Raw genomic sequence first — 72,089 nt, 5'->3', positions numbered from 1 at the left:
GCTCCTCCTTATTATCTGGTTTCTCTCTCACTCAGATACGTATGTTGCATACGAACGAGGGCGGACTCACAATTATAATAAAATGAAGGATGGAATAGAAGCGATTAAAAATGATACGTGCCGATTACAAAATTATATATTTATTTTATGAATATGCGTTAAAATATATTACACAGTTTTATACATTTATTACAAGCGCAAGTAGTTCGCAATCTACAATTTGTTGTTCGTCGAAGGAATCGCTGCTGCGTATAGCGCTCACTGCCTCGGTGCGATTCCTCGATGCGGAAGCGATTTTGCAAAATCGCTCGTATTTGTCGTCGATCTTCGGTAGGACTTTGTTAAGTACGTTGAACGTCAAAGAGACGCAATCATCGAAATCCAGCATTCGCGTGAACGTAGCTTCGGTCATGGCCATACGTGTGTCGACCGATTCGAGTCGTACAAGTTTCATTTCGTTCATGCGGCAAATTCGTACTGTGAGCGAACCTATGTTCGCAACGTCGTACGGTTGCTTCGGTCGATCGTGAAGCATATTCAGAATTGTCCATCGATGCTCGCACAGTTCTTTCCAGGTGTCGAGCGACATGGTTAATTCATCTCCTCGATTATCACCTATGATGATTTCCGCAAAACAACGCGTGCCAACGTTCACGCCGATCTCAAGATATTTGTATCCCGTTTGAGTCAGTGGGTATCGCCGGCAGAGTAAGCGCGTCACGTATCGTTTTGGCGAGATGCTGGAAATTAAATAAACGCAATTATGAATATAAATATATTAATTGGAAGTAATTAATTTTATAAGAATGAAAAAAACTTACTCGTTAAATTTTTTCTCGCTAGATGAGGCTTCAGCACCGCAATCATTTCGACGCACTTCGTAACAGTTTCTCTCGTTGTAATACATCGTCGTATTCGCAGTCGTAGTCGTAGTCGTAGAGGAAGTCGTTGCTGCGGCCAAAGCGAAGAATGTACTGATCGCACGATCTGAGGGTACCTCGAGTCGAGGACGGTTGCGAAAATCCCCTCTTTCATTAATTAAAATTTGCATAGAGTGGGGAAATATAAAACGCAGTTAGAAAATTTTTGGAGAGGGTAATTAAGAGAAGGGGTGATTGGGGAGAGGGTAAAATAATCGAAAGACGTACATGTATAGGTATGTGATACAAAAAAAGTTTTTATTCAAAATTATACGTCATCATTTTGATGGTTACGCCACCAATTGTACAATTTAAATACATTTTGTACGGCGCAATTTTTGCAATGTCTTCTACAGCGGAAAGTATTCGAATCGTCCAAATCGTTGAGCGATTCAATGTTTTCAAAATCCTCTTCGATGTTCCTGACGATCAGATTGTCTGTGTAGAATTTGATATCATCATAATCGTCGCCGTAGTAATCCTCTTCAAGCATATCTTGCAGCCAATCGCGTTTTTCTAGTCCTTTAACGTATACGATGGCGTGATCGTAGCAGTCCTCCTCATTCTGTAGGGCTCTGATGATCAGGCGTTTAGCCCGACTGTATGGAACGTCCCCATCTTCCCACGCTATACCGTGATGATTTCGTACCAGCCAGGTAACGAGACGTCTGTCATCTCGCGATACTGCACCCCACGACATAGGAGTCGTAAAGACGTAATGCGCGAGAACGGCACCACCTCGCAGCACCGCTGCTTCCTTCACGACGAAACGTCGTCCAATGGGATAACCTTGCAGATCGACGAACGTTGGTGTGGACATGATGATGACGTTTGACGATGCGACTCAATCGAAGGAAGTTACAATACTGAATACGCGCGAGCAAATTCATTGGTCTTGTTAATTTCCCCCTCCTTTCCAAATCGCATTACTTTTTTAAATGCTTCGAGACAAAATCCGTCACGCGTTCCTGAAGTCGTTCGGTTCGCGACTTTTTATCCGTTTGCGTGAATGCATCAACCACTGTGTTTCCCGAGGGTGTCACTCGATACGTCATTCCTCTGTTCAATAAGTGATCCGTCGATCTAGGATCCGTTTGCGTACCTTTATCTTCCTTCATGCGACTCGCGTTATCGCACCAACAAGACGGTTGATACTTTGATGGTTTCATGACGACGATGACAATCTCTCTCTCTCTATCGACGTTACGCATACGACGGAATGGAAGTGAATACGCAACGGTCGTCGATTCACCGCTTTACATACACACGTCGAAGATCATTTCTACGTGATCTTACGTACAACGTTGGTCAACGGATTGTATTGAACCAAACGATCGTGTATGATGAGACAGTAAGCCGTGGTATTTGGCGCTACATTGTCCTTGCATTCAAACTCTAATCTCACGTCCACGGTAGCGGTTTTAACCGACTCGTTTTGACGCGAGCAGTCGATGATGACGAACGGACCGTTGAGCAGAAACGACGTGACGGTGAGATTCGGTTCGAGATACTCGTAGCCGTAATATTCTTTGCAGAAACGCGCGTACGCGTCGTAGAGAATCGCGTATCTACGTTTGCTAAAGTCGAGGTTCATATCGTCGTACGGGTAGCACTCGGAGTTGAGATAGAGCTTCACGTTGGTCAGTTTGCAGTCGTCGAAACGACTGTTGTCCTCGGACATGATGTTCTTTCGACCTGTCTGCAGAGCGAAGATGACGTATCGAGGTTTCTCGAGTTGCGTGGCGGTCTTGATGGCCCACGAGTGCTTGGTCGTGAGTTGCAGTAGCGGAAACTCATACAGATCCCATGAGCGAAATCCCATACTGACGAATCGACCGCTCTCCAAGGTGCGCAACATCGCCAATTTCTTTACCTCGTTTAAAAGTACGTGAGGCATACGCCATTGTATTTTCAGCAAGTCAACCTTAGGCTCGACCGCGGAACTGCCCACCAGGCAATTGTTGTCGTTGCGCGCTCGTATGAGAATCAATTCGTGACGAGCGTTGATCACGACGCGTCTATAGTCCTCGCAAAATCCCAGCAGCATGTTGAGCGGTACGCAGAAATTGAAGTAACCGTTTGCATTGATCGTGGGACTGAGCCATCCCGCGTTCCGCAGAATCACGCTCCTGTTGGACGAAACAGTCGCGTAATTTTTCAGCGTGCTGGTTATGCCGACATTTCGGTTACGATCGATCTCCACACCGTCGAGCTCGTATCGTATCTCGTCGAACATGAAGGCGATGCAGTTGTCTCCGAGAGTCACGTCAGCTCCCGCAACCACCTTGCCCTTCGTTAATTTTCCCTCGACGTAGAGAAAACTATCGTGCGGTAGCGTGTACAGATCTTGCTGTTGTATCGGTATTCTTATCTCATCGCTGTGTTCGAACGTCGTATTGGCGAACGGATTGTAAGCGTGAGTCTCGATCTTGACGATTCGATCGTCGAAGACCGGTTCGTCTCGGATATTCAAAATGTCGGACATCGTTCAGATAAAGTTATTTCGCACAGCGAATCCGAGCGATCTCAGAAATTCAACGTTTGTTTCGGTTAATCTTTTTTTTCTTCTTCCTATCCTTTCGACGCTATTTACAGCGAAATGTTGTTGTTGCGGTTCAGGCTGTTGGATCGTCCCAGCACCGAAACTGATCGTTGTAACGCGACTCGTTTTGTTCGGTATTAACATACCACGTTATCGTTGTGGTCGTCGTTGTTGTTGTCGCACGTGCAATCTGACGGTGATCTCCTCTCCGCGAAAGTCGAGCGGTCGACCGTTCTGGTTGGTGACGCGTATCGTGAGATCCGTAACGTATCGCACGATGATCGGCAGGTAAATGACTTGCGTGGGCGTTTCCGTGATCTTATATCCTGGTGGCACTTTCGGTGAAAACTCGTGAATCGTGTGCATGCGTTCGCCGTTGCAGTACGCTCCCGCGGTTACGTTACATTCGATGCGGATAATATTCAGGTTGATTATATTGATCGGTAAGTCGGACTCGTGCCATTTTCGCGGTTGCAGTACGCGGTGTGGCGAGAATCCGAGAAGCGGTCCCAACGAGTTTGGTTTCGAAAAGTTTACCGTGTACGCTGATTTGATCTCGCTTCTCATAGTGTTGAAGTTTGCGCGAATCGTTATCGAGAAATCATCGTTCTTCTCGCTCTTCTCATTACGATTACCATCGGCGGTGTCGCGTTGTCGCGGCATCGCATGTTTCAAAAATTTGTCTATTGCCTGTATCTCATACGATCCCTCGGGAATCGTAATTTCCTTGCCGTCCGTGCCGTAGTAGAATTTATTGTTTGTAGAATCGACGTTCGGTATGGTGTTGTAAGTCGCAAAGTCCGTGAGACCGAGCTCGTAATCACCGTCGCTGAAATCCAACGCCGGTGAGTAGCTCGAATGGAGAACGCTGCTCCTACCGGTTAACGTGAGCGTGATCGACATGTTCGAAGCGATACTGAGGCGAAGTATGTCGCGACGTCAGTTTTTAAACGTAATCGCGTCGATCGTACTTAAAAATCGCAGACACAGCTGTCCACAGATACTCTGATCGTACGTTTGATAGGATCGTCGATTGTATTCTATCGACGAGACGTCGACTCCGAGATATCTCACCAATTCTATGGGCGGTCGGAGATTACCGAAGCCGTCAAAGTACGCGACGCGATTTCCTCTTTTGGCGTACGCTACCCAGTGAGTCCCCGGACCCGTCACGTTGTCCAGGTTCACGATACCGCTCTCGTTTGTACGCGCACCACTCATAGGTAGGGTGTCGCGCATAAAGACGCCTCTGAAATAAGGAACGCGCATACGTCTGGCCAGATGATTCAACTGCACGTTTGTAGTCGCACCCAAAGGCATTTTTAACGTCTGCTCGACGTTTTTTTTCTTCCTCTCTTCGCAACAGTCATACCTCTGCCGTACCTGTACGGCTTGAGAAGAACCCCGTCCACCGTTGTACGGGGCCAGATGTACGCCGGATCCACCGGCTGCCGCGCGAGCAGCTTTTCTCTCGTTTACGGCTCTCGCTATACTCGCGGCTCCACCGACAAGTGATCCGACTGCGCCGAGAATCGGAATGATCGGCAGCATGCCACCGCGTTTTGCTGTTGGAAGCATGCGTTTTTTGCGAATCGTACTTCTTCTTCTCCTCTTCGTAATCGTTCTGTTTCTCACAGTCCTCAACCTGTTCTTTCTAGTCGACATACCCATCCCAATTTTCGTTTTAGCTTTCATCGCAGCCCACACGGCTGCTGCGGCGGCTCTCTCGCGTAAGCCTGAATCTTTCGCTATAACGCGTTTTCCCGCTCTCTTGGCGAGTTCTTTGTCCGCTGCGTGTCTATCTGTGAGATCGTTGCTTCGCGCGTACGCCAAGTCGTGCTCGCGACACGCTTCGTCCAACGGATTAACGCCTCGATCGCCTCTCGCTATGCGTTCCTTCAGTCGAGTTCCCGGCCCGCAAAATTGATAACCGGGGATGTGCAGTTCGAAGGGGAGGGCGTTTATCGCGCGATTCAACAAACCTTTGCCGCAGCACTTTACTTCCGATGAAGCGGTAGACGACGTTGACACTCGCCGCACTCTCGGATTAACGGAGCAGGTCCGTCGATGTGCGTTTCTTGCCAGGGTTGATTGTAATGCTCGAGGCACCTGCGGTAGGTTCGAACCTCCGGATCTTCCGTCAAGTGCACGGGAAGTTTGTCCCACACGTGATGAACGTAATCGCCGCAGACGTGCAGCAAAACGGCTTTTGGTACGATGCTCAACTGTTCCGCGGTCAAATTCAACACGTCAAAGGGATGTTTCAGCGCGAGATACATGTCGATTAATGAGCTATTCGCGGGGTCGCGCGACTATAAATAGGCGCGCGAGTGATCGTCTCCGTACAGCGGGTACGAGATGCGGTTCGTGCGACAACCGCAGACGATACGCGTCGCGAATTGCGACGACAGATTACGACTGATGGACAGTCTCGAGAGGAGAAAAACGCAGACATGGTGAGATGCTGCCAAACACCGTGCGCGCGATCGTGTGCGGCCCATCGAACTGCGGCAAAACGAACGTTCTGATCAGTCTGTTGGAGAGTCCGCACGGTTTGCGTTTCGAGAACGTGTACGTGTACTCGAAGTCGCTGCAGCAGCCCAAGTATCAGTACTTGGAAAGTCTGCTGACGCCGATCGAAGAGATCGGCTATTTCACGTTCTCCAACAACAGCGACGTCGTTCCGCCGAGCGAGGCGCTTCCGCATTCGATCTTCGTCTTTGACGATATCGCGTGCGACAAGCAAGACGCCGTGAGAGAATACTTCGCGATGGGTCGTCACTCGAACGTAGACTGCTTCTATCTGTGTCAGTCGTACGCGAGGATACCGAAGCATCTGATACGCGACAACGCGAATCTGCTGATCCTGTTCAAACAGGACGGAACCAATCTGAAACACGTGTACAACGATCACGTCAACACCGACATGTCGTACGACGAGTTCAGTGCGTTGTGTCGCGAATGCTGGCAACATGATCACGGTTTCGCGGTAATCGACAAGGACAGTCCGCTCGACAACGGGCGATACAGGCGAGGATTCGACGTGTTTGCGGTACCGTCGAGTTGATTTTTTAACAGATTGATGATATCGCGTGACAATCAGTCGTCGAAGACGCTTCGTCGAGAACGGATCGCGCGATACGATCGATATGACGGGGAGAAACGACAACCATGATGCGCGCGAGCATGAAAAGATTACGCGGGAGATCGAGAAAACGAGCGAGGCGATTCGCAGGAAGCATCGAGCTATAAAGACCGACACGATCGACGCCGACATCGCGTCGGAGAAGCGCCTCAAGCCCATCGTCGAACCTCTAAAGCGGATGGTCGAGACCGTCGAGGAATCCGGTATCGCGGTACCGAAGTTGGAGTCGAAATCGGAGCGATTGACACCGAAACTGGAGCGACGATTGTGGTCGACACCAAAACCCGAACGGCGTTTAAACGCCACGTTTGACGATTCGTTGTCGTCGGCAACGTTAGGCGATACGATCGTAGCTAATCCGTCATTGAGTGATACGACCGTCGATGATCGACCGTCGATTCGTACGTTACGACCAAAACGTCGAACTTCCGTCGACGCCACGGCCCCGCACATCGACGCCGCGGTTCGGCGTATCGACGCCGCGATCTGGCGTATCGACGCCGCGGCCCAGCGTATCGATGGCAACGATGTATCTGGAAGCGGCGAGCGGTGACAGAAGAATAAATATCGATGACGTTTTCGGTATATACTTTGACACGAACAAAGTAATGCTCGGGAACAAGCATGTCGAATTCGACCATAAAAACGATGATATAATCGTCGCTGGTAAGAGATATCCCGGTACGGAAGGTCTGTACGAGTTGATTTTCAAGAAGGTACCCGATGAAACCGCTTACACCGAGGCGGATAAACGTCACTACAAGAGCATACTCGAAGCGACGAACGCGCATAAGAAAGATTTCAGCGACAGCGGTCGCGTCATGGGTAACAGAGGCTCAAAGTACGTGAAGGTGATCGCACCGCTGCTGTCAGGCGATTCGGCCAGGAAATCGAGAAGAAAAAGCTCCGGTAAAGGATTACCTCGCCTCATGACGTTAAACGATCACACGATCGACTACGTGCACTGGGACGATCCTAACGAGCTCGTGGATCGTCTTCGATTGCTGGATGCTTCGCGTCGAGCCGGTCACAACGCTCACGACAACGAAATTCTGTCGATCGTCGAGGAACTGCGCGAGGCGGGTTTGATTATAAATTGATCGACCGGGAGGAATCGAGCGACAGAATCGATCATGTCTAGATCGCGCAAGTCGAGCGACGCAGGTCCCGAGAGGAGGCGACTCGTTGACGAGTTGCACGCCCCGGCGAGAAGAAATTTTCCGCGAAGACGCGTCGTGGTCAAGGGATATGACGATCTGTGGCAGGCTGATATCGTCGAGATGCAACCGTACGCGCGTTTCAATCGAGGCTACCGCTATATTCTTACCGTCATCGACGTACTCGGCAAGTACGCGTGGGCGATACCGCTCAAGAACAAAGGCGGCAGCGAGACGGCTGACGCTTTAGCGGAGTTGATGCGAAAGAGCGGGCGATGCCCGAAAAATCTGCAAACTGACATGGGAAAGGAGTTTTACAACGCCGACGTGCAACGACTTTTCGCGAAACGCGGCGTCAATCATTACTCGACATACTCGGTAATGAAGGCGTCGATAGTCGAACGATTCAATCGCACGCTCAAAAACGCCATGTGGAAGATGTTTACACTCAATGGTAATTATGAGTGGTTCGACGCGCTACCGCGTCTCGTAGACGAGTACAATAGGCGCAAGCATCGAACGATCGGCATGCGGCCCGTTGACGTGACACCTGATATCGCCAAAAAACTCCTCGACACCGTGTACAGCGCTATAAAGATAGCCGCTCCGGCCAAATTCAGGGTCGGTGATAAAGTACGCGTGAGCAAGTTTAAAATGATTTTTGAAAAGGGATACACTCCGAATTGGACCACCGAGGTTTTCACGATCGTTAAGGTGCAGCAAACTAATCCAGCTACCTATCTACTGGAGGATTATCGCGGTGAGGCGATATCCGGAGCGTTCTACGAGTACGAGTTGCACCGCGCGACGCATCCGGACGTGTATCTGGTGGAGAAGGTTCTGCGCCAAAAGGGTGACAAGGTCTACGTAAAATGGTTGGGATTCGACGGATCGCACAATTCGTGGATCGACAAAAACAGCATCGTTTAATAAATTTTTTTTATTTCACACATGTGTATATGTGATTCGATACAAAAAATGTATAAAAATGAGAAAAATATATAACGTACGCATTGTACAATGTTTTACTTCATTTGTATAATTACATCTATAATACATACTACATACTGCTTACTGCTTTACTGCGTACATGTATACTGCGTACATGTGTACTGCGTACATGTGTACTGCGTACATGTGTACTGCGTACATGTGTACTGCGTACATGTGTACTGCGTACATGTGTACTACGTAAGGGCATGCTAGCGACTACTAACTTAAACCTGTACATCATCGCATAAAAATATAAAACATGACCGTTTCGTCGGTCGTTTCGAGATTTCCGCAAAGAACACCTCAATCAACGCATCAAACACTCCACAAAATAAATTCAAATTAAGTTTAAAACGACATAAGCAACCAAGAACATCACATACACCGCATACACCGTAAAATAAAATATGCGAATGTTAACCCATACATTATATCGCAATTAACCGGTAAAACCAAAAAAAGAAAAGAAATACCAACTATTGTACCGTCAGTAAAAATAAAGGGGTAAAGAGTAAAGGGGTAAAGGAGTAAAGGGGTAAAGGAGTAAAGGGGTAAAGGAGTAAAGGGGTAAAGGGGGTAAAGGGTAAACAACAAAACCAGTAACAACAAAACCAGTAACAACAAAACCAGTTACAACAAAACCAGTAACAACAAAAAAGAAAAAGAAAAGAAAAGAAATACCAACTCTTGTACCGTCAGTAATAAAATAAAGGGGTAAAAATACGAGCATAGTTGGAGAATATGACAACGCTAGGAATAAATTTTAAAAAAGATGCAATCTACGCATCAAACGGTACAAAGTGAAAATCAAATTAAATTTTGAAAAAAACCATTAGTAAACAACAACACTTCATACACCGCAAAATAATAATTATTTTGTGCAATCCAGCCATTTGCTAGCTGCAAAATACCAAAAAGAAAAAAAAAAGAAATACCAACTATTGTACCGTCAGTAAAAATAAAGGGGTAAAGGGGTAAAGGGGTAAAGATACGAGTATAGTTGGAGAATGACAGTGCTAGGAATAATACATATAATGTATGTTATTCCACGCATGCTTCATATAACGAGCTCGAGACTTTTATAAAATATTTTTAAACCAGATAAAATTGAAAAAGAGGCAATCATGAACGCATCAAATACTACAAAGTGAAAATCAGACTAAATTTGATAAAAAACCAAAGCAACCAAGAACATCTCATACTCCGCAAAATAAAAAATGCAATCATGAACGCCTCAATCATCCCATCACTCTCCACAAAATGCTAAATATGCGAATGTTAACAATCACTCGAGAAACGTTGCGTCAATCGGAAGTATAATACATACTGCATACATGTATACCGCGTACATGTGTACTGCGTTTTTTATCGAGGTATGCGATAATGACCCCACGGCAAGGTCTCGGTCGAGTTCGGCACGAGATATCGCTTGTCGTCGTACGGACTCAAAGCGATCTTTGTCTCGGACACGGTGTACACCTCATGCAATTTCGACCTGATGCACGATTGGTCGCGAGTCATAGCGATCTCGTCCTCGAGACACCTCACGTAATCGTCGAACGTTATAGTTCGCGCCACGACTCCGCTCTTTACACCCTTTGCTTTTTTGGTGTCTTTTCTACCGTCTACCCTGATCGCATACATCTTAGCTCTGAGTCCGACGAACTCTGTGACGATCGCACCGTTACACTCATCCTTCATTAAGCCGGGTATTTTTTTGTTCGCGAGAGGTATACCATACGCGTTATCGGGCGGATAGTCGCTCGTGTCGAACCTCGCGATATCGCGTTTCATCATCTCGTATACGTCGTCGCACTCGACGCTGTACACAAGACTGTCCGTGTCGGTATACATGACGCTACATTTGTCTCCGAAAGTCGGTATCATATACTCGTGATGAAACTCGTACAAGCATACTTTAGATATGTCGAGTATAGACATACCGACGTATATCGGCTTGGCGAATTTCACCTCGAGTTTACGTAATTCCACAGCTACTAAATTTTCCGCAAATACGCTTCTGCTGTGAAAATTCGGTTTGGCGATCATCGCCTCCACACCGCACCGTCCGTCCCACTGCGAGAGCAAGCGAACGTCGACGCGATTTCGTACGTTCTCCATCGTTTTACCGAACACCGCGTTGTTCATCAGTTTAAACAAATTTTTTTCAAAATCGTTGGTCGCACGAGTTCGATGTCGCGTGTTGAGCTCGATGTAATCGCGCAACCATGCCGATTGAGTGAATCGCAGCACGCGGTAAACCTTGGTGACGCGAAGACCGTGACGCGTGCACAGCTGCAGATTGCGATAGTGGATGACGTATCGCTTCTTATCACACAGCGTAGCCAAAAGTTTTACATCGTGTTTCGCCCCCGGTGGTTTCTCTCGCGTGGGACAGAACGGCAGATCGGAGTGCGCGTCGTGCACGCTCGCGGGATACTCGAGATCCACCTCGAGAATATAACCCGTGGGCGAGTCCGCGGCGATCGCGTCTACGTCGAGGTTCGCGAGGTCGTTGTCGTCGACCCATTCGAAGTCCGCGTACGGTAACGGCTGACACATGGCCCATCCGTACAAGTTATTTACATCGTAATACACAATGTACGACGAAGGTTTCGACGAGTCGTAACCCGACCGCATGTATCTGTTATTGGCTCGCGCGTATCTGTTGGAGCATTGACTTAGACCGCCGCGTATACCGCGTTCGACGAACATCACCATGTCGATGTCGGTCAACAATTCGAAATTTATGCGCGTATGCTTGAGCATCGCATCCCACGTGAAACCGGGTAAGGTGTAGTAATGCGCGGGATCGAGTCCGTAACTCTCGACGCATCTGTCGCGAAAATTTTCAAATACGTCAGCCAATAACAGTACATCGGTCTTGAGGTACAGATCGCTGTACTCGCCCAGAGTTCGAACGGAGAACCGCTGCCATACGGTCTCAGCGTGCGCGTAATCTGACTCGGTCACCGTGTCACCGGTCAGCGAACTGAAGAATGAGTCGCGCGACGGTAAGCTTGACTCATTCAATTTTTCGACGCTGTTGACGTACTCGTACGGAAATACACCTTTTCGCGTCAGAAGATTGAAATTTTCTTCTGAAAGTGTCGCAAATTCAGCGCGCAAGATTCGCAATTTGTCTTTGGCGAGTAGAGACGATAATTTGTCGAGGCTAGCGTTCAAAAATTTGTACGAGTCTATAAAGCGCAACTTTATCGCAGTTCGCGAGTCCTGTCCCTCAGCCGTATCGTCAACGTGTTTCGTAAAGGAGATATATTTCTCCTTCGTTATCGGTAATAGATTAATTTTACCCTCGTACGCTGTGGCGATCTCCTTTATAACAAAGTGTGCATCGTAACCCGACAGATTGTGAAATACGACGGGGATGTAACGCGTGTCGCGGTATTGCAGGTTACATTTTGAGTGCGCGGGACCTCTATACCGACCGGTCAAATGACAATGATCGCGCACACGCTTCTCGTCCGCCGCAAACGGATTTTCGCATACGTGGCACAGCTTCGCGTTCTCGTGCACCTCGAGCTGCGCATTCGACAACGTCTTCATCGGGACAACGTTTGAGATTACGGTTTTTACGCGATGAGCTAATCTCACTAGCCGCTCGACGAACCACTGGACGCAATCAGGTTCGCGACGATATTCGTATCTCGAGAGCGACTCGTCGTACGAGCATCGGACGTAGTATCCCACGCTGAATACTTCGTGATGTTGATAATTAAACGTCGTTTGTTCGGGCGATGATGGTGGATCGATATTTCGCAGCACGCACTCCAGATCGGCGTAAACGATGAACGGCACGCGCTCCTTGTTGTCGTGATTAGAAAAGCTGAGCCATTTGTCGTCCTCGCTGGGTAGTCGTATAGCGCAGTCGTTTAATATTCCGCAATCCATGACGTGAGCCTCGAGCTTCTCGCTCGAACTAAAGTAATGAAGACACCTAAAAATAAAATATTTTTTACAAAATAATAATTTTAAAATAATATTTTAAAAATCAATTATATATTTAAAACCATACGTACCGATCACAAATGTGTTTCCGATGCTCGCGTCCGCTTAGTTGCGAACTGACGAGGCGTGATAGATTACTGATACACGCAAAGTGTCCCACTTTCTGGTTATCGTTGTCATCGTTGTTATCGGGTTGCACGTACAATAAATTTACGTGTCTCTTTTTCTTCTCATTGCTGAGGCGTATAGGTAGAACGTTTATTTCTTTTCCACGTGTCTTTGTGACGTACACGTTGATCGAGATATCATTCAATCGTTCGAGTTTCGCAACGTCTTTAAGAGTCGCGGGAAACTCCACACCCTCGACGTTCAGCACCGTTGCGTAATGCGGGTACGACGATTCCCGATCCACGTGCTGCTTTACGGGATACAGAGCTGCCACCACCGACCACGCGAGACACTTGTCATCCATCGATTTTACGCATATCACTGCTTTTTTAGCGACTATTTTCCGCGACAATGTAACGTGACATCCCGAACGCATCGGATTGTACTTGTTTACGTTGATCAACAAGTTCAAAATTCGCGACAACGCCCATCCGCTGTCGCGCTCCTGAAACTCCTCGAGAGAAGCCAGCGTGGGTTCGATAACATGTAATCGGTACCACTCGCGTACATCAGTATCTTGAAAGATCTCACAGTTTTTCGTGGTTATACTTTTGTTGGCGCGTTTGTCCCCGGCCGTGAATTCACCGTTGAACGCGGTGTTCACTTTCACGCAATTAGTTTTACGCACGATGTTCTGTACGCGCTCGCACACCGCGTTACCGGCGTCCTCCAGGAATCGCAGCGGCTCGATGTAGTTTGTGTTTATTACCACACCCGTTGCGATACGACTTTTGAACGCGGTCTCGATCTCGCGCCACTCGAGTTCACCAGCTGCGTTGTCACCATCACCGTCGGCAGCACTGGTGCTCGCATACTCGCCACCCTGGTGCACGTAACGTCCGTACAAATGTTTCCTGACACCCAAAAGTCGCGCGATACTCGCCACCGTGGATTGCGCGCATCCGACGGATACGCGCGTTCGCTTGGCGCGACTGCGTTCCTCGAGTCGATTCACTAGGTCGTCACATCTCTCAAGCCACACGAAAAATTCTCCCAAGGTGGTCACGGCGTCAGCCTGCACCAGGAGTTCACGCTCTTCCTCGAGAAAACTTTGATCCATTTTTTAATGATTCTCACACCGATGCTTGCACGTTAATGTTTTTTAAAAAACGACATTAGCAATAAATACAACAAAACAACGACATTAGCAATAAATACAACAAAACAACGACATTGGCAATAAATACAACAAAACAACGACATTGGCAATAAATACAACAAAACAACGACATTGGCAATAAATACAACAAAACAACGACATTAGCAATAAATACAACAAAACAACGACATTGGCAATAAATACAACATTAGCGATAAATACAACAAAACAACAACATTAGCGATAAAAACGACATTAGCAACGTGAGTATGGAAATCGAAGTACATTGTTCACGCATTCGTGCATACCGGGCACATATCGCACGAAATTACAACGAATGTTGCGGTTCTACAGTTCAAACACCACGTACCGCTCAGACTATCGTACGATCCTACGACGTGTTTACGAATCTTGAAGACGGAATCGTTGAAATCGTTTCGCATCAACACCAAACAAGAAGCGCACACGTTGTATCCTCGCCCGTCACAATAATAAAAATATATGGCACAAAATTTCGTACGCAGATTAATCGCGTTTAAATTCCGTAAATTGATCGTTTTGCGCGTAGTACTTTCAACCGTTTCATCGTTGTCATCGTCGGTTTCGCAAGCACTATCCTCCGACAGGGGATGAACCTCTTCGATTTCCTCACCGATTTCTATTTCTATTTCTTCACCGATTTCTTCACCGATTTCTATTCTCACGTCAACGTTCATTATCGTCGATCGCTCGTTCACTAATGAGATTCGCGCGTGGTTACAAGAGAGGCCTAAGGAATGCTTTATATTCTACCCCTACTCCTGATTAATCATGTGACACATTTTTTACCCTCTCTCAAATTATAATGAGTCATTTCATAAGTTTCACTTTGCAGTATTTTAAAATTGCTATCTTATCTCTGCCCGACAAAAGAAATGTACACCCGCTAAATAGCAACTACCCCGTTTGCAGAGTCTTTGAGTTTAGCCGCATAGTTTTTGTTATCTGAGCAGTCTATTTTTCAAAGATGTGGGGGAACGAAAATCGTTACCTTATCTCTTTCCGAGAAAAGAAATGCACACCTGCTAAATAACAACTACCTCCGTTTGCAGCCTTTGAATTTAGCCGCATAGTCTTTTGTTCTCTTAGCAGTCTATTTTTCAATGATGTGGGGGAATTAAAATCTTTACCTTATCTCTTTCCGAGAAAAGAAATGCATACCTGCTAAATAGCAACTACCTCCGTTTGCAGTCTTTGAATTTAGCCGCATAGTCTTTTGTTCTCTTAGCAGTCTATTTTTCATTGATGCGGGGTAACGTGAGTGGCAACGTGAGTGGCAACGTGAATGGCAACGCGAGTGAGAACGATAATTTTTTTATCAGTATAAAACAATTTGGATCGAGATGAGTTCTTCAACCGTCGAGCGATCAGTTCCTTGCAACCAGGCATCGGTAACTGATCGTCGCCAATTAACAAGTTACAAAAAATGTAAGTATCTTTTCTGATATTATTTTTAATATCTTTTCTGATATTATTTTTAATATCTTTTTTAAAAAAAATTTCCGATTAATATAAAATATTTTTTTCAGATGATTTCCAACATCAATATAAGGCAACTTACCCGCTGGCCGCACGAAGTACGCGTGATACGCGTACAATCACCCACGCTATTTTGGGTAAAGTTAACAAACGGAGAGAAGGCTCATTTGGAGATGCTTGAACAATTGACTGCACATATGAGGATTGCAGCAGCCAACCGCATGCTGTTACCACATGAAGTTACAGTGGGAACCCTTGTTGCTATCCGAGAAGGTTTAAAGTGGCAAAGAGGAATCATCGATGATGTTAGTGCTACGTCGATTACGGTACATCTTCGCGACTGGGCTCGCAAAACCTGTAGACTACCTTATGAGTGTTTCCGACTGGACGAACGATTCTGTGAATTAAAGTGGCAAGCGATACCGTGTGTTCTAGACGGAATCTTGCCTCGGCGAGCCCAGATATGGACGGAGCAAGAGATCACACTCGCTAAAATTATCATGGAAAAAGCGCGGGGGTGGATTACCGTCAATGATATTCTCTCTGGCGATGCGGCTCTTGTTTCGTTAATTAGAGTCGGGCAAACAGAAAATGTGGACCCGGTAGATATGTCAACTTTATTCATACACCTGGGTATTGCAAGAAATTTCATCATGTGGATCGATACGCCGGCTGAATGAATTACACCGAAAGGGCCTTAAGTCCGTTCGTATATCCGCTTCTTTAAGCATCATTCATTGTGCATTTACGAACACACATATGGAAGCGGATAGAAACGCAGCACGTGATTTTCAGTCGGTCGCTCGTCAGTCGGTCGCTCGCCAGTCGAGGAGTACACATCTTAAAATTGCTAGTATTGTTTTTATTGCTTCTGTTGTTTTATTATTGCTTGTGTTGTTTTTATTATTGCTGTTGTCGTTTTTATTATTGCTGTTGTCGTTTTTTGCTTGTATTGTTTTTTGGCTTTTGTTGTTTTTTTGGCAAGACCTGTTTTAAATTAAAACAAAAAAATTTTTTTGCAACATCCTACTTTAAAAATGAGTTGCAGAGATTATTTGATGAAGATCTGCGCCAGGAGTGACTGCAAGATGTTCCACGAGGTCCGGCGGTGTACAAAGTCGGTGTGCCTGTCAGGAACGACGTGCAAATTCGTCCACCTCAACCAGGATGAGGTGGATGAAATTAATCATCATCATGTGCGGCCGATGACGGAAACGGCGTTTTGCGAACTAAAACGCCTAGCGTACCTGTTACGCGAAACGTACCCGCCGGATCAGAGGCCTGACACGTGCACAAAGAATTTACTCGGAGAGTGCATGTGGGAGTGCCTCTCTTGCGAGAATGGAACATTTCCCAGTAAGTTTTTTTTTTATTTAATTTTTTTTTTTTTTTTTTTTAATTTTTTTAATTTTTTAATTTATATTTTTTAAAATTTACAGAGGATAACACGCCGAGATGCAACTTCTGTCAGGTGCAGCATTTCAAAGGGATCCAGGCCCTAATTTGCGGTCACTCCTTTTGCACACCGTGCATGAAAGTGATACCATTTGCCATGCAGGGCCAAGTGCCCAAACATCTCTGCACGGTGTGCAAACAGTGGAAGGTGCAGATCAATCTATGTAAGTATATTTGAAATAAATTTTAATTATTTAAATACATTTTATTTTATACCCTGTTAATAATTTCTTTTTTTGTTTCAGACACTGACTAAGGACTCCAAAATTAATTTATAAGTTTAGGTTAAGTTAAGTTTAAGTTTTATTTTTATTATTTTCATTTTTCTTTTATATATTCATTTTTATATTTTATATTATATTCATTTTTGTATATTTTTTCATTTTTTCATTTTTATTTTCTTAATACACCTTTAGTTTATAAGTTTAGGTTAAGTTTTATTTAATATTTTATTTTTATTATTTTTGTATTTGTATTCTTTTTTATATATTTATTTTATATTTTATATTATATTCATTTTTTGTATATTTTTTTCATTTTTCATTTTTATTTTTCTTAATACACCTTTAGTTTATAAGTTTAGGTTAAGTTTTATTTAATATTTTATTTTTATTATTTTGTATTCTTTTTTATATATTCATTTTTATAATTTAAATTATATATTCATTTTTACTATATTTTTAAGTAATTGAACAAGTTTATTAGTTGTAAGTTTTTTAATAATTAAAAATACATAAGAAATAAAATATGTTTTAATATAATATTTTCTATCTTATTTAATACCAAAAAAATTATCATACAAACATAAAAAAATTCAATTAAATTAAAAATAATACAAGTATAAAAAAAAAAAACATAATCATAAAAAAAAACATAAAATTACATTAAAAATTACATTAAAAATACCTTTAAAATTACATTACATACATTCAACGCAAAAACGACAGAAGCAAAACAACATAAGTAAAACAACATAAGCAAAAAAAATACAATATACGCAAAAAACAACATAAGCTAATGCAATTGTTCGTAACTAGCGACGGATCGGCATACCGGGCACACAACCGTAAGCATAGTGTACGGACGCGGGGGGCCTTGGCACTTTAGGGCACACGTGTAGCAATACACGTGCCCGCAACTGGACGCCCCGAACGTGTCTAACACAATTTCGCCGCAGCACACTATGCACTCAAGTTTTTCGTCGTGCCCGATATGCCGACGTTGGCAGTCCGTCCTGTTGCACCTGCCGGCCTTGTAGTCCCCGCAGATGATGGAATTCTGCAGGGTGCGTCCAACTTCGTAGCGTAATTTCGCTGACGTCAATCCGGTGGCCTCGTAACGAGCCTGCTCCACACTCGTTACATGCAAGAATCTGCATTGCGCGTTTGTGCACTTCTTATTTTGGTAATTGAAACAATACCTGTAAGGGTGCACAAACGCACAATAACTATTCGAGCAGGCTCCTCGCTGGAAGTCGCGGCAGAGCTGTTGTTTTTGAGCTAAAAACATAAAAATACATATTATATATCATTTTATTACAGATTAAATTATTTTTCTAAATTGTATTATAAATTCTATTATAATACATACCTGGTTCTCCAAAATATGCCATTTTTACTATAAGTTTTCTTCGTTGTCAAAACTTTCTTCAAAAAGAGCTCCTGCACCAACGGATGTGAGACTGAGAGTGAGGCATGGTCACATCGTCGTCGTCGTCATCGTCGTCGTCGTCGTTGTCGTCGTTCTCATCAATAAACAAAGAAAATAGACGCCGGGCCAACGAAAACGAAACGTGATACAAAAGATTCCAGACGCCAAAGATTTTTGTCGCATAGGCGTGTAGAAAGAATCGTTCATATCTAACGAAGGCATCTTGAAACGATTACTAGAAAAGCATGAACGACACTTGACCAAGAGAAAAACGCAAAAGATTTTTACAACGTTTGAAGCCCATACAAACGCAAAAGATTTTTTGACCACACGGGTATATAGAAAAGAATCTAGCGATAGCATGTTACGCATCTGCAAACGATAACTAAAGAATGCGAGTGAGAGCGTGAAAGGGTGTGAGCGAGAGCGCGAATGGCACTTGAACGAGAAAATACAATTTTATATTTTAACGATATTATCTTATACAATCGATATAATGCGAGCAACGATGACGACGACAACGACGACGATGATGATGATTGCAATGAAGACGTCGGTGACGTTGGCTTTACGCAAAATTGTCCTTCTGTAATATTAAAATTTTACAGCTAATATTCGTACGAATAAAAATATTTTTATTTTATTTATCTTTATACTTACCCATTTACGGATTACATGAATCGCACAGCTCTTCGATGATTGTCTTGGGCAAGGAATCAATACCACATGAGCGATTGATAAACACGACATGAGCGATTGATAAACACGACATTAGCGAACCTATTAAAATTTTTTCTTACCGTAAGAATAATAAGAAGAGGAAAATACACTCGAGCCGACAGTTGTGCATCCTCATAGTGTCAACTTTTGTTTAATATTATATTTCAAAGCGGCATACTACGCATGAAAACTACGAGTCGTAGTCGATGGTGACAAACGCGTGAACGAGAACGAGAGGGAACGATAGGCGGCGCGAACAAGTGCGAGCGAAAGGCAACGATGGGCGCGCGATCCTTTGCGATCCGCCGCCTGCCGCTCGCCGCCGACGCCTTGACTAAGACTCGCGTGAAAAATGGGTAATATATTTTAACGCATATTCATAAAATAAATATATAATTTTGTAATCGGCACGTATCATTTTTAATCGCTTCTATTCCATCCTTCATTTTATTATAATTGTGAGTCCGCCCTCGTTCGTATGCAACATACGTATCTGAGTGAGAGAGAAACCAGATAATAAGGAGGAGCGATTAGCCGGGGGTGTACGTGCAGCGTCACCCGCATTCGAATCGTATGAGCGTGTACTAAATTGTTTATAAACAATAGGCGGCGCGAACGGGTGCGAGCGAGTCGTAGTCGATGGTGACGAACGCGTGAACGAGAGCGAGCGAGAGGGAACGATAGGCGGCGCGAACGGGTGCGAGCGAGTCGTAGTCGATGGTGACGAACGCGTGAACGAGAGCGAGCGAGAGGGAACGATAGGCGGCGCGAACGGGTGCGAGCGAGACGGAACGATGGGCGCGCGATCCTTTGCGATCCGCCGCCGCCCCGCCGCTCGCCGCCGCCGACGCCATGACTAAGACTCGCGTGATCACCCCCAACACCCACCCCCACCCCCTTTACCCCTGTAAAAATAAGACACCCCCTTTTGAAAAAATTCCAACCCTTTGAAATTCGCGATGCCGCAGGAAAATACCGCGGCGCGATAACGCACTTATTTATTTTTAAAAATATCAAATTACGTAATTAAAATATCAAATTACGTAATTAAAATATCAAATTTCATAACTTTTATGTTATTGTTATATTTATAAACAATCGATTCCAAGAATCGCAGACAAAGGAGCGATTCCTGGAAAAACACCCCTCCCCGCGTGACGTCATTACCCCTCGCCCTAGGTCACACGGACACACTAACACGAATTGGTCCAGAACCGGCCTATACCCATCTACTTTTATGCATAATTACCGGAAATTTTTGCGGTTTTTACATCACGAGCTAAACAGCGACTTTCTATATCGAATGCAAAATCGATCTTTCTCCTTGTACGCTGCGTTTGATAATAATCTCCCTCTTTCTCTTTTTCTCGTTAATTTTCTTCGACTATTAGATTCAGACGAAATAGTGCAATAAAAAAAATCAGAGCCATAAATTTCGCGTGATTAATGATGCTCATCTTCCCGCGGTCATTACGCAGTCTTTTTCACGTACTCGGTCGCAGAAACGGGCCGCATCGGTACAACTATCGTCGTCTTGTACCGAGTAAACGAGCGTTCGCGTGAGCACGGATTACCGCCTCGTTTCAGTGACTTTTGTGCTCCGGCACAGATCGCCGCCGGTGTTTCTCCCGTGACTAACGATCACCATGGGTCCTAGAAGCCTTGACGCCTGTGTCTCGTATAGCCGGCGATTTCATCTAAATTGCTCGCACGCGCGCGCACGTCTTATCCGACTTTCATCCCGCATGACTTCCACCAACGACCCGAGGAACGCCAATAAATCGAAAGACCCGTCGGCAATCGAGCTCTCGTCCGAGAATTCGAAAAAACAACAAGACTCCGTCCTAGAATAAAATAAAGCAATAAGATAAAAATTGTTTGCCCGACAAACTCGGCCGCGATTATCGGAAATAAACGCTCGTCAATAACAATGCTGCCGATTTAATCACGCTGACACGATTTAGCGCCCGATCGCATGAACAACTTTGCTTTTACGTCATGATTTTCTTTCTCCTCGCGTGAGTAAAAAGGGAAGAGAATCTGTCGGCGATTCGGGGATAATTTATGCGTGTCGTAGCGTAAGAAACGCTCGCAGTAAACGCCGTAATTTTGTTGCAGCGAATAAGAGCCAGTCTTGCAAAAGGCACGGTTTATCCGCGATACGTTATAAAGAAGATGCAAAGAAAAAATTTGGCAAATTCCTGGGATTACAGTCGGCGAGCGGTAATATGCGACTTTCCTCGGCCAGTATTTCGACGAGTGTACCTTTAATACCCAAACACTCAGCCTCGTGAAAGCGCGTCGCGCCACTAAGTCTCGCGAGAAGATTTCAGACACTCGGCAAAAGGCTGCTCTAAAGATTCCCTTCCTAAGCTCGCAATTACAGAATCTGGTTCCTCCCGAATAAAATTGAAATTTTCACGCGAACGGTTAAGTTTCCAATGTTGCGAATTTCAACCGCGATCCAAAACTAAATATCACAATGTTACATCTCTTTGTACGCTCCTAATGTTTACAAGAACTTGGAAGAATCGACCGAGCCGCTAACAGATCAACGTCCCAACACGACGAGTGTCACGTCGCGAAGGTCTAACAAAAAATAGTACAACAGGAACACACATTTTAACAGTCTCGCTTAGACGTCGCCTATTTAATGTAATTTTTCCATCTTTCTATCTTTTTCTTTAAAACTCGACTGCGCAGTTATTTCGTTTCGAACATAATTAATGCAAAAAAAAACGCAGCCCGAGGCGAGCTGTCCCGGCAAGAGTTCGATAACAATGTCAAGTAATTCGTGAAACACTGACATACAAAACAAAACTTTTTTTCCTCCTTGGCAAATAATATGAAAACTGCAATAGAAAAAATTAGAGTAGAGTAGATAAGTAGGTAATTATGCATAAAAGGGTAGTCCTCTTCGACATTGATGACCTTGAGATATGTTGTGAAGGTCACCTCCCTGAGTGACCTTGACCACTTTTTAGAGATCGGCCTTTCCCCGTTAAAAAAATATTCACTAAGAAAGTTTCAAAAATATGGCAGGTATTTGAACTATATTGACGGGGTATAAATGATTAAATAAAGGTAAAAGTGTTATATACATAAATAAATAAAAGTTTTTTAAAGTGCTAAATCGTTATATTTATTATTTGTATATTTTTTATGCATTAATTACGTGATTCGAAATTTAAATTTAGCATTTCTTTGAAGTAAATGCTGTAGCTATAAACACGACTACGTCGACTTCGTCCAAATTCCTACAAATTTATAAAAATTATTACTTAAATATATATAATATATATTTAATATGTAATAGTTGTAAAAAAATGGTAATTATGCATAAAAGGGTAGTCCTCTTCGATTTTGATGACCTTGAGATATGTTGTGAAGGTCACCTCCCTGAGTGACCTTGACCACTTTTTAGAGGTCGGCCCCACTCCGTTAAAAAAATATTCACTAAGAAAGTTTCAAAAATATGGCAGGTATTTGAACTATATTGACGGGGGTATAAATGATTAAATAAAGGTGTGCGCGATTAAGAAAAAGCGCACCGGTTTTTGTTTGCTGGTGAAGACAGCTCAGCACTGAGCTCGACGCGGTGTTTCGCGTAACGGCGACAACCACAAAGAAAAACAGACGTCGTAATAATTGTGGGAAGCAACAGCGACAATTAAACAAAATATATTTACAAAAAAACCCCCAAAAAAGAGAGAAAGAAATACAAAAAATACAAGTTCCAGATCGTTAAGCGCGAGAACAAGGTTGGAGACGAACGGAAATCTTCCTGAGCCCGGCGTTCCCGGCGGAGATCTTCTTGAGCGGAAGGTTGCCCGCCCGATCGTCGGAAATCTTGCACGCGAGCGTCGGAGATCTTGCACGCGTGCCGGAGAATGACGCGATCGCGTACCTTGCTCTGCACTTTTGTCGGTGCACAATTCGATGAAAAGAGAACCGAGCCTCGTTAAAATGGTGATCGCGGAAGATCTACTGATCGCGGAGGATCTACTGATCGCGAAGGATCGAAATGATCGCAGCCGAGCGAGACTGTATTCCGACGGTGAGAACGTGATAACAGCGGAATTACAAGTGAGCGGTTCGCGCGAAAACAGGTCGCGTTTCGGCCGAAATAATCCCTCGATCATCGGAACAGTGAGGATGAAAAACAAAACAGGTAGCGAAATAACCGGTGAAAACCGGATTAATCCAACGTTAACGGATCTCACCTGTCGAGGTAAACAACGAACGGTATGCGGCGACAGACGAAATAAGAAAATAAAACGAAGACTACGGACGTATCGTTAACGACGATACGATTCTAGTCGACTTATTACTAAACTTTTAGACGATTAAACAAAAGGTAAAAGTGTTATATACATAAATAAATAAAAGTTTTTTAAAGTGCTACACTAGAATACCCCCTTAAATGTTTCTCAATATGGTCGTACAACGAAGCACTCGATTATTAAGAAAAACAACAATTTAATTTCATAAACATTGTTTATGCTGCTTTCGTAACAAAGCGCCTAATACCATAACTAATAATTTTAATACTGGTCGGTAAATAAGTACAACTTTTGCGTGTTAATTCCCATTAATAAAATTTTTTTTTTGTTAAATAATTTTTGTTAAATTTTTATTTTTTCGTATAAAATTGACCACTCGCCAAAGTTGTACGCCGGCCGCCGTCGCAACACCACGAACGCCATTTTTGATGGTCAGTGTACACTAATAAGAAAATCGATGGTATTGAAATAGCCATTTGAAATCTAGATTACGTGAGTGTCAAATAGGATATTAGAGGATTCATTAAATGTCTGATTAAAAACGACACGTAGAAAAAAACCGACATATACGAGCGCCATTCGATTCTAATAATTTCGATAAGTAAAACAAAGCTGAAGAATATAATTTCGCCAGTGGATACGGCACAAAGAAACTTAAGTACCAAAAACAATTTGTACTACGGAACAAATAGACTTACAAATCCCATTACCGATTGTAACATAATGGCAATCAACAATGGTTTCTTTCGGCCAATTCTATCAGCCATTATACTAAAAATTAAATTGCCAACAAGCACACCAAACATTGTACAAGATTGTGCAAAATTCGCTAACTGCTGCCTATCATATACCAAATTCTACTCCGTTGTAATACTTTTTTAAATATTTGTTTTTTATTTTGGAAATCAGTGCAGTTTTTTATAGTGCCATTTTCAACGTTAACCTCTCATTGTATCTGCATGGATTCGTTAGTTGCTGACTTAGGAGCGATACATGTGAAATCAATGAGCGGTGCAAGAAATATTATAAAAAGCTAATGCCACAGCTACAAGGAACTTGACAAGAGAGATTGCTACAGCGATGACGATATGCCATAAGTTCATGGAGCCTGTAGGTATTAGCGTGACGTGTGGATAGTGAATTCGGCTTAAAAATGAACACTCAGCTTTAAGGTCTACTTACAATGTATTTACACTATTATACAGTGTGTCCCAAACAATGTGTCACTCCCAAAAAGTGTGGGTAGAAAATTGAAATCTAAGACAAAAAGTCAAATGCAATTTTTAAAAATTCTCAATAGTTTTCGAGAAAAAAATTAAAATATATAAAATGTATAGACGTAAGAGTGACAAGGAAGCTGCGCGTGAGTGAGCGGGACAGGCGAATGACTAGAAATGGCACCGTCGTCTGTCGCGCTCACTCACGCGCAGCTTCCTTGTCACTCTTACGTCTATACATTTTATATATTTTAATTTTTTCTCGAAAACTATTGAGAATTTTTAAAAATTGCATTTGACTTTTCGTCTTAGATTTCAATTTTCTATTCATAGTTTTTGGGAGTGACACATTGTTTGGGACACCCTGTATACAGTTATGTTTGTAATTCAATTAAATCGCACCCACTGGTGCTTTTTACAAAAAGATAGGCTCGATGCTTTGATTTAATTCAATTAATATATATTTTATGAAATACACTGAATAGCGCACGTGGCGAGTAAAAAGAACGGTGTGAACAGAATATAAAGAGTAGATACAATTAAGGGGAAGCTAAAGCCGTCGCCGAACTTGCACGGCGTCGATATGACAGGCCAAGCGCAAATTCCGTACCGGAACGTGGCGACATCTGGAGCCTTGTAATACGTAGGAGAACGAGGCGACGAAGTTTCCAAGACACACCCAGTCGTCCAACAGCCGTTAGGTAGGGAAGCCTTCAGCGTTCGGTTGGCCGTCTTACCAAGTCGAGTCGTGCCTGCAACGTGCTGATCACATCATTTTGCCACGAGAAAAGGCTTGCTGAGGTTTACCTTCTTGATCCCTAATCCTTCGCAAACGGGCTCTACACTCGACGAAGGATCGATTCCCGAAGCAAGGTGAGTGCTCGGCCTGAATCCCCACATGTCCTTTGCTCGACAGATCGAATTTCGCGACTCCGAACTTTGAAATATCTGTTTAACGAATGTCAACAGCTTCTTTTCGCTTAACAAATTACTTATCGGTAATTATGCATAAAAGGGTAGTCCTCTTCGATTTTGATGACCTTGAGATATGTTGTGAAGGTCACCTCCTGAGTGACCTTGACCACTTTTTAGAGGTCGGCCCCTCCCCGTTAAAAAAATATTCACTAAGAAAGTTTCAAAAATATGGCAGGTATTTGAACTATATTGACGGGGTATAAATGATTAAATAAAGGTAAAAGTGTTATATACATAAATAAATAAAAGTTTTTTAAAGTGCTAAATCGTTATATTTATTATTTGTATATTTTTTATGCATTAATTACGTGATTCGAAATTTAAATTTAGCATTTCTTTGAAGTAAATGCTGTAGCTATAAACACGACTACGTCGACTTCGTCCAAATTCCTACAAATTTATAAAAATTATTACTTAAATATATATAATATATATTTAATATGTAATAGTTGTAAAAAAATGGTAATTATGCATAAAAGGGTAGTCCTCTTCGATTTTGATGACCTTGAGATATGTTGTGAAGGTCACCTCCCTGAGTGACCTTGACCACTTTTTAGAGGTCGGCCCCACTCCGTTAAAAAAATATTCACTAAGAAAGTTTCAAAAATATGGCAGGTATTTGAACTATATTGACGGGGGTATAAATGATTAAATAAAGGTGTGCGCGATTAAGAAAAAAGCGCACCGGTTTTTGTTTGCTGGTGAAGACAGCTCAGCACTGAGCTCGACGCGGTGCTTCGCGTAACGGCGACAACCACAAAGAAAAACAGACGTCGTAATAATTGTGGGAAGCAACAGCGACAATTAAACAAAATATATTTACAAAAAAACCCCAAAAAAGAGAGAAAGAAATACAAAAAATACAAGTTCCAGATCGTTAAGCGCGAGAACAAGGTTGGAGACGAACGGAAATCTTCCTGAGCCCGGCGTTCCCGGCGGAGATCTTCTTGAGCGGAAGGTTGCCCGCCCGATCGTCGGAAATCTTGCACGCGAGCGTCGGAGATCTTGCACGCGTGCCGGAGAATGACGCGATCGCGTACCTTGCTCTGCACTTTTGTCGGTGCACAATTCGATGAAAAGAGAACCGAGCCTCGTTAAAATGGTGATCGCGGAAGATCTACTGATCGCGGAGGATCTACTGATCGCGAAGGATCGAAATGATCGCAGCCGAGCGAGACTGTATTCCGACGGTGAGAACGTGATAACAGCGGAATTACAAGTGAGCGGTTCGCGCGAAAACAGGTCGCGTTTCGGCCGAAATAATCCCTCGATCATCGGAACAGTGAGGATGAAAAACAAAACAGGTAGCGAAATAACCGGTGAAAACCGGATTAATCCAACGTTAACGGATCTCACCTGTCGAGGTAAACAACGAACGGTATGCGGCGACAGACGAAATAAGAAAATAAAACGAAGACTACGGACGTATCGTTAACGACGATACGATTCTAGTCGACTTATTACTAAACTTTTAGACGATTAAACAAAAGGTAAAAGTGTTATATACATAAATAAATAAAAGTTTTTTAAAGTGCTACACTAGAATACCCCCTTAAATGTTTCTCAATATGGTCGTACAACGAAGCACTCGATTATTAAGAAAAACAACAATTTAATTTCATAAACATTGTTTATGCTGCTTTCGTAACAAAGCGCCTAATACCATAACTAATAATTTTAATACTGGTCGGTAAATAAGTACAACTTTTGCGTGTTAATTCCCATTAATAAAATTTTTTTTTTGTTAAATAATTTTTGTTAAATTTTTATTTTTTCGTATAAAATTGACCACTCGCCAAAGTTGTACGCCGGCCGCCGTCGCAACACCACGAACGCCATTTTTGATGGTCAGTGTACACTAATAAGAAAATCGATGGTATTGAAATAGCCATTTGAAATCTAGATTACGTGAGTGTCAAATAGGATATTAGAGGATTCATTAAATGTCTGATTAAAAACGACACGTAGAAAAAAACCGACATATACGAGCGCCATTCGATTCTAATAATTTCGATAAGTAAAACAAAGCTGAAGAATATAATTTCGCCAGTGGATACGGCACAAAGAAACTTAAGTACCAAAAACAATTTGTACTACGGAACAAATAGACTTACAAATCCCATTACCGATTGTAACATAATGGCAATCAACAATGGTTTCTTTCGGCCAATTCTATCAGCCATTATACTAAAAATTAAATTGCCAACAAGCACACCAAACATTGTACAAGATTGTGCAAAATTCGCTAACTGCTGCCTATCATATACCAAATTCTACTCCGTTGTAATACTTTTTTAAATATTTGTTTTTATTTTGGAAATCAGTGCAGTTTTTATAGTGCCATTTTCAACGTTAACCTCTCATTGTATCTGCACGGATTCGTTAGTTGCTGACTTAGGAGCGATACATGTGAAATCAATGAGCGGTGCAAGAAATATTATAAAAAGCTAATGCCACAGCTACAAGGAACTTGACAAGAGAGATTGCTACAGCGATGACGATATGCCATAAGTTCATGGAGCCTGTAGGTATTAGCGTGACGTGTGGATAGTGAATTCGGCTTAAAAATGAACACTCAGCTTTAAGGTCTACTTACAATGTATTTACACTATTATACAGTGTGTCCCAAACAATGTGTCACTCCCAAAAAGTGTGGGTAGAAAATTGAAATCTAAGACAAAAAGTCAAATGCAATTTTTAAAAATTCTCAATAGTTTTCGAGAAAAAAATTAAAATATATAAAATGTATAGACGTAAGAGTGACAAGGAAGCTGCGCGTGAGTGAGCGGGACAGGCGAATGACTAGAAATGGCACCGTCGTCTGTCGCGCTCACTCACGCGCAGCTTCCTTGTCACTCTTACGTCTATACATTTTATATATTTTAATTTTTTCTCGAAAACTATTGAGAATTTTTAAAAATTGCATTTGACTTTTCGTCTTAGATTTCAATTTTCTATTCATAGTTTTTGGGAGTGACACATTGTTTGGGACACCCTGTATACAGTTATGTTTGTAATTCAATTAAATCGCACCCACTGGTGCTTTTTACAAAAAGATAGGCTCGATGCTTTGATTTAATTCAATTAATATATATTTTATGAAATACACTGAATAGCGCACGTGGCGAGTAAAAAGAACGGTGTGAACAGAATATAAAGAGTAGATACAATTAAGGGGAAGCTAAAGCCGTCGCCGAACTTGCACGGCGTCGATATGACAGGCCAAGCGCAAATTCCGTACCGGAACGTGGCGACATCTGGAGCCTTGTAATACGTAGGAGAACGAGGCGACGAAGTTTCCAAGACACACCCAGTCGTCCAACAGCCGTTAGGTAGGGAAGCCTTCAGCGTTCGGTTGGCCGTCTTACCAAGTCGAGTCGTGCCTGCAACGTGCTGATCACATCATTTTGCCACGAGAAAAGGCTTGCTGAGGTTTACCTTCTTGATCCCTAATCCTTCGCAAACGGGCTCTACACTCGACGAAGGATCGATTCCCGAAGCAAGGTGAGTGCTCGGCCTGAATCCCCACATGTCCTTTGCTCGACAGATCGAATTTCGCGACTCCGAACTTTGAAATATCTGTTTAACGAATGTCAACAGCTTCTTTTCGCTTAACAAATTACTTATCGGTAATTATGCATAAAAGGGTAGTCCTCTTCGATTTTGATGACCTTGAGATATGTTGTGAAGGTCACCTCCTGAGTGACCTTGACCACTTTTTAGAGGTCGGCCCCTCCCCGTTAAAAAAATATTCACTAAGAAAGTTTCAAAAATATGGCAGGTATTTGAACTATATTGACGGGGTATAAATGATTAAATAAAGGTAAAAGTGTTATATACATAAATAAATAAAAGTTTTTTAAAGTGCTAAATCGTTATATTTATTATTTGTATATTTTTTATGCATTAATTACGTGATTCGAAATTTAAATTTAGCATTTCTTTGAAGTAAATGCTGTAGCTATAAACACGACTACGTCGACTTCGTCCAAATTCCTACAAATTTATAAAAATTATTACTTAAATATATATAATATATATTTAATATGTAATAGTTGTAAAAAAATGGTAATTATGCATAAAAGGGTAGTCCTCTTCGATTTTGATGACCTTGAGATATGTTGTGAAGGTCACCTCCCTGAGTGACCTTGACCACTTTTTAGAGGTCGGCCCCACTCCGTTAAAAAAATATTCACTAAGAAAGTTTCAAAAATATGGCAGGTATTTGAACTATATTGACGGGGGTATAAATGATTAAATAAAGGTGTGCGCGATTAAGAAAAAAGCGCACCGGTTTTTGTTTGCTGGTGAAGACAGCTCAGCACTGAGCTCGACGCGGTGCTTCGCGTAACGGCGACAACCACAAAGAAAAACAGACGTCGTAATAATTGTGGGAAGCAACAGCGACAATTAAACAAAATATATTTACAAAAAAACCCCCAAAAAAGAGAGAAAGAAATACAAAAAATACAAGTTCCAGATCGTTAAGCGCGAGAACAAGGTTGGAGACGAACGGAAATCTTCCTGAGCCCGGCGTTCCCGGCGGAGATCTTCTTGAGCGGAAGGTTGCCCGCCCGATCGTCGGAAATCTTGCACGCGAGCGTCGGAGATCTTGCACGCGTGCCGGAGAATGACGCGATCGCGTACCTTGCTCTGCACTTTTGTCGGTGCACAATTCGATGAAAAGAGAACCGAGCCTCGTTAAAATGGTGATCGCGGAAGATCTACTGATCGCGGAGGATCTACTGATCGCGAAGGATCGAAATGATCGCAGCCGAGCGAGACTGTATTCCGACGGTGAGAACGTGATAACAGCGGAATTACAAGTGAGCGGTTCGCGCGAAAACAGGTCGCGTTTCGGCCGAAATAATCCCTCGATCATCGGAACAGTGAGGATGAAAAACAAAACAGGTAGCGAAATAACCGGTGAAAACCGGATTAATCCAACGTTAACGGATCTCACCTGTCGAGGTAAACAACGAACGGTATGCGGCGACAGACGAAATAAGAAAATAAAACGAAGACTACGGACGTATCGTTAACGACGATACGATTCTAGTCGACTTATTACTAAACTTTTAGACGATTAAACAAAAGGTAAAAGTGTTATATACATAAATAAATAAAAGTTTTTTAAAGTGCTACACTAGAATACCCCCTTAAATGTTTCTCAATATGGTCGTACAACGAAGCACTCGATTATTAAGAAAAACAACAATTTAATTTCATAAACATTGTTTGTGCTGCTTTCGTAACAAAGCGCCTAATACCATAACTAATAATTTTAATACTGGTCGGTAAATAAGTACAACTTTTGCGTGTTAATTCCCATTAATAAAATTTTTTTTTTGTTAAATAATTTTTGTTAAATTTTTATTTTTTCGTATAAAATTGACCACTCGCCAAAGTTGTACGCCGGCCGCCGTCGCAACACCACGAACGCCATTTTTGATGGTCAGTGTACACTAATAAGAAAATCGATGGTATTGAAATAGCCATTTGAAATCTAGATTACGTGAGTGTCAAATAGGATATTAGAGGATTCATTAAATGTCTGATTAAAAACGACACGTAGAAAAAAACCGACATATACGAGCGCCATTCGATTCTAATAATTTCGATAAGTAAAACAAAGCTGAAGAATATAATTTCGCCAGTGGATACGGCACAAAGAAACTTAAGTACCAAAAACAATTTGTACTACGGAACAAATAGACTTACAAATCCCATTACCGATTGTAACATAATGGCAATCAACAATGGTTTCTTTCGGCCAATTCTATCAGCCATTATACTAAAAATTAAATTGCCAACAAGCACACCAAACATTGTACAAGATTGTGCAAAATTCGCTAACTGCTGCCTATCATATACCAAATTCTACTCCGTTGTAATACTTTTTTAAATATTTGTTTTTTATTTTGGAAATCAGTGCAGTTTTTTATAGTGCCATTTTCAACGTTAACCTCTCATTGTATCTGCACGGATTCGTTAGTTGCTGACTTAGGAGCGATACATGTGAAATCAATGAGCGGTGCAAGAAATATTATAAAAAGCTAATGCCACAGCTACAAGGAACTTGACAAGAGAGATTGCTACAGCGATGACGATATGCCATAAGTTCATGGAGCCTGTAGGTATTAGCGTGACGTGTGGATAGTGAATTCGGCTTAAAAATGAACACTCAGCTTTAAGGTCTACTTACAATGTATTTACACTATTATACAGTGTGTCCCAAACAATGTGTCACTCCCAAAAAGTGGGTAGAAAATTGAAATCTAAGACAAAAGTCAAATGCAATTTTTAAAATTCTCAATAGTTTTCGAGAAAAAAATTAAAATATATAAAATGTATAGACGTAAGAGTGACAAGGAAGCTGCGCGTGAGTGAGCGGGACAGGCGAATGACTAGAAATGGCACCGTCGTCTGTCGCGCTCACTCACGCGCAGCTTCCTTGTCACTCTTACGTCTATACATTTTATATATTTTAATTTTTTTCTCGAAAACTATTGAGAATTTTTAAAAATTGCATTTGACTTTTCGTCTTAGATTTCAATTTTCTATTCATAGTTTTTGGGAGTGACACATTGTTTGGGACACCCTGTATACAGTTATGTTTGTAATTCAATTAAATCGCACCCACTGGTGCTTTTTACAAAAAGATAGGCTCGATGCTTTGATTTAATTCAATTAATATATATTTTATGAAATACACTGAATAGCGCACGTGGCGAGTAAAAAGAACGGTGTGAACAGAATATAAAGAGTAGATACAATTAAGGGGAAGCTAAAGCCGTCGCCGAACTTGCACGGCGTCGATATGACAGGCCAAGCGCAAATTCCGTACCGGAACGTGGCGACATCTGGAGCCTTGTAATACGTAGGAGAACGAGGCGACGAAGTTTCCAAGACACACCCAGTCGTCCAACAGCCGTTAGGTAGGGAAGCCTTCAGCGTTCGGTTGGCCGTCTTACCAAGTCGAGTCGTGCCTGCAACGTGCTGATCACATCATTTTGCCACGAGAAAAGGCTTGCTGAGGTTTACCTTCTTGATCCCTAATCCTTCGCAAACGGGCTCTACACTCGACGAAGGATCGATTCCCGAAGCAAGGTGAGTGCTCGGCCTGAATCCCCACATGTCCTTTGCTCGACAGATCGAATTTCGCGACTCCGAACTTTGAAATATCTGTTTAACGAATGTCAACAGCTTCTTTTCGCTTAACAAATTACTTATCGGTAATTATGCATAAAAGGGTAGTCCTCTTCGATTTTGATGACCTTGAGATATGTTGTGAAGGTCACCTCCTGAGTGACCTTGACCACTTTTAGAGGTCGGCCCCTCCCCGTTAAAAAAATATTCACTAAGAAAGTTTCAAAAATATGGCAGGTATTTGAACTATATTGACGGGGTATAAATGATTAAATAAAGGTAAAAGTGTTATATACATAAATAAATAAAAGTTTTTTAAAGTGCTAAATCGTTATATTTATTATTTGTATATTTTTTATGCATTAATTACGTGATTCGAAATTTAAATTTAGCATTTCTTTGAAGTAAATGCTGTAGCTATAAACACGACTACGTCGACTTCGTCCAAATTCCTACAAATTTATAAAAATTATTACTTAAATATATATAATATATATTTAATATGTAATAGTTGTAAAAAAATGGTAATTATGCATAAAAGGGTAGTCCTCTTCGATTTTGATGACCTTGAGATATGTTGTGAAGGTCACCTCCCTGAGTGACCTTGACCACTTTTTAGAGGTCGGCCCCACTCCGTTAAAAAAATATTCACTAAGAAAGTTTCAAAAATATGGCAGGTATTTGAACTATATTGACGGGGGTATAAATGATTAAATAAAGGTGTGCGCGATTAAGAAAAAAGCGCACCGGTTTTTGTTTGCTGGTGAAGACAGCTCAGCACTGAGCTCGACGCGGTGCTTCGCGTAACGGCGACAACCACAAAGAAAAACAGACGTCGTAATAATTGTGGGAAGCAACAGCGACAATTAAACAAAATATATTTACAAAAAAACCCCCAAAAAAGAGAGAAAGAAATACAAAAAATACAAGTTCCAGATCGTTAAGCGCGAGAACAAGGTTGGAGACGAACGGAAATCTTCCTGAGCCCGGCGTTCCCGGCGGAGATCTTCTTGAGCGGAAGGTTGCCCGCCCGATCGTCGGAAATCTTGCACGCGAGCGTCGGAGATCTTGCACGCGTGCCGGAGAATGACGCGATCGCGTACCTTGCTCTGCACTTTTGTCGGTGCACAATTCGATGAAAAGAGAACCGAGCCTCGTTAAAATGGTGATCGCGGAAGATCTACTGATCGCGGAGGATCTACTGATCGCGAAGGATCGAAATGATCGCAGCCGAGCGAGACTGTATTCCGACGGTGAGAACGTGATAACAGCGGAATTACAAGTGAGCGGTTCGCGCGAAAACAGGTCGCGTTTCGGCCGAAATAATCCCTCGATCATCGGAACAGTGAGGATGAAAAACAAAACAGGTAGCGAAATAACCGGTGAAAACCGGATTAATCCAACGTTAACGGATCTCACCTGTCGAGGTAAACAACGAACGGTATGCGGCGACAGACGAAATAAGAAAATAAAACGAAGACTACGGACGTATCGTTAACGACGATACGATTCTAGTCGACTTATTACTAAACTTTTAGACGATTAAACAAAAGGTAAAAGTGTTATATACATAAATAAATAAAAGTTTTTTAAAGTGCTACACTAGAATACCCCCTTAAATGTTTCTCAATATGGTCGTACAACGAAGCACTCGATTATTAAGAAAAACAACAATTTAATTTCATAAACATTGTTTGTGCTGCTTTCGTAACAAAGCGCCTAATACCATAACTAATAATTTTAATACTGGTCGGTAAATAAGTACAACTTTTGCGTGTTAATTCCCATTAATAAAATTTTTTTTTTGTTAAATAATTTTTGTTAAATTTTTATTTTTTCGTATAAAATTGACCACTCGCCAAAGTTGTACGCCGGCCGCCGTCGCAACACCACGAACGCCATTTTTGATGGTCAGTGTACACTAATAAGAAAATCGATGGTATTGAAATAGCCATTTGAAATCTAGATTACGTGAGTGTCAAATAGGATATTAGAGGATTCATTAAATGTCTGATTAAAAACGACACGTAGAAAAAAACCGACATATACGAGCGCCATTCGATTCTAATAATTTCGATAAGTAAAACAAAGCTGAAGAATATAATTTCGCCAGTGGATACGGCACAAAGAAACTTAAGTACCAAAAACAATTTGTACTACGGAACAAATAGACTTACAAATCCCATTACCGATTGTAACATAATGGCAATCAACAATGGTTTCTTTCGGCCAATTCTATCAGCCATTATACTAAAAATTAAATTGCCAACAAGCACACCAAACATTGTACAAGATTGTGCAAAATTCGCTAACTGCTGCCTATCATATACCAAATTCTACTCCGTTGTAATACTTTTTTAAATATTTGTTTTTTATTTTGGAAATCAGTGCAGTTTTTTATAGTGCCATTTTCAACGTTAACCTCTCATTGTATCTGCACGGATTCGTTAGTTGCTGACTTAGGAGCGATACATGTGAAATCAATGAGCGGTGCAAGAAATATTATAAAAAGCTAATGCCACAGCTACAAGGAACTTGACAAGAGAGATTGCTACAGCGATGACGATATGCCATAAGTTCATGGAGCCTGTAGGTATTAGCGTGACGTGTGGATAGTGAATTCGGCTTAAAAATGAACACTCAGCTTTAAGGTCTACTTACAATGTATTTACACTATTATACAGTGTGTCCCAAACAATGTGTCACTCCCAAAAAGTGTGGGTAGAAAATTGAAATCTAAGACAAAAAGTCAAATGCAATTTTTAAAAATTCTCAATAGTTTTCGAGAAAAAAATTAAAATATATAAAATGTATAGACGTAAGAGTGACAAGGAAGCTGCGCGTGAGTGAGCGGGACAGGCGAATGACTAGAAATGGCACCGTCGTCTGTCGCGCTCACTCACGCGCAGCTTCCTTGTCACTCTTACGTCTATACATTTTATATATTTTAATTTTTTCTCGAAAACTATTGAGAATTTTTAAAAATTGCATTTGACTTTTCGTCTTAGATTTCAATTTTCTATTCATAGTTTTTGGGAGTGACACATTGTTTGGGACACCCTGTATACAGTTATGTTTGTAATTCAATTAAATCGCACCCACTGGTGCTTTTTACAAAAAGATAGGCTCGATGCTTTGATTTAATTCAATTAATATATATTTTATGAAATACACTGAATAGCGCACGTGGCGAGTAAAAAGAACGGTGTGAACAGAATATAAAGAGTAGATACAATTAAGGGGAAGCTAAAGCCGTCGCCGAACTTGCACGGCGTCGATATGACAGGCCAAGCGCAAATTCCGTACCGGAACGTGGCGACATCTGGAGCCTTGTAATACGTAGGAGAACGAGGCGACGAAGTTTCCAAGACACACCCAGTCGTCCAACAGCCGTTAGGTAGGGAAGCCTTCAGCGTTCGGTTGGCCGTCTTACCAAGTCGAGTCGTGCCTGCAACGTGCTGATCACATCATTTTGCCACGAGAAAAGGCTTGCTGAGGTTTACCTTCTTGATCCCTAATCCTTCGCAAACGGGCTCTACACTCGACGAAGGATCGATTCCCGAAGCAAGGTGAGTGCTCGGCCTGAATCCCCACATGTCCTTTGCTCGACAGATCGAATTTCGCGACTCCGAACTTTGAAATATCTGTTTAACGAATGTCAACAGCTTCTTTTCGCTTAACAAATTACTTATCGGTAATTATGCATAAAAGGGTAGTCCTCTTCGATTTTGATGACCTTGAGATATGTTGTGAAGGTCACCTCCCTGAGTGACCTTGACCACTTTTTAGAGGTCGGCCCCTCCCCGTTAAAAAAATATTCACTAAGAAAGTTTCAAAAATATGGCAGGTATTTGAACTATATTGACGGGGTATAAATGATTAAATAAAGGTAAAAGTGTTATATACATAAATAAATAAAAGTTTTTTAAAGTGCTAAATCGTTATATTTATTATTTGTATATTTTTTATGCATTAATTACGTGATTCGAAATTTAAATTTAGCATTTCTTTGAAGTAAATGCTGTAGCTATAAACACGACTACGTCGACTTCGTCCAAATTCCTACAAATTTATAAAAATTATTACTTAAATATATATAATATATATTTAATATGTAATAGTTGTAAAAAATGGTAATTATGCATAAAAGGGTAGTCCTCTTCGATTTTGATGACCTTGAGATATGTTGTGAAGGTCACCTCCCTGAGTGACCTTGACCACTTTTTAGAGGTCGGCCCCACTCCGTTAAAAAAATATTCACTAAGAAAGTTTCAAAAATATGGCAGGTATTTGAACTATATTGACGGGGGTATAAATGATTAAATAAAGGTGTGCGCGATTAAGAAAAAAGCGCACCGGTTTTTTGTTTGCTGGTGAAGACAGCTCAGCACTGAGCTCGACGCGGTGCTTCGCGTAACGGCGACAACCACAAAGAAAAACAGACGTCGTAATAATTGTGGGAAGCAACAGCGACAATTAAACAAAATATATTTACAAAAAAACCCCAAAAAAGAGAGAAAGAAATACAAAAAATACAAGTTCCAGATCGTTAAGCGCGAGAACAAGGTTGGAGACGAACGGAAATCTTCCTGAGCCCGGCGTTCCCGGCGGAGATCTTCTTGAGCGGAAGGTTGCCCGCCCGATCGTCGGAAATCTTGCACGCGAGCGTCGGAGATCTTGCACGCGTGCCGGAGAATGACGCGATCGCGTACCTTGCTCTGCACTTTTGTCGGTGCACAATTCGATGAAAAGAGAACCGAGCCTCGTTAAAATGGTGATCGCGGAAGATCTACTGATCGCGGAGGATCTACTGATCGCGAAGGATCGAAATGATCGCAGCCGAGCGAGACTGTATTCCGACGGTGAGAACGTGATAACAGCGGAATTACAAGTGAGCGGTTCGCGCGAAAACAGGTCGCGTTTCGGCCGAAATAATCCCTCGATCATCGGAACAGTGAGGATGAAAAACAAAACAGGTAGCGAAATAACCGGTGAAAACCGGATTAATCCAACGTTAACGGATCTCACCTGTCGAGGTAAACAACGAACGGTATGCGGCGACAGACGAAATAAGAAAATAAAACGAAGACTACGGACGTATCGTTAACGACGATACGATTCTAGTCGACTTATTACTAAACTTTTAGACGATTAAACAAAAGGTAAAAGTGTTATATACATAAATAAATAAAAGTTTTTTAAAGTGCTACACTAGAATACCCCCTTAAATGTTTCTCAATATGGTCGTACAACGAAGCACTCGATTATTAAGAAAAACAACAATTTAATTTCATAAACATTGTTTGTGCTGCTTTCGTAACAAAGCGCCTAATACCATAACTAATAATTTTAATACTGGTCGGTAAATAAGTACAACTTTTGCGTGTTAATTCCCATTAATAAAATTTTTTTTTTGTTAAATAATTTTTGTTAAATTTTTATTTTTTCGTATAAAATTGACCACTCGCCAAAGTTGTACGCCGGCCGCCGTCGCAACACCACGAACGCCATTTTTGATGGTCAGTGTACACTAATAAGAAAATCGATGGTATTGAAATAGCCATTTGAAATCTAGATTACGTGAGTGTCAAATAGGATATTAGAGGATTCATTAAATGTCTGATTAAAAACGACACGTAGAAAAAAACCGACATATACGAGCGCCATTCGATTCTAATAATTTCGATAAGTAAAACAAAGCTGAAGAATATAATTTCGCCAGTGGATACGGCACAAAGAAACTTAAGTACCAAAAACAATTTGTACTACGGAACAAATAGACTTACAAATCCCATTACCGATTGTAACATAATGGCAATCAACAATGGTTTCTTTCGGCCAATTCTATCAGCCATTATACTAAAAATTAAATTGCCAACAAGCACACCAAACATTGTACAAGATTGTGCAAAATTCGCTAACTGCTGCCTATCATATACCAAATTCTACTCCGTTGTAATACTTTTTAAATATTTGTTTTTATTTTGGAAATCAGTGCAGTTTTTTATAGTGCCATTTTCAACGTTAACCTCTCATTGTATCTGCACGGATTCGTTAGTTGCTGACTTAGGAGCGATACATGTGAAATCAATGAGCGGTGCAAGAAATATTATAAAAAGCTAATGCCACAGCTACAAGGAACTTGACAAGAGAGATTGCTACAGCGATGACGATATGCCATAAGTTCATGGAGCCTGTAGGTATTAGCGTGACGTGTGGATAGTGAATTCGGCTTAAAAATGAACACTCAGCTTTAAGGTCTACTTACAATGTATTTACACTATTATACAGTGTGTCCCAAACAATGTGTCACTCCCAAAAAGTGTGGGTAGAAAATTGAAATCTAAGACAAAAAGTCAAATGCAATTTTTAAAAATTCTCAATAGTTTTCGAGAAAAAAATTAAAATATATAAAATGTATAGACGTAAGAGTGACAAGGAAGCTGCGCGTGAGTGAGCGGGACAGGCGAATGACTAGAAATGGCACCGTCGTCTGTCGCGCTCACTCACGCGCAGCTTCCTTGTCACTCTTACGTCTATACATTTTATATATTTTAATTTTTTTCTCGAAAACTATTGAGAATTTTTAAAAATTGCATTTGACTTTTCGTCTTAGATTTCAATTTTCTATTCATAGTTTTTGGGAGTGACACATTGTTTGGGACACCCTGTATACAGTTATGTTTGTAATTCAATTAAATCGCACCCACTGGTGCTTTTTACAAAAAGATAGGCTCGATGCTTTGATTTAATTCAATTAATATATATTTTATGAAATACACTGAATAGCGCACGTGGCGAGTAAAAAGAACGGTGTGAACAGAATATAAAGAGTAGATACAATTAAGGGGAAGCTAAAGCCGTCGCCGAACTTGCACGGCGTCGATATGACAGGCCAAGCGCAAATTCCGTACCGGAACGTGGCGACATCTGGAGCCTTGTAATACGTAGGAGAACGAGGCGACGAAGTTTCCAAGACACACCCAGTCGTCCAACAGCCGTTAGGTAGGGAAGCCTTCAGCGTTCGGTTGGCCGTCTTACCAAGTCGAGTCGTGCCTGCAACGTGCTGATCACATCATTTTGCCACGAGAAAAGGCTTGCTGAGGTTTACCTTCTTGATCCCTAATCCTTCGCAAACGGGCTCTACACTCGACGAAGGATCGATTCCCGAAGCAAGGTGAGTGCTCGGCCTGAATCCCCACATGTCCTTTGCTCGACAGATCGAATTTCGCGACTCCGAACTTTGAAATATCTGTTTAACGAATGTCAACAGCTTCTTTTCGCTTAACAAATTACTTATCGGTAATTATGCATAAAAGGGTAGTCCTCTTCGATTTTGATGACCTTGAGATATGTTGTGAAGGTCACCTCCTGAGTGACCTTGACCACTTTTAGAGGTCGGCCCCTCCCCGTTAAAAAAATATTCACTAAGAAAGTTTCAAAAATATGGCAGGTATTTGAACTATATTGACGGGGTATAAATGATTAAATAAAGGTAAAAGTGTTATATACATAAATAAATAAAAGTTTTTTAAAGTGCTAAATCGTTATATTTATTATTTGTATATTTTTTATGCATTAATTACGTGATTCGAAATTTAAATTTAGCATTTCTTTGAAGTAAATGCTGTAGCTATAAACACGACTACGTCGACTTCGTCCAAATTCCTACAAATTTATAAAAATTATTACTTAAATATATATAATATATATTTAATATGTAATAGTTGTAAAAAATGGTAATTATGCATAAAAGGGTAGTCCTCTTCGATTTTGATGACCTTGAGATATGTTGTGAAGGTCACCTCCCTGAGTGACCTTGACCACTTTTTAGAGGTCGGCCCCACTCCGTTAAAAAAATATTCACTAAGAAAGTTTCAAAAATATGGCAGGTATTTGAACTATATTGACGGGGGTATAAATGATTAAATAAAGGTGTGCGCGATTAAGAAAAAAGCGCACCGGTTTTTTGTTTGCTGGTGAAGACAGCTCAGCACTGAGCTCGACGCGGTGCTTCGCGTAACGGCGACAACCACAAAGAAAAACAGACGTCGTAATAATTGTGGGAAGCAACAGCGACAATTAAACAAAATATATTTACAAAAAAAAACCCCCCAAAAAAAGAGAGAAAGAAATACAAAAAAATACAAGTTCCAGATCGTTAAGCGCGAGAACAAGGTTGGAGACGAACGGAAATCTTCCTGAGCCCGGCGTTCCCGGCGGAGATCTTCTTGAGCGGAAGGTTGCCCGCCCGATCGTCGGAAATCTTGCACGCGAGCGTCGGAGATCTTGCACGCGTGCCGGAGAATGACGCGATCGCGTACCTTGCTCTGCACTTTTGTCGGTGCACAATTCGATGAAAAGAGAACCGAGCCTCGTTAAAATGGTGATCGCGGAAGATCTACTGATCGCGGAGGATCTACTGATCGCGAAGGATCGAAATGATCGCAGCCGAGCGAGACTGTATTCCGACGGTGAGAACGTGATAACAGCGGAATTACAAGTGAGCGGTTCGCGCGAAAACAGGTCGCGTTTCGGCCGAAATAATCCCTCGATCATCGGAACAGTGAGGATGAAAAACAAAACAGGTAGCGAAATAACCGGTGAAAACCGGATTAATCCAACGTTAACGGATCTCACCTGTCGAGGTAAACAACGAACGGTATGCGGCGACAGACGAAATAAGAAAATAAAACGAAGACTACGGACGTATCGTTAACGACGATACGATTCTAGTCGACTTATTACTAAACTTTTAGACGATTAAACAAAAGGTAAAAGTGTTATATACATAAATAAATAAAAGTTTTTTAAAGTGCTACACTAGAATACCCCCTTAAATGTTTCTCAATATGGTCGTACAACGAAGCACTCGATTATTAAGAAAAACAACAATTTAATTTCATAAACATTGTTTGTGCTGCTTTCGTAACAAAGCGCCTAATACCATAACTAATAATTTTAATACTGGTCGGTAAATAAGTACAACTTTTGCGTGTTAATTCCCATTAATAAAATTTTTTTTTTGTTAAATAATTTTTGTTAAATTTTTATTTTTTCGTATAAAATTGACCACTCGCCAAAGTTGTACGCCGGCCGCCGTCGCAACACCACGAACGCCATTTTTGATGGTCAGTGTACACTAATAAGAAAATCGATGGTATTGAAATAGCCATTTGAAATCTAGATTACGTGAGTGTCAAATAGGATATTAGAGGATTCATTAAATGTCTGATTAAAAACGACACGTAGAAAAAAACCGACATATACGAGCGCCATTCGATTCTAATAATTTCGATAAGTAAAACAAAGCTGAAGAATATAATTTCGCCAGTGGATACGGCACAAAGAAACTTAAGTACCAAAAACAATTTGTACTACGGAACAAATAGACTTACAAATCCCATTACCGATTGTAACATAATGGCAATCAACAATGGTTTCTTTCGGCCAATTCTATCAGCCATTATACTAAAAATTAAATTGCCAACAAGCACACCAAACATTGTACAAGATTGTGCAAAATTCGCTAACTGCTGCCTATCATATACCAAATTCTACTCCGTTGTAATACTTTTTAAATATTTGTTTTTATTTTGGAAATCAGTGCAGTTTTTTATAGTGCCATTTTCAACGTTAACCTCTCATTGTATCTGCACGGATTCGTTAGTTGCTGACTTAGGAGCGATACATGTGAAATCAATGAGCGGTGCAAGAAATATTATAAAAAGCTAATGCCACAGCTACAAGGAACTTGACAAGAGAGATTGCTACAGCGATGACGATATGCCATAAGTTCATGGAGCCTGTAGGTATTAGCGTGACGTGTGGATAGTGAATTCGGCTTAAAAATGAACACTCAGCTTTAAGGTCTACTTACAATGTATTTACACTATTATACAGTGTGTCCCAAACGTGTCACAAAGTGTGGGTAGAAAATTGAAATCTAAGACAAAAAGTCAAATGCAATTTTTTTCTCAATAGTTTTCGAGAAAAAAATTAAAATATATAAAATGTATAGACGTAAGAGTGACAAGGAAGCTGCGCGTGAGTGAGCGGGACAGGCGAATGACTAGAAATGGCACCGTCGTCTGTCGCGCTCACTCACGCGCAGCTTCCTTGTCACTCTTACGTCTATACATTTTATATATTTTAATTTTTTTCTCGAAAACTATTGAGAATTTTTAAAAATTGCATTTGACTTTTCGTCTTAGATTTCAATTTTCTATTCATAGTTTTTGGGAGTGACACATTGTTTGGGACACCCTGTATACAGTTATGTTTGTAATTCAATTAAATCGCACCCACTGGTGCTTTTTACAAAAAGATAGGCTCGATGCTTTGATTTAATTCAATTAATATATATTTTATGAAATACACTGAATAGCGCACGTGGCGAGTAAAAAGAACGGTGTGAACAGAATATAAAGAGTAGATACAATTAAGGGGAAGCTAAAGCCGTCGCCGAACTTGCACGGCGTCGATATGACAGGCCAAGCGCAAATTCCGTACCGGAACGTGGCGACATCTGGAGCCTTGTAATACGTAGGAGAACGAGGCGACGAAGTTTCCAAGACACACCCAGTCGTCCAACAGCCGTTAGGTAGGGAAGCCTTCAGCGTTCGGTTGGCCGTCTTACCAAGTCGAGTCGTGCCTGCAACGTGCTGATCACATCATTTTGCCACGAGAAAAGGCTTGCTGAGGTTTACCTTCTTGATCCCTAATCCTTCGCAAACGGGCTCTACACTCGACGAAGGATCGATTCCCGAAGCAAGGTGAGTGCTCGGCCTGAATCCCCACATGTCCTTTGCTCGACAGATCGAATTTCGCGACTCCGAACTTTGAAATATCTGTTTAACGAATGTCAACAGCTTCTTTTCGCTTAACAAATTACTTATCGGTAATTATGCATAAAAGGGTAGTCCTCTTCGATTTTGATGACCTTGAGATATGTTGTGAAGGTCACCTCCCTGAGTGACCTTGACCACTTTTTAGAGGTCGGCCCCACTCCGTTAAAAAAATATTCACTAAGAAAGTTTCAAAAATATGGCAGGTATTTGAACTATATTGACGGGGTATAAATGATTAAATAAAGGTAAAAGTGTTATATACATAAATAAATAAAAGTTTTTTAAAGTGCTAAATCGTTATATTTATTATTTGTATATTTTTTATGCATTAATTACGTGATTCGAAATTTAAATTTAGCATTTCTTTGAAGTAAATGCTGTAGCTATAAACACGACTACGTCGACTTCGTCCAAATTCCTACAAATTTATAAAAATTATTACTTAAATATATATAATATATATTTAATATGTAATAGTTGTAAAAAATGGTAATTATGCATAAAAGGGTAGTCCTCTTCGATTTTGATGACCTTGAGATATGTTGTGAAGGTCACCTCCCTGAGTGACCTTGACCACTTTTTAGAGGTCGGCCCCACTCCGTTAAAAAAATATTCACTAAGAAAGTTTCAAAAATATGGCAGGTATTTGAACTATATTGACGGGGTATAAATGATTAAATAAAGGTGTGCGCGATTAAGAAAAAAGCGCACCGGTTTTTGTTTGCTGGTGAAGACAGCTCAGCACTGAGCTCGACGCGGTGCTTCGCGTAACGGCGACAACCACAAAGAAAAACAGACGTCGTAATAATTGTGGGAAGCAACAGCGACAATTAAACAAAATATATTTACAAAAAAACCCCCAAAAAAGAGAGAAAGAAATACAAAAATACAAGTTCCAGATCGTTAAGCGCGAGAACAAGGTTGGAGACGAACGGAAATCTTCCTGAGCCCGGCGTTCCCGGCGGAGATCTTCTTGAGCGGAAGGTTGCCCGCCCGATCGTCGGAAATCTTGCACGCGAGCGTCGGAGATCTTGCACGCGTGCCGGAGAATGACGCGATCGCGTACCTTGCTCTGCACTTTTGTCGGTGCACAATTCGATGAAAAGAGAACCGAGCCTCGTTAAAATGGTGATCGCGGAAGATCTACTGATCGCGGAGGATCTACTGATCGCGAAGGATCGAAATGATCGCAGCCGAGCGAGACTGTATTCCGACGGTGAGAACGTGATAACAGCGGAATTACAAGTGAGCGGTTCGCGCGAAAACAGGTCGCGTTTCGGCCGAAATAATCCCTCGATCATCGGAACAGTGAGGATGAAAAACAAAACAGGTAGCGAAATAACCGGTGAAAACCGGATTAATCCAACGTTAACGGATCTCACCTGTCGAGGTAAACAACGAACGGTATGCGGCGACAGACGAAATAAGAAAATAAAACGAAGACTACGGACGTATCGTTAACGACGATACGATTCTAGTCGACTTATTACTAAACTTTTAGACGATTAAACAAAAGGTAAAAGTGTTATATACATAAATAAATAAAAGTTTTTTAAAGTGCTACACTAGAATACCCCCTTAAATGTTTCTCAATATGGTCGTACAACGAAGCACTCGATTATTAAGAAAAACAACAATTTAATTTCATAAACATTGTTTGTGCTGCTTTCGTAACAAAGCGCCTAATACCATAACTAATAATTTTAATACTGGTCGGTAAATAAGTACAACTTTTGCGTGTTAATTCCCATTAATAAAAATTTTTTTTTTGTTAAATAATTTTTGTTAAATTTTTATTTTTTCGTATAAAATTGACCACTCGCCAAAGTTGTACGCCGGCCGCCGTCGCAACACCACGAACGCCATTTTTGATGGTCAGTGTACACTAATAAGAAAATCGATGGTATTGAAATAGCCATTTGAAATCTAGATTACGTGAGTGTCAAATAGGATATTAGAGGATTCATTAAATGTCTGATTAAAAACGACACGTAGAAAAAAACCGACATATACGAGCGCCATTCGATTCTAATAATTTCGATAAGTAAAACAAAGCTGAAGAATATAATTTCGCCAGTGGATACGGCACAAAGAAACTTAAGTACCAAAAACAATTTGTACTACGGAACAAATAGACTTACAAATCCCATTACCGATTGTAACATAATGGCAATCAACAATGGTTTCTTTCGGCCAATTCTATCAGCCATTATACTAAAAATTAAATTGCCAACAAGCACACCAAACATTGTACAAGATTGTGCAAAATTCGCTAACTGCTGCCTATCATATACCAAATTCTACTCCGTTGTAATACTTTTTTAAATATTTGTTTTTTATTTTGGAAATCAGTGCAGTTTTTTATAGTGCCATTTTCAACGTTAACCTCTCATTGTATCTGCACGGATTCGTTAGTTGCTGACTTAGGAGCGATACATGTGAAATCAATGAGCGGTGCAAGAAATATTATAAAAAGCTAATGCCACAGCTACAAGGAACTTGACAAGAGAGATTGCTACAGCGATGACGATATGCCATAAGTTCATGGAGCCTGTAGGTATTAGCGTGACGTGTGGATAGTGAATTCGGCTTAAAAATGAACACTCAGCTTTAAGGTCTACTTACAATGTATTTACACTATTATACAGTGTGTCCCAAACAATGTGTCACTCCCAAAAAGTGTGGGTAGAAAATTGAAATCTAAGACAAAAAGTCAAATGCAATTTTTAAAAATTCTCAATAGTTTTCGAGAAAAAAATTAAAATATATAAAATGTATAGACGTAAGAGTGACAAGGAAGCTGCGCGTGAGTGAGCGGGACAGGCGAATGACTAGAAATGGCACCGTCGTCTGTCGCGCTCACTCACGCGCAGCCCTTGTCACTCTTACGTCTATACATTTTATATATTAATTTTTTCTCGAAAACTATTGAGAATTTTTAAAAATTGCATTTGACTTTTCGTCTTAGATTTCAATTTTCTATTCATAGTTTTTGGGAGTGACACATTGTTTGGGACACCCTGTATACAGTTATGTTTGTAATTCAATTAAATCGCACCCACTGGTGCTTTTTACAAAAAGATAGGCTCGATGCTTTGATTTAATTCAATTAATATATATTTTATGAAATACACTGAATAGCGCACGTGGCGAGTAAAAAGAACGGTGTGAACAGAATATAAAGAGTAGATACAATTAAGGGGAAGCTAAAGCCGTCGCCGAACTTGCACGGCGTCGATATGACAGGCCAAGCGCAAATTCCGTACCGGAACGTGGCGACATCTGGAGCCTTGTAATACGTAGGAGAACGAGGCGACGAAGTTTCCAAGACACACCCAGTCGTCCAACAGCCGTTAGGTAGGGAAGCCTTCAGCGTTCGGTTGGCCGTCTTACCAAGTCGAGTCGTGCCTGCAACGTGCTGATCACATCATTTTGCCACGAGAAAAGGCTTGCTGAGGTTTACCTTCTTGATCCCTAATCCTTCGCAAACGGGCTCTACACTCGACGAAGGATCGATTCCCGAAGCAAGGTGAGTGCTCGGCCTGAATCCCCACATGTCCTTTGCTCGACAGATCGAATTTCGCGACTCCGAACTTTGAAATATCTGTTTAACGAATGTCAACAGCTTCTTTTCGCTTAACAAATTACTTATCGGTAATTATGCATAAAAGGGTAGTCCTCTTCGATTTTGATGACCTTGAGATATGTTGTGAAGGTCACCTCCCTGAGTGACCTTGACCACTTTTTAGAGGTCGGCCCCTCCCCGTTAAAAAAATATTCACTAAGAAAGTTTCAAAAATATGGCAGGTATTTGAACTATATTGACGGGGTATAAATGATTAAATAAAGGTAAAAGTGTTATATACATAAATAAATAAAAGTTTTTTAAAGTGCTAAATCGTTATATTTATTATTTGTATATTTTTTATGCATTAATTACGTGATTCGAAATTTAAATTTAGCATTTCTTTGAAGTAAATGCTGTAGCTATAAACACGACTACGTCGACTTCGTCCAAATTCCTACAAATTTATAAAATTATTACTTAAATATATATAATATATATTTAATATGTAATAGTTGTAAAAAATGGTAATTATGCATAAAAGGGTAGTCCTCTTCGATTTTGATGACCTTGAGATATGTTGTGAAGGTCACCTCCCTGAGTGACCTTGACCACTTTTTAGAGGTCGGCCCACTCCGTTAAAAAATATATTCACTAAAGTTTCAAAAATATGGCAGGTATTTGAACTATATTGACGGGGGTATAAATGATTAAATAAAGGTGTGCGCGATTAAGAAAAAAAAGCGCACCGGTTTTTTTGTTTGCTGGTGAAGACAGCTCAGCACTGAGCTCGACGCGGTGCTTCGCGTAACGGCGACAACCACAAAGAAAAACAGACGTCGTAATAATTGTGGGAAGCAACAGCGACAATTAAACAAAATATATTTACAAAAAAAAACCCCCAAAAAAAAGAGAGAAAGAAATACAAAAAAATACAAGTTCCAGATCGTTAAGCGCGAGAACAAGGTTGGAGACGAACGGAAATCTTCCTGAGCCCGGCGTTCCCGGCGGAGATCTTCTTGAGCGGAAGGTTGCCCGCCCGATCGTCGGAAATCTTGCACGCGAGCGTCGGAGATCTTGCACGCGTGCCGGAGAATGACGCGATCGCGTACCTTGCTCTGCACTTTTGTCGGTGCACAATTCGATGAAAAGAGAACCGAGCCTCGTTAAAATGGTGATCGCGGAAGATCTACTGATCGCGGAGGATCTACTGATCGCGAAGGATCGAAATGATCGCAGCCGAGCGAGACTGTATTCCGACGGTGAGAACGTGATAACAGCGGAATTACAAGTGAGCGGTTCGCGCGAAAACAGGTCGCGTTTCGGCCGAAATAATCCCTCGATCATCGGAACAGTGAGGATGAAAAACAAAACAGGTAGCGAAATAACCGGTGAAAACCGGATTAATCCAACGTTAACGGATCTCACCTGTCGAGGTAAACAACGAACGGTATGCGGCGACAGACGAAATAAGAAAATAAAACGAAGACTACGGACGTATCGTTAACGACGATACGATTCTAGTCGACTTATTACTAAACTTTTAGACGATTAAACAAAAGGTAAAAGTGTTATATACATAAATAAATAAAAGTTTTTTAATGTGCTACACTAGAATACCCCCTTAAATGTTTCTCAATATGGTCGTACAACGAAGCACTCGATTATTAAGAAAAACAACAATTTAATTTCATAAACATTGTTTGTGCTGCTTTCGTAACAAAGCGCCTAATACCATAACTAATAATTTTAATACTGGTCGGTAAATAAGTACAACTTTTGCGTGTTAATTCCCATTAATAAAAATTTTTTTTTTGTTAAATAATTTTTGTTAAATTTTTATTTTTTCGTATAAAATTGACCACTCGCCAAAGTTGTACGCCGGCCGCCGTCGCAACACCACGAACGCCATTTTTGATGGTCAGTGTACACTAATAAGAAAATCGATGGTATTGAAATAGCCATTTGAAATCTAGATTACGTGAGTGTCAAATAGGATATTAGAGGATTCATTAAATGTCTGATTAAAAACGACACGTAGAAAAAAACCGACATATACGAGCGCCATTCGATTCTAATAATTTCGATAAGTAAAACAAAGCTGAAGAATATAATTTCGCCAGTGGATACGGCACAAAGAAACTTAAGTACCAAAAACAATTTGTACTACGGAACAAATAGACTTACAAATCCCATTACCGATTGTAACATAATGGCAATCAACAATGGTTTCTTTCGGCCAATTCTATCAGCCATTATACTAAAAATTAAATTGCCAACAAGCACACCAAACATTGTACAAGATTGTGCAAAATTCGCTAACTGCTGCCTATCATATACCAAATTCTACTCCGTTGTAATACTTTTTTAAATATTTGTTTTTTATTTTGGAAATCAGTGCAGTTTTTTATAGTGCCATTTTCAACGTTAACCTCTCATTGTATCTGCACGGATTCGTTAGTTGCTGACTTAGGAGCGATACATGTGAAATCAATGAGCGGTGCAAGAAATATTATAAAAAGCTAATGCCACAGCTACAAGGAACTTGACAAGAGAGATTGCTACAGCGATGACGATATGCCATAAGTTCATGGAGCCTGTAGGTATTAGCGTGACGTGTGGATAGTGAATTCGGCTTAAAAATGAACATTCAGCTTTAAGGTATACTTACAATGTATTTACACTATTATATACAGTTATGTTTGTAATTCGATTAAATCGCACCCACTGGTGCTTTTTACAAAAAGATATTCGTGTACGCCTTACACTTTGCGCTCTCTGTAAGAGATATGTGGGGCCGTGAGCGTGACTTTAATAGGGCCTCTTTTGTCGTCTCCTGGTAGTCGTGGGGGTTCCGCGTCTGAGGACGAGGTGGTGGCCCAGGGATCGCACTGGACCCCACACTCGTTTACTATTGGAGCGTGTTGGATGGCTCTTTTCACAATGCTAGGCCCGCACTGTATGCCTCGGTCTGTACGCGCTGGTGGCGTGGGCGGAACCGGTGAGAGAGGGTCAGCTACTTGATTCCAGCGCAGGCTGGTATAGCCAGATCCTTACGTCCCCAGGAGCCAAGAAGATCCGTGGCGGTCTTGTTAGATTCGGCGGCGTAAAGTTCGCTAGCTGTGGCTTCCACTCGAGTAGCTGCAACTGTGCGTGTCGTGGCGGCTTCCGGAACTCTGGTGGCCATAGGATGCCGGCCAGCGGCTGCTGGGGCGGGAAGACTTTCACTGACACTATGCGAGGAATCCGTGCTTCTTCCACCGGAGGTTATGGCGGACTTTCCGGTACTGTTTCCGGTGTGAGAGCAGTTTTCTTCTTGCGGCTCCTTTTGATGCGTTTACGATTGGCCCCGGTCTCTGGGCTCTTGTCTGCGATGGCCGGTGGTAGCGGCATACGGCTGCGTTTTGGTTTGCGGCAACGATTATTGCTTCGTTGTCTGCACAGTGTGCGTCGGCGGAGCACTACTATTACGAGAAGTGTGCGTCTTATCGAGCACTACGAATGCGTATTTAAAAAGCGATTTCACTATCGAAGATAGGCGATGTCGGGAGCTTCCTCGGTGCCGTAAGCGGCACCTATATAAGTATAGCGGTCCTTGCCGCTCCTGACTCCCGAGAAAGCTCTCGTCTTCCGCGCCGCCTGGCGGTCGCGGTTGTTACTCGCTGGACCCGGAGCTTTTTCTTCCGCGAGCTTCCGGGCCTTCCGGCATACGACGGTGTATGTCGGGCTGCATTTCTTGTGGCGCGCCGTGTGTCGGCTGTCAATTTGTCGACTCAGCCGCCACAGGACCCCCTTGGTAGTTTTAGACTCCCGCCTGGAATCGCACGATAGCCTGCTTCTTTCTGTCACTGGTCTTTCTCTCCTGTCTTGGTTTTGCCTCTTCGACGTTGTTTTCGTCCTCTGTCATTAAGTAGGCGGCTTTTACTCTGTTCAGGCTGATTGTGGTTTCTCGCGTTCTCTGTTGTATTCTCATGGTCTTGTCCGTCCTTTGGAGGACTTTGTATGGTCCTTCGTACTTGGGTTGTAGTACGCCAGCTGGTATCTCCCTCCTGAGGAATACGTGGCTGGTCGTTTCTAAGTTCCCAGCTACGAAGGTTTGCCTCTGTCCGTGTCGACGTATCGTAGGGCGTAGTGACTGCATGTTCTTCCTTAGTTCTGTTACGAACCCTTCTGCTGAATTTCCTGGCTGGTGGGTCCCTTTTTCTAAGAATTGTCCGGGTAATTGCAGTCCTTTTCCGTAAGTAAGCTCCGCAGGTGTTGCGTGTAGGTCTTTCTTGTATGCTGCTCTCATCCCCATTAGAATGACCGGTAATACCTCAACCCAGTCAGTGGTTCCGTGGCATTTTATGGCGGTTTTTAACTGCCTGTGTAATCTCTCCACCATGCCATTGACTGCAGGGTGATACGCAGTTGTCCTGATGTGTTTCATGCCCGTGAACTTGGCCAGTTGTCTGAATGTGTCGGATTCGAATTGTCTTCTTTGATCCGTTGTAATTCTGTCCGGCACCCCGAATCTGGCGATCCAACCGGTGAATATGTTACGCGCGATGGTCTCGGCCGTTATATTTTTTACCGGGATCGCTTCTGCCCATCTTGTAAATCTATCTATGATGGTTAGACAGTACTTGTAGCCCCTGGACGTAGGTAATGGGCCTACGAGGTTAGTGAGTATGTGTTGGAATCGTCCTGTCGGAGCTTGGAAGTTTCCTATGTTTGTTTTCGTGTGTTTATTCACCTTGCTCTTTTGGCACGGTATGCAGCTCCTTGTCCACTTTTTGCAGTCTTGCTTTATGCTAGGCCATACATATCTTTGTGTGACTAGCCGTGTAGTGGTTTTAATTCCTGGATGCGCTAAACCGTGTAGGCTCAGGAACGCTTGCAGGCGATATTTTTGTGTGATGAACGGTCTACTCCTTCCGGTGCTAGTGTCGCAGTATAGCACGGTTCCTGTCGCTGGTAATTGTTTAGCTTCTATTTTCAACCTTGTTTCTTCGTTATCTCTGTATTTCTCTAGCTCTTTGTCTTCCTTCTGATCTTGTGCCAATTCTAGTAAATCGACGCTCTTTGTTATCGTTTCTACTCTTGACAGGGCGTCTGCCACCACGTTGTTTTCTCCTGGTATGTGATGGAGATCCGTTGTGAATTGTGCTATGAATTCTAGGTGGCGGGTTTGTCTTGGCGAAGTTTTTCGTGGGTCCGCGGCACGAAAGCGAATATCAGCGGTTTGTGGTCTGTTAAAATTGTGAGCTTTCTTCCCTCGATCAAATGTCGGAAATGCTTGATCCCGGCGTAAATGGCCAGAAGCTCTTTGTCGTACGGGGAGTATTTCCTCTGTGCTGCCGTTAGTTTTTTACTGAAAAAGGCTAGCAGTTGTATTTGCTTTTCTTTCTCCTGCTGTAGTACTGCTCCGAGTGCTGTGTCTGATGCGTCCGTTACTAACGTGAGTTTCGCTTGAGTATCCGGATGGGTTAATAGTGTGACCTTTGCTAAGCTATCTTTGCATTTGTTGAACGCTGTTATCGTGGTGTCGGTCCACTGGACCTTCTCGTCTTTCTTTTTCTTCGGACCCTTGAGTATTTTGTTGAGCTGTGCTTGTTCCTGGGCTGCCTTTGGAATAAACCTCCTATAGAAGTTTAGCATCCCTAGGAACCTCCTTAGCTGCTTCGTGGTTTCGGGTAATTTGTATTTTCGTATGGCTTCTACTTTTTCGGGTAGTGGTTGTATGCCCTACTCGGACACTTTGTACCCTAGATAGTTCACCTCTTTGCTGCCGAACGTGCACTTCGCTATGTTTATTTTTACTCCATAAACCTGTAGTTTTTCGAATAGCTGTTGTAAGTGTCGCTCGTGTTCTTCTGGTGAGTGAGAGGCCACTAGGATGTCGTCAATATACGCATGACAAAATTCCATTCCTCGGATGACCTCGTCAATAAACCTCTGGAAGGTTTGGGCTGCGTTTCGGAGTCCGCAAGGCATGTATAAGTATACTCGAATAGCCCGAAAGGTGTAGTGATCGCTGTCTTCGGTATGTCCTCCTCCCTGATCAGGATTTGATTGTAGCTTTTCTAGGTCGATAGTGGTAAAAATACTTTTTTTTTCCTCCGTGCAAAGCTTGCGTGAAATCCTCTATGTGCGGCACGGGGTATCCGATCCGGCACGGTGCGGTCGTTGAGTCTTCTGTAATCGCCGCATGGTCTTCACTGTGTGGTTTCTTGGGCACCATATGTAATGGTGCTGCTTAGAGAGCTCTTTGAAGGCCGGATGATTCTTCCAACAGTAGCTGGAACTCTTGCTTGGCGCTTTCATCTTTTTCCGGGGTCTAATCGCCATGACCTACAGTACTCAGGTTGTCTGGGGAGGGTTTGAATGTGATGTTCTACCTCTATCTCTTTCTGCCTTCTTGACCCTGGATGCGTTAACTCGGGATATTGTCCTGAGTTCATTATCGCGTGTGTTTGATCACGGTCTTTTACGGAAACTACGCTGTCGAACTTCTTAATGCCTTTGCTCGCCAGCCTGTTCTTCCATCTATTAATACAGCTTTTGCGTAGGTCCGGTAATAAATGGTAATGAGCGAGGGAAATCTGATCCAATAATAGGGGTAGTCACGTCCGCGATGACGAATCTCCGTGTAATGTGAGGGCTCGGCGGAGCCCCGGAGGTTGCAGCGTTATTCTCCCTGTAGGTGTGGATGGTGGATCCGTTAGCCGCAGGTAAGCTCGCCTGTTCCTTCCGAGTGTTGGCATCTTCTTTCGGAAAAACGCTGATGTCGCTATCTGTATCCAATTAAATATTTAGTTCGACTTTTTCGATCCTGCATGAATAGGCGGCAGGGGTTCAGGCTACCTTCGCTGACCGCCATCAGTGAGCCGTTTCATTTCCCCTCTTCTTTTGCCCACTGGCGGCGCCGTTCTCGCATTTTATTGCCCTCGCTCTTGAATGCCACTTCTTGTGGTAATAGCAGATGAAGCTACCTCTTTATCCACTTGCGGGGTACGGCTTCGACTTCGCGTTGTTCCTTCTTACTGAGGTCTTCGGTAAACTGGTCAGCGCGGCTACTTGTTTTGTTAACGCGGCGGTCTGCCTTTCGATTTCGCTCTCATTAGTAGTTGCGGTTGGCTGGCTGCTACTGTTGGCGTATTTTTCAACATTTTACTATTTTATCTGCCTGTTCTGCCATAAGTCCAGTGGATCATATGTCGAAGCTGTAAGCCCGAGCTTGTATCTGCGACGAGGAACGACATAGCCATAAGGTCCTTAATAATTCTTTCCGATACTGCAGGCCGCCAAAGCTTTGGTGTCGTAAAAACTGCGTAGGTTTGTGATCACCAGTTCTTCGTGCTCTAGTAACTTTGTCTGATTTCTATTCTTGTGATATTGTCAAGCGTTAGTTAGTAGTTTCTTGAGCGCACGTATTTGTTCTGTCGGTAGGTTCTTTGATAGAAATCCTTGATTTCCAACGTATATCTGGCCTCTCTAGTTGGGACATTGAGTAGAGCGTACTTGGTGTTGTCCAGTGTGATCACCAAACAGGAATTGGCTCTCGAGTTGAGCAAACCATAACTCAGGCTCGTCAGTATCATGTCTGGTATTCTCATTCCTACCCTGCTTACTTGTGTTTGGTCCGTTGTACCCACGGTAGGAGCGGAAGTTCCAGCTGGCGTCGTCATTTTTGCCGTCGATCCGATCGTCGAAGTCACCACTTGTAAATGTGGCGTGACGTGTGGATGGCGAATTTCAACCAAAGTGAACACTCAGCTTTAGGTCTATTACAATGTTACACTATTATATACAGTTATGTTTGTAATTCGATTAAATCCTTCCCCACTGGTGCTTTACAAAAAGATAGGCGTGTACGCCTTACACTTTGCGCTCTCTGTAAGGATATGTGGGGCCGTGAGCGTGACTCTGGCCAGGTTTGTCGTCCCCTGGTAGTCGTGGGGGTTCCGCGTCTGAGGACTGAGTGGTGGCTCAGGGATCGCACTGGACCCCACTCGTTTACTATTGGAGCGTGTTGGATGGCTCTTTCCACAGTGCTAGTACACTGTATGCCTCAGTCCGTACGCGCTGGTGGCGTGGGCGGAACCAGTGAGAGGCTCAGCCGCGTTTAGCGCGGGCTGGTATAGCACCGTCCCCGTCCCCACGAGCCAAGAAGATCCTTGGCGGTCTTGTTAGACTCGGCGGCGTAAAGTTTGCTAGCTGTGGCTTCAACTCGAATAGCTGCAAATATTGCGTGTGGCTGGCGGCCGGAACCCTGGTGGCCGTAGGATGCCGGCCAGCGGCTGCTGGGGCAGGAAAACTCCACTGACACTATGCGAGGAGTCTGTGCTTCTTCCACCGGAGGTAATGCTTGAACTCTCAGTACTGTCTCGGTGTGAAAGCAGTCTTCTTCTTGCGGCTCCTCCTGGTGCGTGATTGGCCCGGTCCTGGGCTCTTATGTAATGCTGCGATGGCCCATTGGTAGCGGCATACGGCTGCGTTTTGGTTCGCGGCAACGACTACTGCCTCGTTGTCTGCACAGTGTGCGTCGGCGGAGCACTACCTCTTATTACGATAAGTGTGCGTCTTATCAGGCACTACGAATGCGTATTCAGAGCGTCTCGCTTTATCGAAGATAGGCGATGTCGGGAATTCTTCGGTGCCGTAAGCGGCACCTATATAAGTATAGCGGTCCTTTGCCGCTCCTGACTCCCAGAAAACTCTCGTCTTCCGCGCCGCCTGGCGGTCGCGGTTGTTACTCGCTGGGCCCGGAGCTTTTTCTTCCGCGAGCTTCCGGGCCCTCCGGCATACGCCGGTGTATGTCGGGCTGCATTCCTTGTGGCGCGCCGTGTGTCGGCTGTCAATTTGTCGATTCGACCGCCACAGAGCCCATAGCTTCTTGAACAGGAGGTACGGGGCCGGTGCACGGGGTCCGTCCTTCGGAACCGTTGAAAAAGAAGAAAGTTCTCAGGCTCGAAATACATAAAATAGATATAACATATTACAATTACAGGCTTTTGTCTATTCGGCATAGAGTATTAATAACGCTAAGGTTAACGGCCGCGATATAAACAAGAATATACAAAAGAAAAGTAAATATCAAACAGAGACAAAGGAAACGAGATAAAGTGTGCATATAAATTTGGGTGAATCCCAAAACATACCACCCACTCGCAAAACTATAACGCTAAGTACAGCAAAGTTTTATGTAAACAGGGAAACGCTAATCGCAAGCAATTGTTATAATTAGAAGATCGAGTCGGCGGTGAAACCACGAAAGATTGAACGCAATACAATTCAGTCAACGCGAATATACATAAAAACACGGACAATTGACAAAATTCCATACGCAATCGAATCACGCAGCAAGAATGAGATGCGAATGAAAACAACACAATGAAGTCCGCGTGCGAATCGCAATGCGGTTATGAACTGTACAAAAAAATGAGACAAGATGAATTAATTGTCGGAAGACTCCGATTCAGAGAAGCCCACTTCAAGGAGAAGCACAATCTTTACAATCGGCCTAGTAAATGAAAACCGGGCCGTACGCACGGAACAACACACGCACACCTCCATCGCTTCAGGGTGCAAACGATCCGAGCAGGAGGCCACGTGCAGGAGTAGAGCTCGATCTCAATAAGCACAGCTGACCAGCAGCCGGGGCGGCGTAGGAAGCACCATTTTCAGTCTAGACAGAAACTCCCTGGAGATACTCGTTCGACCACCGCTTCCAGAACTGATCTGCATTATGGACCTTCTGCCGGCGAGCGAGAGGTGATTGGCAGAAACGTTTAAGAGTGAGGGCTCTGGAATACTCAGAAGAGCAGACCCGATCGAAAATGTCCGAGCGTCAAGCGGAAAAATCACCTGAATTAATCGCTCCAAAGGAAGAGGGGCCAGTATTTAAGTACGCCTCTACCTCAGTCAAGAAGGTGGTCATCTCCTCGAACGTCAAGGTCGACTCGCCAATGACCCGTCTAAGATGGTGATTTACCGACTTTACAGCTGCCTCCCAAAGTTCACCGAAGTGAGGAGTGACAGGAGGGTTGAACGGCCACTGAATTTGCTCCTCCTTCAGAGCACGAAAGATAGAGCTCGACTCCTTGTTTTCAGCCTTGAAAAGTCGCGAAGCTCGGCCTTGACTCCTACAAAATTAGTGCCACAGTCGCTGTAGATTGACTGGCAAGCTTCTCTACGAAATAAATCACCTGAAAGGCTTACCAAAAACACCTCTTCCGTGTGGTCAGACGCAATTTCACATGCACAGCGCGAGTACAGAAGCATAAGAAACGACAATAAATGCCTTGGAGGCCTTGTGACGCCCTTTCCCCTTGGAGATCCGCATCAAGATAGGACCGGCATAATTTATGCCGATGTGAAGAAAAAGCCGTGAAGGCCGGTTTAATGGCGAGAGTCAGTCATGATCTGCTGTGATACTGCGCCCGCCATCGCGCACACCGCACGCAACGAATGTGTCCTTTGACCAATAACCGACCTCCAGGCGCAATAACGCTGGCGAAGAAGTCAGGGATTGCTGCACACTTCCATGCAAAGGAACTCGAGCGTGACAGGAAGACACAACCAATTGTGTGAAATCACAGGTCTTTGGTAGAGATGACAGAATGCTTCTCATCGTAAGACAGCAAAGAATGTACCAATCTTCTACCTACTCGTAACAATCTTCAATCATCTAGAAATGAATCAGCTTGACAGGGAGTGGCCGGGAAAGACCCTTTACTGAAGCAATCAGTTCATCTCGGCCGAAATGCGCAGTCTGGGTCATGCGCACCCATGCGGATAGGCTGCGTTGAAGCTCGTCAACAGATAGCCCAAGGATTCAAGAGGCCATCGCAACGCCCGACCTTGTTCACCGGAGACACCAGGTAGAGGCACGCAAGAGCTTTGGCAGCGAAAAAAACCTGCGCAACAATTCCGGAATCACCTAACTCACAATGGCATCACAATGATGGCTCTTAACCCGAGCCTCGGGCAAATCAGCGTCCTCCATCGCAATATTCGCGTGAGCCACCCAATTAGATGAACCAGATAGCCAAGCGAGACTTCACCACAGCTCTAGTGATTTAAGCTCCTCAGGATCTAGCCTTCCAGGAGACGCAGTCCAGTCGGGTTGCTAGTACCGTCTACGTGATGCCAAATGGCATCCGGCAAGGACTAACTGCACCTCCGACACTCGGTTGGCCACGAAGGTTGTCCACCGCGAGAAGTGACGCCGTATCTATCCCATTGCGACCATGGAATCGGACCACAAATGAATCGGGGCAGTTGCAACGCCAAACTGACGGAGCAAGTGCTTGGCCACTTTCGTCAGCAACGGCCGCACAATTCGAACCGAGGAATGGAAATCTGCTGAACACGCCACGCAGTTTTCGCCTTACAGTAGAGTTCTACTCAAGGTCCCTAAAAAGACGAGACCGAAAGTAGAAAAGCACGGCATAAAGGCCCACTCTCGAAGCGTCGGCGAATCTGTGTACTTCAATTCGCCGCGCTCACATTCATTCTGAGCCAGCGAGGATACGCAGCTCAGCCAGCATAGGGATAGCCTCCACATATCTTTGCCAGAAGATCATCTTCAGACAGGGCAGCGTCCCAATCTAATCCCTTCAGCCACAGTCCCTGGATGAAAATCTTCGCCCTCACCACAGCGGGCACCAGCCATCAAGGGATCCAGACAATTGCGTACCTGCTCAAATACCGTACGTTTCGTAATTTATTCTGCCGGCTGCATCCGTATGCTGAAAGAAAAAGTCGTCTGACTTAAAATGCCACGAGTAGGCCAGCGTCGCATAACTGGTCTGAAGATCCCAAGTCTGGACTTCCGGCAAGACAGATCCGTAGCAGGAATACGATCAAGCAGGCAAATATCATTAGTGGCCCATTTTTCAGCGGGAACCGCCCGCCAAGCACAGCTCTCGCAGTTCGTATAGCCTTCGGGACGCTTTCTCTAAAGACTCACTGCCCGATAAAATGTCGTCACATACGATTCTTCTACTAGCTTTTTTCAGAGAGGGGAAGCGAGCATTTTCGTCTCGTGCAAGTTTGTCATGTCACGGATAGCCAGAAAAGGCGCTGATAATCAATCCGTATATGACGGTGTTCAACCTATATTCTCTGACAGGCTGAGAGCTGCATTTCCGCCAAAGAATGCGTTGTGGGTCGCGATGGTCAGAATGCCTCATGGGGCACCGCGAGTCGCGCATTCTCTATAAGTAATAGAGTGTCTTTCTCAAGTTGGGTTACTGGTTGTCTGAAGAAAGCAACCTTTAGGCTAATAAGCCTGAACCAGTAAAGCGCTGTAGCGTAATAGTTCAAATACTCTGGTAGAGTCTTCTGAGTATTAAAGTCGTCTAACAACAATTCAGCGTAACACAATCTCAATATTTCAATAAGCGTGCGTTGCTGATGGCTCAAATCGAGTATCGTTGCTAGCTTCTCTAACGGACATTGACTCTACAAAAGAAATGCTATTCCGCGCCGAGTCTCGGTATTAGGTTGGATGTCTTTCGACAAACTCGCCTCCAGTCTTGTAGGCTGGTTTATTGTTTAAAGGTACTCGTCGAGGTTTTGCCCGTAAGCTTTGGGTCGCAACCTTTGGTTGTTGAAGGTTCCCGCTTGTTGGCGGGGAAGCAATACCTTCTGGGTTTTCTGATTCTCCAGGCCTTCCCGCAGTATATGGTCAGCGTTGCTGTTGTTGCATTTGGTCGTGTTGCTGCTGTTCAGCGTCCATAACTGGGATTGGTTAGGTCGATTTCAAAATGGAAGCTTTGTTAAAGCAAAAAGTAATTTCCTCGGTTTTGCGAACTTAATTCTACAAAGAAAATTGGAGGATGCACCTCCAACTTGGCGGTATCTTCTCTATGTCCGCTGAAGAACAAAGCGTGTTTGCGCCACCGCAGCAACACGTCTATAATCGGTAAAAGATTGGGGCCGTAAAAAGCTTTGTTGAGCGATAAGCTCCGGTCAATTCAGCGGAGCCATTAAGTAACGCGGAGCTTTGCCGTTGGCCCGCTGTCCTTGAAAACTTTATGGTGCAAAGAAAGCATGCTCGTACTGAGTTGTCGCGTCCTTCGCGAGCGACATGCCTCAAGTGTTCTAATACTCCCCGCATAGACGCAATGTACCGTTTTTAAACTCCGGGTTTGCGCAAAACGACGCTTTTATCTCGGAGAGGCTCGGTGAGCCAAGGCACGTGTGCCTTTAAGGTCCAAAACCGCCTCACGTAGTGGACGTCGCACAATGTATTTCCCGGACGCGTTACGCAAATGAAATAATTCGAAAAATTCGTTGCATTTTACGTCTTCCGCGGACACTACAGGCTGATTTTCCGGCAATTTCTTCTGTTCTCAGAATCGACGCACCAATGCCGACAACGGATCACCCATCGCGTAACTCATACCACTGCTTGCAACAGTGCACTTCTCGTGTCTCACCGGGCCGGAGACGATCCAACCAAAACTAGTTTCCTGGGCGATGGGTTCAAGCGGCTTTTTCTTCCTCCCTGCACTATTCCCGGTCGCAAAATCGCGGCAAAGACATCTGCACCGAGCATCAATTCGTTTTCGCTCGACATAAAGTCTCGGTCAACCAGCGTTATACCGCAGAGATGCGGCCACTCGCGAACGGCAGCACTTGACAAACCGACATAAACAGTCAATTTAGGCATTATTACCACGCGAATATTTAAATCAGTCTCACCAGAGAGCGAAGAAATCCGCAGATTAACCCTGCCGCGGGCTACTCCAGTCTGCCGGTCGCCAACCCCAAAGATTGCAACGCTCACTCTCTCCCTCGGCAGCCTCAACTGTTGCATCAAACTCTGCATCACCAGCGACGTCTCTGATCCTTGATCTACTAACGCGCGGACGTGATGAGTCACGTCGGATTCATATCTTGAACGGCTACACGAGCTGTGGCCAAAAGTACTGCAGTCCTTTCGTAGAGTTCCTGAGATACCTGGTGAGCTAGTGCACCAGATGCAGCTTCACGGCCCTCACCAATCTGCGCGCGACGTGCATCATGCAAGGCTGTGTGATGTTTCTTATCGCACACAGTGCATGTGCGCCGAGACAGGCAGTCGACAACCCTGTGTTTGCTTAAGCAATTCAAGCACACCCCATTAGCAAGAACGAACGCATTGCGGTCTTCAGCGCTCTTCTTCTTGAACGCAGAGCATCACAAAGTGATTTTCTGCACAAGAAGCACCTTTTCCGTTCGGATTTTTACGTAATCCTTGCGTAAGATGAGCTCACAGATTTTCCTCCTCGCTCACTGGCCCTGATTTCCGAGGACGGCTTCTACGGCCGCAAAATCTCCGAGCATGCAGCCGCTTTTCCAAGAACCGTATTAGATCCTCATACGAAGGCGGGACAGTACTCTTGCCAGTCAAGGACTCCCACTTCTTCCGAGATTTGGCGTCGAGCATCTTTACCGTGATGAAGACGAATAGATCTTTGCTAGAAGTGATGGGGCGGTTAATACTCGCCAATGAACTCACAGTCCCAGTCATGGCGTGGTACAGCTTGCATAAGTCGCTGGCCGACTCGGCTTTTATTTTTGGCAACGCTGTGTAACTGGGGAAAAAAGACCGAACGAGCAATCTTTTGTTCTCGTAAAACTCGTATAACGCTTTTCAAGCAGGAGCGAAGTTTTCTGCGGTCAGCTGGTATTGTCGTAAGAGCTGCTGAGCATCGCCCTTTAAACTTGATTTGAGATAATGAAATCGAGATACGTCGGACACCGTGAGGTTGTCTATAATGAGCAACTGGAACAGATCTCGAAACTCTAGCCAATCTTCGTAGCGCTTCAAAAATGCCGGAATGTGCACTTTTGGTAATGGCGCTTGAGCTGGGTCCTGCACTACTGTCTTCGGCGCAGCTTCATGTCTTTGACCCCTCTCTAGGGCTTCCTCCATATCATCAAATCAGCCTTTTGACTCAAGAAGGTTTCTTCTGCCCTGTCCAAGGCATTAGACTGGTGGTACTCACTTGTTCGGAGTTCCTCCCAATGCTCGTGGCAAAGCTTCTCATGGTGCTCTTCAAACTTCTTCCATTTCTCATTTAACGATTGAATTGATGCTTTGATCAGCGCGGCATTGATTCGCTTCGCGCCCAATTTTTTAAGATTAGCTATCGTACGGCTCATGCGTCCTTCAAGATCCAGCTGATCTCGCAACAGTTTCTCCATTATGAAAATTTACGACCACGCGAAACGAATGTAATCACGAAATCGCCGGAACCTCGAGAATCCGGCTCAAAGAGACAAAAAATGTTCTAAACTGGTCGGAAATTTCCTTCCAATTTTTCGAGGAGAAATACGAAGAATTGCAGACAGTTTATTTTCACCTTGAATAGATATGTTTATTCAAAAGAAGTCCAATTCTCGACACAAAGAAAAGAAAAGAAAACAGAAACACGAATCGTCGAAGCGCAACGAATACAGATTATAATGAGACAAGCGATCTCACAAAATAATAATTCGACGAACTGCACGCGGTAATTAAACGCTTCCGATCGAACTCTGACACACTGGTGGTGCGCGAGGCGCGAACCCCCTTTTTATACAGTAAAACCTTCGAGAAAGTTCTCGGAAGCTCGAGAATACATAAAATAGATAAAACATATGCGAATTACAAAGGCCTTTGTCTATTCGGCATAGAGTATTAACCCAACGCTAAGACCAACGACCGCGATATAAACAGTACATACAAAAAAAAAGTAAATAAGCAAAGCGTCGAAAAACATATCCACATCGAAACCAACGAAAGAAAGTATCGAACGAGACGAAGGAAACAAGACAAATGCTATTGCATATAAATTTGGGTGAATCCCGAACAGAGGCAAATTCAATGATATACGGGATATTTCATTGGCACTATATAAAAAAGTAAAGACCGCTTAAGTTCATGTATTTTTTAATTATTATAATAATTAAAATACGATACATTATATTATTTACCTGAAACTATTTACATTAATGGAAACTGTTTAAAAGCATCAATAGCAATCATGTAAGTAACTTCCTCTACAAAGATAATTCCATTCGGAGACAGTACAGTATTTAATAACGTCTGAAGGCCGTGCGTTGCTCCGCATGTTAATATAAGTTGCTGTCTCAACACAGAACTGCCATATCGTTTGCTCAAAAATTTAGCTAGCTCATCACGACATTCCCACAGGCCTGCTGTAATGCCATATTGAAAAGATAATAATATTTCCCTTCTTTTCTTCCTCCTAAAACAAAATAGTCAATTTTATCAACATTGATTACAAAGTCTTAATAAAAAAAACCTTCTGGTAAATTATTATTCATTTTAATTAAATAGCTTTACTGACTTAATTACACGTCTTTTATATATCACTTCCACCACATATCGTACTATTTCTAACTACACGCGTCCTCGTGTACGCGAGGTGGGTTTGTTCGGCACGCCCCCGGATTCATGTTACAGACGTGATACTAGTGACGATCACCGCGTATGATTATCTGACAGCAACTGCCCGCGAGCGGTGACTTGCTGGTATTTAAATGATATCCGAATCTTTACTGTCAGCAGGTTGCATGGCCGTAACTCGGTTACCGGGCCAAAGCAACCTCAGCCATTTCGGCAGGTCTCGCAAACTTTTCTTCTTAATTATTACTTTTATTATCTTTTTCGATTAAATGTAAGTTGCTGGTACAATCTTCTTCGAATTATGTTGCGAAATCTTATGCTGTGCTACTTTTATTGTTGTAGCGGGGTTTGGGTTACAACATCCCTTCCCCTAGGGAAGAAAGGATTGAGTGTGTTATGACATCTCAATCTTTTCTTCCTTAAATTTTCGCATTTTTTCATTTACAGATGTTTTACCGGTATTTTTATGTCCGGGATTTCTTTATTTTTTTTCTGCATTTTTAATCGGGGTATTTCTTTAATTTCTTTATTTTGTTTTTGTACTCTTATCCTAGTGGGCTGGATAGATTTGGTCGTCTCTTTATTTTTTCTGCTTTTACATATTTTTATTATTACTGACGCGCTCAATGTTATTATTATTGCTACGTGTGCGCGATTCGGCGAAAAGGCACACTCCCCTTTTTATTTGTGAGAACAGCTCAGCACTGAGCTCGGCACGGTGCTTCGCTATACGTCGACAACGCGAGAGAAAGTAGAGACGGAACTATTGTCTCAATTCAACAAAAAGGAATTCAACAAAAAAAGAGAAATATATTTACAAAAAAAATTCCTACAGATATTACAAGTTAAATATGGAATCGCGCGAGCAGGTGGAGGCGATCGAAATCTTGCTTTACCCGGCTTTCCCGTCGGAGACCTTCTGGAGCGGTAGATTTCCCGCCCGATCGTCGGAGATCTTGTCCGCGAGCGTCAGAAATCTTGTACGCGAGCCGGAGATTGACGCGATCGCGAACCTTGCCCTGCGATTTCTAGTATAGGAAATAAAAAAAAATGAACAGAAAGATCGCGGATGATCCAACGATCGCGGCCGAGAGAGACGATACACGACGGTGATAACGTGAACACTGCCGACTGACGAGTGAGTTATTTCGAGAGAAAACAGGTCGCGTTTCGGCAGAACCGAGCCCTGGATCGTTGGAACAGCTAAAAGGAAAACAAAACAGGTGGCAAGAGAGCGTATGAAAAGCGAAATGAGCCGACGTTAATAAATTTCACCTGTCGCGGTAAACAATAAGCGGTATGCGGCGACCGACTAATAATAGCGCGTGGAACGAAGACACGGACGGATCGTGAACGCCGATGGAGTTCTAGCGAATTAATAAGAACTCACAGACGATTAAACACTACGCATAGTGTGGCGCGTGTGCCCGTGGTATACAAGATGTTCCAAACATACGTATGGAGCCGGTAAGAGAAGGTAGAACTCGCTAAGACAAAGCGAAAAGTCTTATACTATTTTGCAAAATTCTCAATAGTTATTGAGAAAAAAATTAATTTGTCTAACGCAAAAGCGACAAGGAAGCTACGCGTAAGTGAGCGCGACAGGAAAATGGCTAGGAATGGCGCGCTTGTCACGCTCACTCACTCGCAGCTACCTTGTCGCTTTTACGCCTATACATTTTATACATTAAAATTTTTTCTCTTAATAACGTTTGAGAATTTTCTAAATAGTATAGGACTTTACTATATTTCCAATATCTTTCTAAATCCGCGGTGGTGTACACTTGAGGCGGGACACCCTGTGTAATGGTGCACCCGGCGATGCACCGTTCCGGCCACAACATCGGCCGACGGGGACCCGGGGCGCGGTGCGCCCAAAACTTTATATTATTTAACAGCCGGAATGGAACGGCAGCGCGTAGCCGTTCCGCGGCTAAGTCCATCCGCGGACTTAGTCGAGCTCTCCCGAGCGCCGCCGAACCGCGCCGTCGACGTCGAGGCCCGTCGTTTCCGAGCGCGCCGCTTCCCGGGGCCTCGGCGCCACGCGTCGGGAGACGTCACGAGCCCCGCTGAGCCCCGGCAACCCTGCGCCGTCACTTTTTATGTATAAAAAGTCGACGCCAGGACTTAGCGGCACTGTCCCGATCCGTTCGCTCTCGAGCGAACATCTGATCCTAGAGCACGAACCACGGAGTGAAGCGATCTTCGTCTCGGCCAGGAACTCCTGGCGCTCACGATCTTCTCGTTCCGATCTACGAAGTACGCACAACTAGCTCGTGGGGTGGAGCGCACTTCGCCTCCTTCGAGGACTCTCGATCCTACGTCTGCGTTACGGATAGCTCAAAACCCGAATCGATCCCGAACGATCTCGATCGTTCCAGACGAATTTTTACCGGCATAACGATGAAAAATAGAAATTAATTCGAGGTGACTCGATATACACCAAGTCGCGCCGAAAATATTGACGCTGCGGCTAGCGACGAAGCCAGTTGTTCGGCACGCGAGCGCGGCGTGATCAACACGGCACCGGCTCGCTACGCTGTGACAGCGAAGGTATTTTTTTTTCCCCGGATATTTCTAGTTATAAAATTGTCTTTCTGGAAGGTTCTAAAGTCTTTTTTTGTGCTTCAATGGAGTACGGTATACTTCCCCTTAACTAAATTCTCTAATATGTGTCGAAAAAAAAGAGATGTGGAGTTGGAGACGTAACATTACATTTTCTAAGATTTCAGAGCAGAACGACGTCGGTGGTATCAGACACGTCGCCGTGAAAGGCGATGTGCTTTAGAAGCACCGGAACCGCTACTAGTACCGGCACCAACACCGGGTCGCAGGGATCACAGAGGAGAAACGGGAAGAGAAAGGCGCAATACATATACAAATAAAAATATCAATATAAATATTTATTAATGTTTGTTAATAATTATACAGGTGAAACGACCTGGTTGCGTCGCGTGCCTTGAATGTCGGGCCAGCGAGCCCGGGACGCTCGTCGGGATGCAGGATTCGAGTGAATAGGTCGTAAATGCATCGAGACGGAATTCAGTAACGTAAGAAGACAATTTATTAGATAACAGCGACGGACGCTTAGTCAATCGACGTCGATATAAATACACGTAGATGAATACAAAGATGTAGTGCGAGTTGGACGCGAGTATAATTACGCGGCGGGTCCGTCGGATCCGTAGATCATAATCGATACGACGCGTGCGCTAGGTGATAATTCGCGGATGGTCGCGGATGCCTCAAGTGAGGCGCGGTGGGTGTCGCGTATCGGTGGGCGCGGTCTTCGGCGCGGATCGCGATGGGCGCGGTTCGTTCAATGCGCGCGGTACAGTAATTTTACTCGGCGGATCGCGAATGATACGTAAATCGCTGGAACAGGGTGCACCTTGACGGGTGTCGTTAGCCAAAAGTCCTTGGCCGAGACGGAGAGCACTCCACCCCGTAAATCACGACGGTGCGACGGGATCTTTCGGGTTTCGAGCTATCCGTAACGCAGACGTAGGATCGAGAGTCCTCGAAGGAGGCGAAGTGCGCTCCACCCCACGAGCTAGTTGTGCGTACTTCGTAGATCGGAACGAGAAGATCGTGAGCGCCAGGAGTTCCTGGCCGAGACGAAGATCGCTTCACTCCGTGGTTCGTGCTCTAGGATCAGATGTTCGCTCGAGAGCGAACGGATCGGGACAGTGCCGCTAAGTCCTGGCGTCGACTTTTTATACATAAAAAGTGACGGCGCAGGGTTGCCGGGGCTCAGCGGGGCTCGTGACGTCTCCCGACGCGTGGCGCCGAGGCCCCGGGAAGCGGCGCGCTCGGAAACGACGGGCCTCGACGTCGACGGCGCGGTTCGGCGGCGCTCGGGAGAGCTCGACTAAGTCCGCGGATGGACTTAGCCGCGGAACGGCTACGCGCTGCCGTTCCATTCCGGCTGTTAAATAATATAAAGTTTTGGGCGCACCGCGCCCCGGGTCCCCGTCGGCCGATGTTGTGGCCGGAACGGTGCATCGCCGGGTGCACCATTACACAGGGTGTCCCGCCTCAAGTGTACACCACCGCGGATTTAGAAAGATATTGGAAATATAAGTAAAAAAGTCCTATACTATTTTAGAAAATTCTCAAACGTTATTAAGAGAAAAAAATTTTAATGTATAAAATGTATAGGCGTAAAAGCGACAAGGTAGCTGCGAGTGAGTGAGCGTGACAAGCGCGCCATTCCTAGCCATTTTCCTGTCGCGCTCACTTACGCGTAGCTTCCTTGTCGCTTTTGCGTTAGACAAATTAATTTTTTTTTCAATAACTATTGAGAATTTTGCAAAATAGTATAAGACTTTTCGCTTTGTCTTAGCGAGTTCTACCTTCTCTTACCGGCTCCATACGTATGTTTGGAACATCTTGTATACCACGGGCACACGCGCCACACTATGCGTAGTGTTTAATCGTCTGTGAGTTCTTATTAATTCGCTAGAACTCCATCGGCGTTCACGATCCGTCCGTGTCTTCGTTCCACGCGCTATTATTAGTCGGTCGCCGCATACCGCTTATTGTTTACCGCGACAGGTGAAATTTATTAACGTCGGCTCATTTCGCTTTTCATACGCTCTCTTGCCACCTGTTTTGTTTTCCTTTTAGCTGTTCCAACGATCCAGGGCTCGGTTCTGCCGAAACGCGACCTGTTTTCTCTCGAAATAACTCACTCGTCAGTCGGCAGTGTTCACGTTATCACCGTCGTGTATCGTCTCTCTCGGCCGCGATCGTTGGATCATCCGCGATCTTTCTGTTCATTTTTTTTTATTTCCTATACTAGAAATCGCAGGGCAAGGTTCGCGATCGCGTCAATCTCCGGCTCGCGTACAAGATTTCTGACGCTCGCGGACAAGATCTCCGACGATCGGGCGGGAAATCTACCGCTCCAGAAGGTCTCCGACGGGAAAGCCGGGTAAAGCAAGATTTCCGATCGCCTCCAATTCCTGCTCGCGCGATTCCATATTTAACTTGTAATATCTGTAGGAATTTTTTTTGTAAATATATTTCTCTTTTTTTGTTGAATTCCTTTTTGTTGAATTGAGACAATAGTTCCGTCTCTACTTTCTCTCGCGTTGTCGACGTATAGCGAAGCACCGTGCCGAGCTCAGTGCTGAGCTGTTCTCACAAATAAAAAGGGGAGTGTGCCTTTTCGCCGAATCGCGCACACGTAGCAATAATAATAACATTGAGCGCGTCAGTAATAATAAAAATATGTAAAAGCAGAAAAAATAAAGAGACGACCAAATCTATCCAGCCCACTAGGATAAGAGTACAAAAACAAAATAAAGAAATTAAAGAAATACCCCGATTAAAAATGCAGAAAAAAAATAAAGAAATCCCGGACATAAAAATACCGGTAAAACATCTGTAAATGAAAAAAAAATGCGAAAATTTAAGGAAGAAAAGATTGAGATGTCATAACACACTCAATCCTTTCTTCTCCCTAGGGGGAAGGGATGTTGTAACCCAAACCCCGCTACAACAATAAAAGTAGCACAGCATAAGATTTCGCAACATAATTCGAAGAAGATTGTACCAGCAACTTACATTTAATCGAAAAAGATAATAAAAGTAATAATTAAGAAGAAAAGTTTGCGAGACCTGCCGAAATGGCTGAGGTTGCTTTGGCCCGGTAACCGAGTTACGGCCATGCAACCTGCTGACAGTAAAGATTCGGATATCATTTAAATACCAGCAAGTCACCGCTCGCGGGCAGTTGCTGTCAGATAATCATACGCGGTGATCGTCACTAGTATCACGTCTGTAACATGAATCCGGGGGCGTGCCGAACAAACCCACCTCGCGTACACGAGGACGCGTGTAGTTAGAAATAGTACGATATGTGGTGGAAGTGATATATAAAAGACGTGTAATTAAGTCAGTAAAGCTATTTAATTAAAATGAATAATAATTTACCAGAAAGTTTTTTTTATTAAGACTTTGTAATCAATGTTGATAAAATTGACTATTTTGTTTTAGGAGGAAGAAGAAAAAGAAGGGAAATATTATCTTTTTCAATATGGCATTACAGCAGGCCTGTGGGAATGTCGTGATGAGCTAGCTAAATTTTTGAGCAAACGATATGGCAGTTCTGTGTTGAGACAGCAACTTATATTAACATGCGGAGCAACGCACGGCCTTCAGACGTTATTAAATACTGTACTGTCTCCGAATGGAATTATCTTTGTAGAGGAAGTTACTTACATGATTGCTATTGATGCTTTTAAACAGTTTCCATTAATGTAAATAGTTTCAGGTAAATAATATAATGTATCGTATTTTAATTATTATAATAATTAAAAAATACATGAACTTAAGCGGTCTTTACTTTTTTATATAGTGCCAATGAAATATCCCGTATATCATTGAATTTGCCTCTGTTCGGGATTCACCCAAATTTATATGCAATAGCATTTGTCTTGTTTCCTTCGTCTCGTTCGATACTTTCTTTCGTTGGTTTCGATGTGGATATGTTTTTCGACGCTTTGCTTATTTACTTTTTTTTTGTATGTACTGTTTATATCGCGGTCGTTGGTCTTAGCGTTGGGTTAATACTCTATGCCGAATAGACAAAGGCCTTTGTAATTCGCATATGTTTTATCTATTTTATGTATTCTCGAGCTTCCGAGAACTTTCTCGAAGGTTTTACTGTATAAAAAGGGGGTTCGCGCCTCGCGCACCACCAGTGTGTCAGAGTTCGATCGGAAGCGTTTAATTACCGCGTGCAGTTCGTCGAATTATTATTTTGTGAGATCGCTTGTCTCATTATAATCTGTATTCGTTGCGCTTCGACGATTCGTGTTTCTGTTTTCTTTTCTTTTCTTTGTGTCGAGAATTGGACTTCTTTTGAATAAACATATCTATTCAAGGTGAAAATAAACTGTCTGCAATTCTTCGTATTTCTCCTCGAAAATTGGAAGGAAATTTCCGACCAGTTTAGAACATTTTTGGTCTTTGAGCCGGATTCTCGAGGTTCCGGCGATTTCGTGATTACATTCGTTTCGCGTGGTCGTAAATTTTCATAATGGAGAAACTGTTGCGAGATCAGCTGGATCTTGAAGGACGCATGAGCCGTACGATAGCTAATCTTAAAAAATTGGGCGCGAAGCGAATCAATGCCGCGCTGATCAAAGCATCAATTCAATCGTTAAATGAGAAATGGAAGAAGTTTGAAGAGCACCATGAGAAGCTTTGCCACGAGCATTGGGAGGAACTCCGAACAAGTGAGTACCACCAGTCTAATGCCTTGGACAGGGCAGAAGAAACCTTCTTGAGTCAAAAGGCTGATTTGATGATATGGAGGAAGCCCTAGAGAGGGGTCAAAGACATGAAGCTGCGCCGAAGACAGTAGTGCAGGACCCAGCTCAAGCGCCATTACCAAAAGTGCACATTCCGGCATTTTTGAAGCGCTACGAAGATTGGCTAGAGTTTCGAGATCTGTTCCAGTTGCTCATTATAGACAACCTCACGGTGTCCGACGTATCTCGATTTCATTATCTCAAATCAAGTTTAAAGGGCGATGCTCAGCAGCTCTTACGACAATACCAGCTGACCGCAGAAAACTTCGCTCCTGCTTGAAAAGCGTTATACGAGTTTTACGAGAACAAAAGATTGCTCGTTCGGTCTTTTTTCCCCAGTTACACAGCGTTGCCAAAAATAAAAGCCGAGTCGGCCAGCGACTTATGCAAGCTGTACCACGCCATGACTGGGACTGTGAGTTCATTGGCGAGTATTAACCGCCCCATCACTTCTAGCAAAGATCTATTCGTCTTCATCACGGTAAAGATGCTCGACGCCAAATCTCGGAAGAAGTGGGAGTCCTTGACTGGCAAGAGTACTGTCCCGCCTTCGTATGAGGATCTAATACGGTTCTTGGAAAAGCGGCTGCATACTCCGGAGATTTTGCGGCCGTAGAAGCCGTCCTCGGAAATCAGGGCCAGTGAGCGAGGAGGAAAATCTGTGAGAGCTCATCTTACACGCAAGGATTACGTAAAATCCGAACGGAAAAGGTGCTTCTTGTGCAGAAAGAATCACTTTGTGATGCTCTGCGTTCAAGAAGAAGAGCGCTGAAGACCGCAATGCGTTCGTTCTTGCTAATGGGGTGTGCTTGAATTGCTTAAGCAAACACAGGGTTGTCGACTGCCTGTCTCGGCGCACATGCACTGTGTGCGATAAGAAACATCACACAGCCTTGCATGATGCACGTCGCGCGCAGATTGGTGAGGGCCGTGAAGCTGCATCTGGTGCACTAGCTCACCAGGTATCTCAGGAACTCTACGAAAGGACTGCAGTACTTTTGG

General features: G+C 43.2%; 3 protein-coding genes across 3 annotated transcripts; 1 reads left to right on the top strand and 2 right to left on the bottom strand.

Moving 5' to 3' along the window:
• Window positions 1-17,980: 17,980 nt before the first annotated feature.
• LOC139112651 (zinc finger CCCH domain-containing protein 10-like) lies at window positions 17,981-18,578 on the bottom strand. Its single transcript, XM_070673731.1, has 2 exons — window positions 18,557-18,578; window positions 17,981-18,465 (listed from the first exon to the last, which is right to left on the bottom strand). The coding sequence occupies exons 1-2, from the start codon at window positions 18,576-18,578 to the stop codon at window positions 17,981-17,983; spliced, it is 507 nt and encodes a 168-aa protein (XP_070529832.1).
• A 43,426-nt stretch (window positions 18,579-62,004) lies between these two features.
• On the bottom strand, window positions 62,005-62,558 carry LOC139112650 (uncharacterized). Its single transcript, XM_070673730.1, has 2 exons — window positions 62,360-62,558; window positions 62,005-62,276 (listed from the first exon to the last, which is right to left on the bottom strand). Exons 1-2 carry the CDS (start codon window positions 62,556-62,558, stop codon window positions 62,005-62,007), a joined length of 471 nt encoding a protein of 156 aa, XP_070529831.1.
• An 8,255-nt stretch (window positions 62,559-70,813) lies between these two features.
• LOC139112649 (uncharacterized) lies at window positions 70,814-71,367 on the top strand. The gene is made up of 2 exons (XM_070673729.1): window positions 70,814-71,012; window positions 71,096-71,367. Exons 1-2 carry the CDS (start codon window positions 70,814-70,816, stop codon window positions 71,365-71,367), a joined length of 471 nt encoding a protein of 156 aa, XP_070529830.1.
• Window positions 71,368-72,089: the final 722 nt, after the last annotated feature.

The sequence above is a fragment of the Cardiocondyla obscurior genome, unplaced genomic scaffold, assembly GCF_019399895.1.
Source record: "Cardiocondyla obscurior isolate alpha-2009 unplaced genomic scaffold, Cobs3.1 scaffold33_214576_698314, whole genome shotgun sequence".
Lineage (NCBI taxonomy): Eukaryota > Metazoa > Arthropoda > Insecta > Hymenoptera > Formicidae > Cardiocondyla > Cardiocondyla obscurior.
The sequence above is the reverse complement of the archived record's forward strand: the minus strand, read 5'-3'. Positions and strand labels throughout refer to the sequence as shown.

Excerpts from the sequence above, each read along its gene's own strand:
- LOC139112651 (XM_070673731.1), bottom strand. The coding sequence starts at position 18,578 with ATGGCATATTTTGGAGAACCAG. Across the intron at positions 18,466-18,556 it reads GGCATATTTTGGAGAACCAG|CTCAAAAACAACAGCTCTGC; the intron begins GTATGTATTATA and ends TTATGTTTTTAG.
- LOC139112650 (XM_070673730.1), bottom strand. The coding sequence starts at position 62,558 with ATGGAGAAACTGTTGCGAGATCAGCTGGATCTTGAAGGACGCATGAGC. Across the intron at positions 62,277-62,359 it reads TTGGGAGGAACTCCGAACAA|CCCTAGAGAGGGGTCAAAGA; the intron begins GTGAGTACCACC and ends ATATGGAGGAAG.
- LOC139112649 (XM_070673729.1), top strand. The coding sequence starts at position 70,814 with ATGGAGAAACTGTTGCGAGATCAGCTGGATCTTGAAGGACGCATGAGC. Across the intron at positions 71,013-71,095 it reads TTGGGAGGAACTCCGAACAA|CCCTAGAGAGGGGTCAAAGA; the intron begins GTGAGTACCACC and ends ATATGGAGGAAG.